Source organism: Dendropsophus ebraccatus, chromosome 2 (assembly GCF_027789765.1).
Source record: "Dendropsophus ebraccatus isolate aDenEbr1 chromosome 2, aDenEbr1.pat, whole genome shotgun sequence".
Classification (NCBI taxonomy): Eukaryota; Metazoa; Chordata; class Amphibia; order Anura; family Hylidae; genus Dendropsophus; species Dendropsophus ebraccatus.
In genome coordinates this window covers 40,596,039-40,664,523 of record NC_091455.1, presented here as the reverse complement: position 1 = coordinate 40,664,523, position 68,485 = coordinate 40,596,039, and the positions used below count along the sequence as shown (strand labels likewise).

Here is a 68,485-nt window from a genome sequence, read left to right as displayed (position 1 = left end):
GCGACCCATGACGTATCTGATACGCCATGGTGCCGCGGGGGGTGTTCAGAGCGGCGCTGATCCCAGCTGACACGTGCAGCCGGGCAGTGCCTCTATTAGCCGGCGCGGGTCCCGTTGCGCCGGCTAATTAAGCCTCTAAGTGCAGCTGTCAAACCTGACAGCTGCACTTAGAAGCTTAGATCCACACATCCCTGGTGTCTAGTGGGACGGATCTCCCCCCCGCGATGCGATTGCGGGGGGGGGGGGGGGAGATCCGTTCTTCTACCGTGCCGGGCCTCAGCGTCGGAATGACGCTGATCCCGGCTCGGCAGTAGATTGCTATAGCCATAGCAATCTATGACCGATCTGACCAATCTTTGCTGTGTATATATACAGCATTGATCTCTATGAGAGATCATTGCTGTTTATATACAAGTCCCCCAGGGGGACTTCTAGTTAAAGTAAAAATAAAAGTAAAAATGTTTTTTTATTAATAAAAAATCCCTTCCCCTATTAAAAGTCCAAATCACCCCCCTTTTCCCATTTTATAAATATAAATAAATAAACAAATAAACATGTTTAGTATCACCGCGCGCGTAATCGCCCGAACTATTAATTAATCACATTCCTGATCTTGCACGGTAAACGGCGTCAGCGCAAAAAAATTCCAAAGTGCAAAATTGCGCATTTTTAGCCGCATCAAATCCAGAAAAAATGTAATAAAAAGTGATCAAAAAGTCGTATATGGGCAATCAAGGTACCAATAGAAAGAACGCATCATGGCGCAAAAAATGACACCTCACACAGACACATAGACCAAAGGATAAAAGCGCTGTAAGCATGGGAATAGAGCGATTTTAAGGAACATATATCTGTTAACAATGGTTTGAATTTTTTACAGGCCATCAGATAATATAAAAGTTATACATGTTATATATCGTTGTAATCATAACGACTTGAGGAACATGCATAACCAGTCAGTTTTACCATAGGGCGAATGGCATAAATGCAAAACTCCTCGAAATCAAAACAAATTCCTTTTTTTTTTTCAATTTGACAGCGCAAATGATTTTTTTCCGGTTTCGCAGCATATGTTATGGAAAAATAATGCCTGTCATTACAAAGTACAATTGGTTTTGCAAAAAATAAGCGCTCATGTGGGTCTCTAGGTGAAAAAATGCAAGCGCTATGGACTTTTAAACATAAAGTGGAAAAAGCAAAAGTGCAAAAACGAAAATTGGCTTTGACCTTAAGGGGTTAAACAGAGAACAGGTCCTAGAGGAAAGACTAATGGTGCGTTTACACAGACAGATTTATCTGACAGATTTTTGAGGCCAAAACCAGGAACAGAAAAAACAAAGGGCGACAGCGCTCCATGGCGAGGATCAGAAGGGCAAGGTGAAAAAGGGATAGGGGTGCACGGCAACCCTCACCTGATGTGGTTGTGCAAAGGGAGGCACAACACTCTGCAGCGTATATATCAAGGACCGCAGCCACTCCCGATATCCAACAGGAAACAATGATGCAAACAACCTCCAACTCCAGACTACACGGATTATGGGGCGCAGGTCCAACTTGAGATCGAGGCACAGTGAGTAATAAAAATATATTTTATTGTGGAGACTCAACGCGTTTCGGAACCGCACCGGTTCCTTTCTCAAGAGTCATGATACTGATAAAACAGAACAGCACTATATATCACAAACCAAGATGACATCAAAAGGGGAGGAGGACTCAGAACCTCCCACTTCAATCAACACAGACACCTGTAACACCAATAAAGAAAGGCATATAGCTATATACTACATTGCATTGAAATACAATAATATATAAGAGTATATAAAACGAATATGTATATAAATAAAAATAATATGTGTAGAAAATGTATTAAAAAAAAAAAAAAAAACTTTAAAAAAAAAAAAAAAAAACTTTAAAATTTTTTTTTTTCTCTTTTTTTTTTCCCTTTTCCCTTTCTTTTTTTCCTCCTTTTTATTTATTTATATATATTTAAAAATAAGTATATAAAGTTAAAAAATTATACCTTCGTATTTTCTAGTGTCTCATTTAAGCCATCTGGTGACAAAGAGCAAAGTTTAAAAATCCAGTACGATTCCCTATTAATGAGCTGCTTGTATCTATTGGGAACATTCTCTCCTATACGTTCCAAAATAGTGAGTCTCAAACTACTAGGGTCAGAATTATGCTTAAGAAAAAAGTGTCGAGAGACACTATGCAATAAAAATGAATTTTTAATATTAGCTCGATGCTTGTTCATGCGGCACCGCACCGTCTGAATGGTGCGTCCCACATACTGCAGGTGACATGGGCATTCTAGGAGATAAATAACATACTGTGATGAACAAGAATACATTTCACGGACAAAAAATATCTCATTGGTGACTATAGAGGTAAATGTTGGTGCTGGGGTATCTGTTATCCAATTGCAGCATAAGCACCTCGCTGCATTGCAGCGTACGGTGCCCACAGATCTAGTTTTTGTATTATTATTTTTGTTTGTATTATTACTATTTTCCATATCTGAAGTAATTTTACGGAGTTTGCTAGGTGCTAGATGGCTACGTAATGTTTTAGTTCTACGGAAAATAACATTAGGTTGTTTGGGAAGAATTGATTTTAGAATAGGATCACTGAGAATAATACCCCAATGTTTCGTTAAGACCCTTTTAATTTCCTGTGTACCACAATTATATTCTGTAACCATAGAAATGCCATATTTATTGAGATCTTCAGAAGTAGTTTCATGTTTGTGGTTATTAGTCATCTTATCTAAAATCTTTTTTTGTGTGGTACATTTATTTTTACTGTAAGCATTGGATAGTAATCGTTTGGGATAGCCTTTGTTGGTGAAACGATCATATAAAATTTTTGATTGTTCCTGGTAATCAGTATCCAAAGTACAATTTTTTCTTATACGTTGGTATTGCCCGTATGGTATATTTTTTAGCCAATTCGGAAGATGGCAACTCTTATAATCTAGGAAGCTGTTAACGTCCACTTTTTTAAAAAAATTAGAGGTGATGATACTGTTAGATGGAATATCTTTCTTAATTAAAAGATCCAAAAACTCTATACTAGTTTTCTGAACAAAAATGAGAAAGATTTTTTTGTCTATTATTAATACTAATTTTCCTTATTTTTATTATCTTCCTAAAGTGCACAAATGTGAGAAGAAACCACCAGGGAGACCTATTATTTCGGGGGTGGGATCCCTCACATCTAATCTTTCCCATTATATTGATTTATTTCTTCAAAAATATGTTTGGGCACTACCGTCTTTTCTTAAAGATTCTTCACAATTGATTACTGAATTACAGTCACTTTCTTTACCTTCTAATTTTTCCTTTATCACTTTAGATGTAGGAGCACTCTATTCCAACATTGACATTGAATTAGGTTTAAATTCTACACAATATTATCTCACTAATGATAGTTCTTTACCTTCAGCTCAGTCCACCTTTATATTACAGGGTATACGTTTTATTTTGGAACATAATGCTTTTTCTTTTGAAGATGATATATTTCGTCAAATAAAGGGCTGTGCGATGGGCTCTCGTTTCTCCCCAAGTTTTGCCAACCTTTTCATGGGTCGTTTTGAGGCAGAGCTCATCGCACAGTCCCAAGTCTCTGAATTGTACAGTAAATTTGTGTTTTTTTACCGTCGTTATATCGACGATTTATTCATGGTGTGGACGGGGACTAATGATGATGCGCTTCTGTTTGTGCATCTTCTAAACCAGAATGAATGGGGCATTAAATTTACCCTTAACTATAGTGACACTAGTATAGAGTTTTTGGATCTTTTAATTAAGAAAGATATTCCATCTAACAGTATCATCACCTCTAATTTTTTTAAAAAAGTGGACGTTAACAGCTTCCTAGATTATAAGAGTTGCCATCTTCCGAATTGGCTAAAAAATATACCATACGGGCAATACCAACGTATAAGAAAAAATTGTACTTTGGATACTGATTACCAGGAACAATCAAAAATTTTATATGATCGTTTCACCAACAAAGGCTATCCCAAACGATTACTATCCAATGCTTACAGTAAAAATAAATGTACCACACAAAAAAAGATTTTAGATAAGATGACTAATAACCACAAACATGAAACTACTTCTGAAGATCTCAATAAATATGGCATTTCTATGGTTACAGAATATAATTGTGGTACACAGGAAATTAAAAGGGTCTTAACGAAACATTGGGGTATTATTCTCAGTGATCCTATTCTAAAATCAATTCTTCCCAAACAACCTAATGTTATTTTCCGTAGAACTAAAACATTACGTAGCCATCTAGCACCTAGCAAACTCCGTAAAATTACTTCAGATATGGAAAATAGTAATAATACAAACAAAAATAATAATACAAAAACTAGATCTGTGGGCACCGTACGCTGCAATGCAGCGAGGTGCTTATGCTGCAATTGGATAACAGATACCCCAGCACCAACATTTACCTCTATAGTCACCAATGAGATATTTTTTGTCCGTGAAATGTATTCTTGTTCATCACAGTATGTTATTTATCTCCTAGAATGCCCATGTCACCTGCAGTATGTGGGACGCACCATTCAGACGGTGCGGTGCCGCATGAACAAGCATCGAGCTAATATTAAAAATTCATTTTTATTGCATAGTGTCTCTCGACACTTTTTTCTTAAGCATAATTCTGACCCTAGTAGTTTGAGACTCACTATTTTGGAACGTATAGGAGAGAATGTTCCCAATAGATACAAGCAGCTCATTAATAGGGAATCGTACTGGATTTTTAAACTTTGCTCTTTGTCACCAGATGGCTTAAATGAGACACTAGAAAATACGAAGGTATAATTTTTTAACTTTATATACTTATTTTTAAATATATATAAATAAAAAAAAAAAAAAGGAGGAAAAAAAGAAAGGGAAAAGGGAAAAAAAAAAAGAAAAAAAAAATTTAGTTTTTTTTTTTTTAAGTGTTTTTTTTTTTTTTTTTTTTTTGTTTTTTTTATACATTTTCTACACATATTATTTTTATTTATATACATATTCGTTTTATATACTCTTATATATTATTGTATTTCAATGCAATGTAGTATATAGCTATATGCCTTTCTTTATTGGTGTTACAGGTGTCTGTGTTGATTGAAGTGGGAGGTTCTGAGTCCTCCTCCCCTTTTGATGTCATCTTGGTTTGTGATATATAGTGCTGTTCTGTTTTATCAGTATCATGACTCTTGAGAAAGGAACCGGTGCGGTTCCGAAACGCGTTGAGTCTCCACAATAAAATATATTTTTATTACTCACTGTGCCTCGATCTCAAGTTGGACCTGCCCCATAATCCGTGTAGTCTGGAGTTGGAGGTTGTTTGCATCAAAACCAGGAACAGACTATAAACAGGGTGCAGGTCATAAAGGAAAGACTGAGATTCCCTGTCTTTTCAAGTCCATTCCTGACTTTGGCTTCCAAAATTGGTCAGATAAATCTGCCTGTGTAAACGCACCATAAGACTTCTCCTCTATTCAGATCCAATTCTGGCTTTGGCTTCAGAAATCTGTCAGATAAATCTCTCTGTGAAAATGCACCATTCGATCTGGAGAGAACCAGCTGATTCCTACCCATTGAGGCAGACACATTTTAATAGATTTTGTGCATCTTTTAGTTGCCTGGGCTGTAGGGAAATTAATATATGCCATTTTCGGGCATAAGATATGGTAAACCTACCAGTCAATGGAAGACCATGCCCCTAGATGTATTTTTGGACTATTAAGATTAAGTGTAACTGTCATTAAATTTTTTGCAGAAATCAGTAGTACAAGCGATTTTAAGAAAGTCTGTAATAGGTTTTATTAGGCAAAAAAGCTTCTTTCTGCACTCAAAAAGCTGTTTACAAGCCCCCCCCCCCCCCCTCCCCCCATCTTATCTGTGCATTCAGGCGAAGTCGTGTACATTACAGAGGAGCAAAGACGGGTTCTGATGTGTCAATTATAACCTATGGGGGGGGGGGGTAGAGGGGGATAAGTGAGCAGAGTGAGCAGACAAGAAGTTTTACAGTTTGAAGACTGTCTGGTCACATAAATTGCTGGATTCAGAGGTCAGTGCTTAACCTTGGGTAGAAGAGATTGCAGGATGTAGTGTTTTGCAGGGCTAAGTTTTGTCCTTGCTCACTCTTCCCCCCTTGACCCTTCCCCCCTCCATAGAGCATAATGGACACAGAAATCCTGCTTCTTCTGAAGTGAGGGGGGGAGGTAGGAAACAGATTTTTTAGTACAGAAGGAAACTCTTTTCCTTAATAAAACCTATTACAGAGTTTCTTAAAATTGCTTGTACTATTGATACTTAAGGATTTTATAGTGTACCTGTCGTTTAAACATCATCTCTCAGAAATCAATAAGATTTAGAATTAAAAAAATAATTAAATGTAATAAAAAAGAATTGTAAAAATCTGCTATCTGCCTCTTTTTCTTGCACCAAAAACTCTCATAGATATGGAAATAATAATACCCCCCCCCCCCACATAACTCCAGAAATGTTGAAGTATTTTAGATACAACAATGAGGATATTTTACCAAATAATTAGAATAATTTTTCTTTCTGAATTTCCCCACACATTCCAACAACAAAATCCATACTTTCCATTACTTTTCTGATAGTAAAATCATTAAATCCTAGAAAGCAGTGAATTATTTTTGATTTCTCAATTAAAAAATGAAATTGTTTCTTTTTCTCTTGGAGAATCAGTATGAGACAGCTGCAGCCAATACTAGCAGGATGTATCTGGGGGTATTAAAGGATCGCCTCGTGATGCTGGCGCGTCTAGCTAAGTACCAGCTTGGCAGCTGTGCATTAATAGTTCAGATCCCAAACTAAAGCTATTCTTTACTAAATCAATGGCTTGATGAGTTTATTTCTAGTAAAGCAAACATCAGCTGGGATAGGTCACCAAACATAGAAATGTCCTTGTTTTCAGAAATCCTCTCTGTACGTGTCTGGGGCATTACCTCATTGGAAATGGGTGAACAAGCTGGATTATGCCTCAAACACCGTGAATACCAAGCGTTAGTTTAACATATACCCCATTTGTGAATACTAGCTTGTCAACAATGACGGTAAGCTGAAAAAGTAAAACATTTTTCCATGGATCCGAGCTGCAGCGCCCTATATCAGTGACAAAATTTCTGGAGTATTTTTTTAAGTAAATCCCTTAGAAGTGTCAACCTCCAAACATTTACCTTGATGCTAACCAGAGCTCCCTCATGAGGGTGACATAAACAGTGCTGCCCCCTCCCTTGCTGCTTTTCCTAACTGACAAACATATATACAGTATATATATCTATATATCAAATATGAGCTCCTTTGTTATTAATAGAGCCATAGGTCGGTGCGTGACATGCAGCTTGATTAAGTCTTTATGGAGACACCGTAGAGTGCCAAGCACTCAGCTCTTTCCGGCGGCTCCATAAAGAATAAATGAAGCTTGTGGATGGTGTGGAGAACTGAACATAGGATATGGGGCGTAACGATATCACTTTAAGGACCTGCAATTATGTTATGGTCACATGACCATGATCTCCCAAGTCCTTAACCTAGGGCGAGTATAATAGAAGAATCTGTGTGTTTGTGTGTGTGTATGTCTGTCTCTCTTTACTAGCTCCTGCCTTACTACCCTTCCTATGTCTGCCTGCGTCTGTGTGTCTGTCTGTGTCTTTGTGTCTCTGCCTGTGCATTTCTCTGCCTGTCTGTGTGTGTCTCTCTGCCTGTCAGTGTGGCGACAGTACGTCTGCCTGTGTGTGTGTGTGTGTATGTGTGTGTCTGCCTTGGTGTGTGCATGCCTGTGTGTGTGTGTGCTGGTTTGTGAAAGCTGCCAGGTGAGTAAAGGGGTGGGTAAGAAAGACAGGAATACCGCACTGTGGTGTTGCTTTACAGGTGGAGCAGTATGTATAGGTGCAGTGTGGTTTTGGGTTATACACATGAAGCAGTATTTATTGGAGCAGTGTAGTGTTTGGTTAAATAGGTGGAGAAGAGTGTATCAGTGCAGTTTGGTGTTGGGATATTCAGGTGGAGCTATATGTATTTGTGGAGTATGATGTTGGGTTTTACAGGTGGAGCAGTATTTATTACTGCACTATGGTGCTGATTTGGTGCTGCTTAGGGATATTATGTGAACTACATGATGGTATCTGGCACTGGGTTAAGGCCCTATTCCACGGAACGATTATTGGCTGTATTCGGACTAATCGTCCCCTGGAATAGGAGGTAATGATCAGCTGACATCGTTCATGTCGGCTGATCGTTGAAGTCGTTTGTCTTTCAACATGTTGAAAGACAAACAACTTATATGGCAACTATCTGCTGCCGCCGCCCCAGGAGTGGCGGCAGCAGACAGCCGGTATATCCTAAGGGCTGCCCGGACGATCAGCGATCACCCAGGCAGCCCCCCTGCAGTTCCCCTCAGCCCTCCACAGACTCACCCGCTCGCTGTAGCCATGTGGAATAGTGGCGGCAGCATGCGGGGAACGAGGAGCAAAGAGCTCCTCAGAGTCGGGCCGTGGAATACAGCCTTTAGCAGTATGTGTTTATGGTGAAGCCCTAAGCATCAACATGGATTGTCTGGTAAGGCACAAGAACAAACAGTTTGAGAAGCCCTGCATTAGATAGTTTGCCAGTTAAACCAACACAAGTCTAATGCGTATAGTTAGTGTAACACACTTACTTATTGCAAGAATTAGGAAACACATTTTTAAAAAAAATCTAAAAAATATCTTACATTTTTAGATATTTTTAATTGTGTGTTTCCTGATTCTTGTGATTAACAAACTATATATTGTTTCCGAGAGCAGCCGCTCTATATAGGGATAAAACTTGTGTCCTGTTTGTTGGTTTGTAACCTTGTTTCAGTATACCTGGAGGTTGGTTAGTTTGCAGAGGCTGTATTTAGTGGTGCCCCTGTCATTTTTGTATCAAGTAAGTACACTTCAAGCATGTGTCCAAAGTGGTTAGGATGGGGGGGGAGGGGGTACCTAAACACTGTTTACTCGAAACCAAGCAATCCAAAGTGTTATCAAATAAATAGCCAATTAGCAATATTACACAGTGCCCCATAGCATTAGGGTAAATATGTAGGTAACTGAGGATCTGAGGTTGCAGCACTCTGATGTATCTGCGACACAGGAAACAGAGCCATCTACTTCCAGCTCACTTCTTAGGGTCCTACTAGACTACGTGATTTGTACCGATTAACGATCGTAAATGAGATTGTTTATCGTTAACCTGAAATCGTTCACCATATTACACAGAACGATAGCCGTTACTTCTATTGTTGTAACGATCGTTACTACGATCATTTACTCCATCTGATCCCATTTCAGCATGTTGATTTCAACATGTTGAAAGACAATGATTAGTCAACATCGTGCATGTTGGTTGATCGTTGTTTTCTATTACACGAGATGATTATCGCCCGTAGCAGCCAATATAGGACTAATACCGCCAATAATTGCTTTGTGTAATAGGGCCTTAAATTAACAACATACAAACGATTTTTCGATCGTTTCCTGCAATTACACAGGACGCTTATTGTTTAAATTCAAACGATATAACGTTTTTCTGCACGATGAACGTCCCATGTAATAGGGCCCTTAGCGTGGTAGGGTGCCAAATAGCTGATCACATTGGGTGCCAGGTGTTAGCACTCCACAATGAACTATTGATAGCCTATCCTGCTATATTTATAAATTATATGAACATGAAGCAATGCCTGACTATGGATCAATGTATACAATGTATAAAATTATGGCTGAATTAAGTTATTTGGTGGCCCCTCGTGTCTAATCCATTTTGTAGTAGTACAGTAAGCTTCTAGGCAACTTTCCACAAGCAAGGCATCAGGAGGAGGATGTAGGAGTTTAAGTCTATATAAATATACAGATTATTATAAGCCATACAGAGTTTGTGGTATGCTGGGTAATATTTAAATGTAAAAATAGCGCAGTAACCCTAAACCTGTAGGGGAAGCTTGCAGAGGCTCAACATGGAGCAGGATAAGCCTGTAACCTGCGAAGATGTTTCAATCCCCAGCCCAGAAGTGGTTGGAGAGGACAGCTAATAATTCATCGCACCTTTAGCTATATTGACTATGATGACAGATTGGACTTATTGGATTCTGTCTGGAATGCTGGAGTGCATTAGACTCTATAGTTTTCGAGACTACTAAGATTTTCCACTTATTTGTGCTTATAACTATATAGTGACAAAGTTTTATGAACTATTTTTGGGGGTTCATCTGCTTTTGGTGTCCTTTAATTTGTTGATACATGTTTTTTTGCTTCTATTTTTCCTACTATTTATTTATATGGACTAATGTACCTGCTGGGAGTATAGGGAGATCATCTTACTTATGTCTTCCTCTACCCAATGTAGATATATAGGTCCTCATTCTAATGGTCGGCTCTAAATGGGCAACTTTACCCTACAGTTATCTTTTATTATATCTATTTTTGTCTATGTTTGCGTTCAACCTATCCCTTTCATCTGCTACCTTAAGTTCTCCTCCAGGTTCTCTTTACCAGCTTCTTCCTTACTACTCATCCTGGGTGACATGAGCACATTAATAGCAGTTAATAATGTCATTGCTATGGGGGCTCCAGCCGGGGGAACACTTTCATGGCTACGTTACCACAAGAGGTGCGGTACTCCCCTATTTATTATCATTTATATCTCTTATATTAAAGTGGCATAAACAAGCAGGTATTATTTGACTTTAAAGACGCCAATAATTAAATTAAAGATGTAATAATTAATAAAATAAATGTTACCCAACACATAAAAACATAGAAGATTGTCGGCAGAAAAAGACCACTGGGTTCATCTAGTCTGCCCTTTTGGTATTTCCCTTCCTATTACCTTAGGATAGCTGTATCTTTATCTCAGGCAGGTTTACATTCAGTTATTGTAGATTTACCTACCACATCTACTGTAAGTTTATTCCAAGCATCTCCTACTCTTTCCGGAAGAAAAATAAAATAAAAATAATAATAATAATTTTCCTGTGTTGTTTCTGACCTTTCTTCCAACTAATCTTTGAAACCCGCCCAACCCCCTATATTACTGACACCCCCAGGAATAGCAACCCTATTGCACACTTTTATGTCGTAAGCAAACAGACAAACCTCCCCTACCAAACCTTCTCCTATGTCACTATCCTTACCCACCAAACCTTCTCCTATGTCACTATCCTCACCTACCAAACATTCTCCTATGTCACTATCCTTCCCTACCAAACCTTCTCCTATGTCACCAACCTTACCTACCAAACCTTCTCCTATGTCACTATCCTTACCTACCAAACCACCTCCTATGTCACTATCCTTACCTACCAAACCTTCTCCTATGTCACTATCCTTACCTACCAAACCTTCTCCTATGTCACTATCCTTACCTACCAAACCTTCTCCTATGTCACTATCCTTACCTACCAAACCTTCTCCTATGTCACTATCCTTACCTACCAAACATTCTCCTATGTCACTATCCTTACCTACCAAACCTTCTCCTATATCACTATCCTTACCTACCAAACCTTCTCCTATGTCACTATCCTTACCTACCAAACCTTCTCCTATGTCACTATCCTTACCTACCAAACCTTCTCCTATATCACTATCCTTACCTACCAAACCTTCTCCTATGTCACCAACCTTACCTGCCAAACCTTCTCCTATATCACTATCCTTACCTACCAAACCTTCTCCTATGTCACTATCCTTACCTACCAAACCTTCTCCTATGTCACTATCCTTACCTACCAAACCTTCTCCTATATCACTATCCTTACCTACCAAACCTTCTCCTATATCACTATCCTTACCTACCAAACCTTCTCCTATGTCACCAACCTTACCTGCCAAACCTTCTCCTATGTCACTATCCTTACCTACCAAACCTTCTCCTATATCACTATCCTTACCTACCAAACCTTCTCCTATATCACTATCCTTACCTACCAAACCTTCTCCTATGTCACTATCCTTACCTACCAAACCTTCTCCTATATCACTATCCTTACCTACCAAACCTTCTCATATGTCACTATCCTTACCTACCAAACCTTCTCCTATGTCACTATCCTTACCTACCAAACCTTCTCCTATGTCACTATCCTTACCTACCAAACCTTCTCCTATGTCACTATCCTTACCTACCAAACCTTCTCCTATGTCACTATCCTTACCTACCAAACATTCTCCTATGTCCCCAACCTTACATGCCAAACCTTCTCCTATATCACTATCCTTACCTACCAAACCTTCTCCTATGTCACTATCCTTACCTACCAAACCTTCTCCTATGTCATTATCCTTACCTACCAAACCTTCTCCTATATCACTATCCTTACCTACCAAACCTTCTCATATGTCACTATCCTTACCTACCAAACTTTCTCCTATGTCACCAACCTTACCTTCCAAACCATCTCTTATGTCACTATCCTTACCTACCAAACCTTCTCCTATGTCACAAACATATTTAGGCTATGTATACGCTTCCGTCCACAGTTCTTACGCTGTCGTACATGTGTGGCTGAAACTACGGCCGTGGGAAAAATCGACATGCCGCCGGATGCGTACGCACCGCGAACATACGCCCGTAGTACAGTTATGCTTCCCTAGCTTGTTTCGAAGCGATCTGAAACAGGTCATTTACTTGAAAATCTTCGCCCAGCCCAATAAAACACACAGAACCTTTTGGATAGAAAAATCAAGTTCAATTGGACTGAAATAAGTACTTCGTACTTCGCCGTGAGTTCAAACATTTCCGTCCTCAAACAATGGTCTTGTTCATTTTTCACGGCAGCGTATACGATCCGGTCGTAAGTTCATACGTAGTGTGAACTGTGCGGCCGTATATCGTATACTTTCAAGCGAACGCATCAACCTCTAAACTACGTGCATATATTCGCGGTTCGCACTACGAGCGGAAATATACGTAGTGTGAACATAGCCTTAAAAGAATAGGACCCAGAACAAACCCTTGTGGCCGGCACTTGTAACCAGTCTCTACTCAGAAGATACACCATGAACAACAACCTTCTAATATCTATCCTTCAGCCGACAACAAATCCACTGAACTATCCAGGGATTAAAGCGAACATGTCACCCCGGCTACAGGGGTGAAGCCCGCCCGACCCCCCCGGTGGAGATTTATCGGACGCAGGACGTGGTCCGGGACCAGGACTTCGACAGGGGGGTAAGTATGAGGGGCATTAAGTCTAATGTTCACTAACTTTCCTATCAGCTCTTTATGGGGAACTGTATCGAAGGCACAAGTCCATAATCCAAATTTCATTCATCCTATTCAGCAACAGCTCTTAATGTGTTAATAAACCCATAGGGGACACATTTGTTTTTAAAAGTAGAATTTGTTTTTTAAAAGTAGAATTAGTCAAAAATATTGTGTGACTGTCCTATCTGTATTTGCTGAATCGGGAACTGACAGAATTGGGGTTACAGGTGTTTGTTATAACTCGCCAGCACAATTAAATGAGTGCTAAAATTCAAGACTCTAAAATGTATAGTGGGTGGGATATTCAAGTCTTTTGTAGTGTAACTGATAAGTGAATGATCTGAAAAGTTATATACTCTTTTGAAAGTTTTACATCTAAAGAAACAGATTATAAGGGGTACCAGATGTTGTCAGTTATTGGGGACATTTGTATAATTAAAGAGCAGATATTTCATATTCTAGATCAGATGTTTATATAGGGGGTTCTTTGCATATGGTCACAAATGTGGCTTAATCTGAATCTCAAAACATTAACTCTATTGTGACTGTTTATTCCACTGAAGACATCTTGGAGTTGTTTTACCCAAAGACCAAATTCTCATTCTGTTATAATAGCATTGTATTGCCTGCCAATAGTGTACATTCTTCATCTATATCAATGCCTTAAAACATGGTTATGAATTCTACAAAACAAAGCATCAGCAAATAACTTATAGATCTTATAGAACAGGGGTGGGGAACCTCCGGCCCGCGGGCCGCATCCGGCCCCTGAGACCTCCGGATGCGGCCCGCGGCCCGCAGCTCCCCTGTGATGCTCGCCGCTCTGCTGGGGAAGAAGCCGGCATACACCGCATCCTCCGGTGTCTGTGACAGCTGGCGGACACCGGAGGATGCTGTCTGTGCCGGCTCCTTCCCCAGCAGAGCGGCGCGTGTCTTTAGTCTCTTGCGGGCTGCGCGCGATGACGTCATTTCATCGCGCGCCGCCTGCAGGAGAAGACCGGCACAGAGGACCTGGGAGAGAAGAGGACCTGGACTGCGTGGGAGCGGAGGTAAGGTGAGAGGGATGTTTATTTTTTTATTTGGGGGTTAACTAGGATCCCAGGGACATGATTGATGGGGGGGGGGACAACTAGGCTACCAGGGACATGACTGATGGGGGGGGGACAACTAGGCTACCAGGGACATGACTGATGGGGGGGGACAACTAGGCTACCAGGGACATGACTGATGGGGGGGACAACTAGGCTACCAGGGACATGACTGATGGGGGGGGGCAACTAGGCTACCAGGGACATGACTGATGGGGGGGGCAACTAGGCTACCAGGGACATGACTGATGGGGGGGACAACTAGGCTACCAGGGACATGACTGATGGGGGGGGGGGGAATAACTAGGCTACCAGGGACATGCCTGATGGGGGGGAATAACTAGGCTACCAGAGACATGACTGATGGGGGGGGGGAATAACTAGGCAACCAGGGACATGACTGATGGGGGGGGACAAATAGGCTACCAGGGACATGACTGATGGGGGGGACAACTAGGCTACCAGGGACATGCCTGATGGGGGGGGGGGGAATAACTAGGCTACCAGACACATGACTGATGGGGGGGGGAATAACTAGGCTACCAGGGACATGCCTGATGGGGGGGAATAACTAGGCTACCAGAGACATGACTGATGGGGGGGGGGGGAATAACTAGGCTACCAGGGACATGCCTGATGGGGGGGAATAACTAGGCTACCAGAGACATGACTGATGGGGGGGGGGAATAACTAGGCTACCAGGGACATAACTGATGGGGGGGGGGGGCAACTAGGCTACCAGGGACATGCCTGATGGGGGTTAACTAGGCTACCAGGGACATGCCTGATGGGGGGGGGAATAACTAGGCTGCCAGGGACATGCCTGATGGGGGGGGGGGGGACAACTAGGCCACCAGGGACATGACTGATGGGGGGGACAACTAGGCTACCAGGGACATGACTGGTGGGGGGGACAACTAGGCTACCAGAGACATGACTGATGGGGGGGGACAACTAGGCTACCAGGGACATGACTGATGGGGGGGGACAACTAGGCTACCAGGGACATGACTGATGGGGGGATAACTAGGCCACCAGGGACATGACTGATGGGGGGGACAACTAGGCTACCAGGGACATGACTGATGGGGGGGGACAACTAGGCTACCAGGGACATGACTGATGGGGGGGACAACTAGGCTACCAGAGACATGACTGATGGGGGGGGAATAACTAGGCTACCAGGGACATGACTGATGGGGGGGGACAACTAGGCTACCAGGGACATGACTGATGGGGGGGACAACTAGGCTACCAGAGACATGACTGATGGGGGGGGGAATAACTAGGCTACCAGGGACATGCCTGATGGGGGTTAACTAGGCTACCAGGGACATGACTTGGGGGTTAACTAGACTACAAGGGGCATCACTGGGGGTTAACTACAATAGCAGGGGCACTAGGGGAACAATACTATGCCTTGTCCTGGGTGCTGCAAACCCACGCTACTAACTGCCGCGCACGGTATGCGGCCCTCGAATTATTTTTATTAATGCCTGACCGGCCCTCGACATGGAAAAGGTTCCCCACCCCTGTTATAGAAGGACTGGTTATTAGCTGAATTAACATTATTAGGAAAGTTAATTGTCAATGATTGACTTGTATAAAAAGTCCAGGGATAGTGTTGAGCAGACTTGCTGAACTCTTTAAGTTTGGCAATGTTCTCCAAACTCAAACGCTCGTCATTTGATTTCTGGCACCTGGTGAAGTTTGATGCTCCCACCGTAGAGCTACTAGAAAAACAAGGATACAACTAATGGCTTTATCCATGTTTTCCAGGACTACCTAGGGTGACATACAACTTTTCCAGCCACTAAAAGTCAAATGCTGAGCGCTCAGGTTCAGAAAACATTGCCAAACCCTAACCCCAGTGCACCAAAACAAGCAATTTGCATAAAGATTAAAGTATCTTAGAAACAGTGCCGAGGATGAAGGTAAGAAACGTACCTTCATTCTCAGTGCCCTGTGCCCTATAGGGATCTTTAAAAGGGGTTGGCCACTTTATAGTAAAATAGTTCAGTGTACAGTATAAGGCTATGTTCACACTACGTATATGTCCGGCCGCATATTTTCGCGGCCGGACATATACATGTTAAACTCCGGCCGGGGATTTACGTAAGTTGTGGCCGGCTACGTACGGTCCGCAAACTTATGCCCGTAGTCTACTTACGCTTCCCGAGCACCCTACGTAGTGATCTGACAGCGGTCTTTTACTTGGAAATCTTCGGCTAGCCCCGGACACCCCACAGAACCTTTCGGATCGGCAAAGAAAAGTGCAAAAATGAAGAAATCACCACTACGTTCGGGACCTCATGTTACGCTACGGGCGTAAGTTCCGGCATTTTTGTCCTCAAACAATGGTCTGGTTAATTTTTTACGGCGCCGCGTACGATCCTGGTGTAAGTTCTTACGTAGTGTGAACTGTGCAGCCGTACATCGTATACTTTCCATTGTACGCAAACTACGTAAATCTCCGGCCGCTTATTCACGGAACGCGCTACATCCGGAGACTTACATAGTGTGAACATAGCCCCAGTAGGTATACTCACTGCAGCTACTGACAGCAGCTCCCTGTGTTCCTTATAGAACTAAAATCAGACTCTCCTCCAGGCTGTGCTGCTCTGCTCTGTGTTGAGTCTGTCTATAAGATGGCTGACATGGAGGAGCATGTGACTATGCCACACTCCCCAGTGTCCACCATAGGCATATACAGGTTCAGTGTTGGACACTAGGGATGGGCCATGGTCACATGCTCCTCCATGTTGGCCATCTTATGGACAGGCTCACCACAAAGCAGGGCAGCACAGTCTGGAGAAGCGATGTCTTATTTTAGCTCTATGAGGTACACAGGGAGCTGTTGTCAGTAAGTGCTGGGAGTAACTTACTAATACTATATACTGATCAATTTTACTATAAAGTGGCCAACCCCTTTAAGTAAGTAAAATGCCTCTAATCTGCTGATAGTTTCCCTTTAAGGATATATTCACACTGAATAAAAGTGGCAGAGTTCCACGCTGGAGCTCCCCGCTACAGAATCCCGCCTTCCTCAGTGTCACACAGTGTGTCTATGGGATGGCTCGAGCGCCTCCGCTTCCGCCGCTCTCCGCTCAAAGAATTGACATGTAAATTCTTTGAGAGGAGAACGACGGAAGTGGAGGCGCACAAGCCATCCCATAGTGACACTGTGTGACACTTGAGGGGGGGGGGGGTTACTCAGTGTGAGCGGGCCCTAACGAAGTAACTTCTGGTCCATCCACAATCCCCAGTGTTAATCAGCTAGTTGCATTGGGCAGAAATGGAGACCAAAAGTGGAATTGAGCACTCAGAATGAAGCATTCGGTAACTAGTGGGAGCAGGGCAGCCATTTACCCTCACCAGCCTTATGCTGGGAGGGTAAAATAGCTATGTGTTTGGAGTGTTCCTTTAAGACAATCCAAGCTAACATTTTATCCTTCCGTGTCTCATCTAACAAAAATGTGGTTACATATTCGAAAATAAGGAAATATTTACACAAATTGCATTGCCTACAGTCTCTTATCTCCGATCAATGATGTCAATAATGATGGAATTATCACGTATTTAGTACATGTATATCAATCATACCCTTGTACAATGACAAGATGAACTTGTAAAAGTCCTAATGGTGTATGTTCTAAGTGCCAACAATATCATCTGTCTGAGAGACACGTTTTCTCGCATCATCTTTGCTGATTCAGTTACTGTCAGAATTACCATGGCCGTGTCTGAATGCTTTTGGCTTTGTGATGCATTCTCATGATCAAATTAGCTTTTTATCGCCTTCTGTTTCTGAATATGAGGTAGGATCATAATAATTGGAATGGCATCCCGCAGGGCAGGAGGGCTTGTTAGTCAACATAACATTGCCATTCCATGAAGTCCACCCAGCACGTAGGGGAGTGGAAAAATAAACCCAGTCCCAGCACTGAGGGATATAGCAGTCTATAAATGACAGAGGAAAAAGTGCAACTGGACAACCAGTGCTTATAATAAGGACACACGACGAGTAATGTCACAAAGACATGACTGGGGATATGGCGCTTTCAATGGTGAGTACTATAGCTCATTTATATTTTATATATTTAATATATATATATATATATATATATATATTTTTTTTGGGGGGATATATATATATATATATATATATAATTATTTATTAATTATTATTACATATTTAGATTTTGCCTTTGTATTGATTGTTGAAAAGCAGGTATGAATAGATATATATTTATATAATTTTTTAATTTTCTAGGTCCGGACTCATGGGCAGAATATTTTCCATCTGCCAAGGGACAAAAGCAATCGCCTATAGAACTGCACACCCGGTATATTAAGCATGATGCCAGCCTGCGGCCATGGAGTGTTTCCTACCGTCCATCATCTTCTATGACTATTGTCAATGATGGAAAAACAGTCAAAGTGATGTTTGATGGTTCATCAGGTGATGATTAATCCTTTACTATGTTCTATGAAAGTATGCTTCTATTTGTATACCTGAATTGGTATAGAACATTGTACATACAGAGAGTTCATTCATAATCATCCTTCCTAAAATATTGTTGCATTTTTTTTAGTAAGTATACAAGCCCATGGGTTTCACTAATGATTCATTGTCCATGTAGTGTGTGGCCAGTGACCATCTCATTCAGTGTATCAGGGCTCCCATTTCTCCAATATGACACAATCTTGTTTCCCTTTATGTTTGGTATTAGCAACAGTCAAGATACCCCCATACACAGTAGTCTGTCTTCTTTGCTTCTGTTACATTGGGAAAATTGTTAAAGATAGGTTCATTTTGTCTTCTTCAGTGATAAAAGATGGGCCTATTACTGGAGTTTACAGACTTCGTCAATTGCAGTTTCACTGGGGTTCTTCTGATGACCATGGCTCCGAGCATGTTATAGATGGACTGAGATATGCAGGAGAGGTACTGAGAATAAGATATATTGGCTGTTTGTTTAAAGTTTGCAAATATTATTCAATTAATTAAATCATTCATCTGAAAGAGTTACAGGGAATGTATAAGTTAGATTTTTCTATTTTGTGATTATGATTTATTTATTTATTTTTTTGCACATTATTATAGCGGCAGCCATCTTGCCTGAGATTTTTACCCCCCAACAGCATTTAGAGACATTAATAGGAAACACTACTGGGCATGCTCTGTGACTTTTGAAAAGGTCATTCCATAGGGAGTGGGAGGCTCTGAACATTACCTACTGTCTACTGATGTCAGCTTTTACTGTAATGCTGTACAGATCACTTTACAGCAGGCTCCCTCTTATGACAGACAGAACAGGAACTTTAGTTTTAGTTATGACCTTTTTTTTTACTTTTTTCCCTCCTTGGCCATAAAAACCCCAAAAGCCCGATGAAAGTGGGGAGTAGATGTAATCCAAATCTATTTTATCAAATGGAGATAGAACAAAGAAATTATAAGTACACATATACAGGTTTTTTTTATATGTAATGTCATAGAATGAATTGCTAGCTATACTTGTTTTGCTTTACAGATACAATTTGTTCATTGGAATGCAAAGTATGACAACATTACAGAAGCCAGGAAGCATCCTGACGGAGTGGTTATACTGTCTGTGTTTTTAAAAGTAAGTTGAACCTACAGGGACAGTATAGTTTGTGTTATTGGTTCTTTGCAATGGTAATGTCATATGTGAGGTAACGAAAATGAATAAACTCCACACATAGGAACAGTATATAGTTATTTGCCTTTATAACTCCACAAAGTCCAGCATAAGGAGCTATATGAATGATATAAAGTGCTTTAGGTGCAGAAAACGTGGTAGACCTGTCCAGATGTGCCCACCTCGCTACTGATCTTCAGGAGTCGCTATGTTATGACTAACTATGACGGAAATATTTTAACTGCACATAGCGAATATATAACTTACTAATATATACCTCACTAATCTGTAGTGAAATAATTGCTGCAGCTAAAGCTCTTTATATCATGTATATGGCACTTTGTTTTGTAGAGTTATACCTGAATCCTTATGCCATAGGGCAATAGCCTGTTTTTCCACACATATGTTGGAAGATTGTTAGGAACCTGAGCAAGGTGCTAGTCCAGGGCCAAAACACGTTACTTTTTGTTTGTGTGAATAAACAACAAGATTTGCACTTTGAGGTTTCCAGCCCCTTTGTGTCAGTCCAGCGTCAGGGCTATTGGAGTAGTCTTTTTGTCATTTTTTGGATGTCTATGCGAGGGCAACTATGACAGATAGCAGACGCTCTGACTAAAAGCCAGACAGCAGACAAGTTTATATTTATATGCTCAGTAGAGTTGTGCCCACATGGGAGCACAACCATGTCAGGTGTCTATCTAATGTATACTACACTATATAGCTCTGCTGTTGTTGTTCTTTCTGTCTTTTACATATGTGTTTGGAATACATTATGAATGCAGTGGTAACCAAGTTGTCACTTCCCCAGTGCCAAGTGTTCACAAGTTGTGCGTGCCACTGCATTCAGAATGTATTCCAAACACATATGTGGAAACACAGCCTCAGGCCATGTTCATACACAGTATGAGATGGTCACGGAACGGCCGGTCTCATTAAAGATCATCCCTGTAGTACCAGCCGGATGATTTTTAGGGCTGCAAAGTTCTGATGCGGGTGCATCCGTGTGCGCCCGCATCACAACTCCCCACTACTCACTATGGAGTGTGTGGCCGGAGCCGCTCGCTCCACAGTGTGCACTGACAGGGGTTTCTGCGGCCGCTATTCACTGAATAGCGGCCGCAAAAAACTGACAAGTCAGTTTTCTACGGCGCCAAGAGAGATCCCAGCCGGAGCGTATAGTATGTGTATACGCTCCGGCTGGGATTCCTTGGAAGGCAAAGCAACATATATTTTCATAAATAGTACGTCCGTTGTTGCCGATTGCAACAACGGCCGTACTTTTACAAAAATATACATTGTGTGAACATAGCCTCAGGCTGTAAAGATGCCAGTGTGTGAACACAGCCATACAGAACAGCTTTCATTATAACTTATGTTTTAACAGATTGGTAAAGCAAGGCCTCAGCTAAAGTCGATCTTAGACGCACTGGACTGCATCAAGGCAAAGGTGTGTAGTAAAATAAAGTTTGCCTTTTTTAGGTATGAATACAAACTGCAGTAGAAAGCAACAGATTTTACCCAGGAGGATATGGCGACCACTGCATTTTAACTGCCTGAATAAATAAGAATATTTAGGGTACGTTCACGCGTATCGGATCCGCAGCGGATTTCTCGCTGTGAATTAGCAGCGAGACCTGCTGCAGATCCCTGCCCAGTAAACTCTATGGGCAGACAAACTCGCAGAAGGATGCACATCCCGCTGCGAGTTTGTCCGCAGCCCTCCCTGTTAACCCCCGGCCGCCAGAGCCTATACATCACCGGGTCCCCGCTCCTGCTTGCTTCGGGGCTCCCGGTGTCTTTACGTCCCGCTAAGCCAATCAGTGCACTGCGGCGGGGCGTGCCAAGAACCCCCGAAGCAAGACTGGTTGCAACTGAGCCAGGTTCACTTTTTTAAGATTTTGACTGTGGCCTGTTTCCCTCTGATTATGAGCTGGAACCTACATACCCAGTGTATAGGCTTAGTATTAGCCTAGGAGAGGTCAGTGTACAGTGTAGGGTCCGTCCCTCTGTGGGGTCACCTTATTATGGTGGGATGACACATACTATTTTATCAACTGGTATGCTAAGAACCTCACTATTGTTTCTATAGCAGTTTTGCAATTCTGAATATCTATGTTAACCACATATCTTAGCTATGGCAGTGTGTTGTTGCACTTTTTTTTATGTCAAAGAAAAGTCAAAAGTTTTAATGGGCCATGGTCTAGGGGCGAGATTTATGAAACAGGGTGTAAAGTGAAACTGGCTTGATTGATCCTAGAAACTTTAGCATAAGACGGGAATCTGGAGAAAAAGCTACATTTTCAGGTCCTAGCTGCTCTTCTCTTTGCTTTGTTAGGAACTGATCAACTAAGCTGAATTGTGTAATAAGCCCTCAATCATAAAGAATAGAAACAAATACTCCATCTGCTCTAAGTATTAATATAGTGGCGTGATCACCCCATCTGCACACCGATATTGAAATTAAAATTTTTGCTCATAGTTTCACTTTGTCAATTATTTTACAGGACACTTGGGAACTGAACTATTTTTGTCAGACTGCAATTAATCACTGCCGGTGACAAGTGCTACAGATGTAGTGACGTCACCCTGGGATGATTTATAGTGTACAGTATGCAGAATGATGCATGCCTCACTGGGATTACTGGCTGAAATAGAAGATGTTTTACCACTGTATTTCACTATAAGGCTGGGTTCTCACAACATACGGACAACAGCTATTGTCTTGAGTGTCAAACAACAGCCGTTGTTGCAGTAAAAATTACATTGAAACCAATGCACTATGGCAGAAATAATTGACATGTCAATTATTTCAACAGCCGTAGCAAACAATGGCCGTTGTTCAATAAATTGTGTGACTTCAATGCAACACTATGCAACACTATGCAACACTTCAATGCACTATGAAGAAATCGGCTGTTGTTTTAATTTTGAAAAACCGATTTCTTTTCATAAAATGTATGTTTTGTGATTATAGCCCAAGGCTGGGTTCACATAGTATTTTGGTCACTATTTTACAATAATTTGTATATTTTACAAGATTTGCACCTTTCTCTATGTTTTGGAGCACTCCTGGTTTTGGCTGAAAATAATGGCCAAAATACTGACCCAATTTTGGGAAAAATACTACAAGTAAACCCAGTCTTATAACTGCAGATGAGCGAATTAATTTGTTTTTCACAGTTCACACAATTTGCATATAAACAAATTTCATTACAAATAGTGACGAGTAAATGTTAGTATGTTCATATGAAAATGATGCTAATTGTTCGTTTTCACTGATACGAACAATTTTATCGATCGGAATAGCTATAACAATCATTTTCGAACATGCGAATGTTTATCTCGTCATGTATGCAACTGTGTAATATTCGCAACTGTGTAATGTTAGGAACCACGTAATGTTAGCAACTGCGTAAGTTTAAGCTAACGTGTGGTCGCTATTGCAGCTGCCATGTTTAGACAATTTGCAAACGGAATCTGGCAAATTCAACGCCCGATTAGCTGCGAATCGGAATTTGTCAGATTCGCTTCACTCATCTCTACTTATAACCTAAAGATTGGTGTGGTAATACTGTAGATAAATGTGGATGTCTAGAATTCCCCTTGTAACACCCTCAGTCATCACCCTGACCGTAACAATATAATCATTTCATGTTTGACGTTTAGGCAAAGAAAGCTCATTTCACAGATTTTGACCCTTCAATCCTGTTTCCTACATCCCGGGATTACTGGGTATACCAAGGATCTTTCACAACCCCCCCATGTGAGGAGTGTGTGACCTGGCTGCTCCTAAGAGAACCCATCACAGCCAGCTCCGAACAGGTAGAACCACCCTGTCATTTATACAATGTACTTTTCACCTTGCCAGGTTATCTATACAGTATATACCGAATATATCCAAGTTTAAGACCACATACATAACAATCCATCCAGTGCTCTGTGTAGTATGCAGTACCATAGATGACCCTGGTGATCCTATATTCCAACATGTCATTTAGAGTGTACCTGTCATGTCATATAATGCTTGCATTATGTATGCTGTCCATTATACTTTGTATTTCACCACTTCAGAAGCCCGTTACCCTATTGTAACTCATGGTTCTGCATTTCACACTGAGCCAGTGGGCAGGCCTTTATATCAATCAGATACTATATTGGGCAACTATATTAGGATCCACCTGCAAATCATTTAATTCTAGCGTTTCATTCAGTCCCATTGTTACAGGTGTATGAAGCTCCTACCAATGCGGTCTGAAAGAATGGGTGGTTCTGAAGAGCTCACTGAATTCTAGTGTTGTACTATAACAGGATGACACTGTGGCTGCAAGTTAGCTTGTGAAATTTGCTCACTCCTAGATCTTCCACGATCAACTGTGAGTGGTATTATTGAAAAGTGGAAGCATTTAGGATCCATAGCTACTCAGTCACAAGGTGGCAGACCTTGTACAGTTACAGAGTGCTGAGACATAGAGCACATAGTAACCAATAGTCTGCTGACTCAATAACTGGTAGGTTCCAAAACCGGAAGCTTCATGGCATGGGTGGTCTCCATGGCTGAGCAGCTGCATGTAAGATGTTCAAGCGCAAGGTCAGATGAAGTGGTATAAAGTCACCAATAGACTCTGAAGCGGTGTTCTGTGGAGTGATAAACAACACTTCTCTATCTGGCAGTCTGGTGCAACAGTTTGGGTTTGGTTAATGACATTTGTATGCTTTCAACTTTATGGGGACAGTTTGGGCTTGGTTCTTTTCTGTCCTAGAATGACTATAAGCCAGTGCACAAAGCACACTCCATAAAGGCATGGTTGGGGGAGTTTAATGTAGAAGAAATGAACTGGCCTACAGCGCCCTAACCTCAATTCCAGTTAGCACTTATGGAATAAACTGGAATGGAGATTGTGTGCAAAGCCTTTTCATCCAATGTCAGTGTCTAACCTCACAAAAGCTCTACTGGATAAATAAGCAAACATTCCCAGTCTTCCCAGAAGAGTGGAAACTGTTATAACCACACCGGGGAACAGGGGACTAACTCCCTATGGATTTAGAAGTTCATATAATGTGTAGATGTTTTGGTACTTTTTTCCATATTGAACACCTGTAGTGACAGTACGAGCTGAAGCCAATGTAAAACTTTCAGCAGGTTAGGTCCCTATAGCCCACATGGCACTGAGGATGAAGGTAATTTTCCTACCTTCATTCCTGGCGCCATTTTGTGTACTATGTATGTTTAACCCATGTGCTAATGAAGAGGTTTGGTGCACTGGAGATGGGCCTACCATACTGAGTGCACCAATCCGTCTAGGCCCGTCTTTCCTAATGAATATTGGGGCTGTGCTCTGCAGTGAAATCACTGCGGCGCTGATCACTGCAGACCACCAGATAAATATTCATTAGAAGGGACGAGCTGGCTGGGGTGGATTGGTGCACTAAGGGTGGTAGTCCCGCACTCCGGTGCACCAAACTGCCTCATTAGCATATGGACTAAATCACAAAGTACACAAAAATGGCCCTGAGGATGAAAGTTAAAAAAAAACAACATACCTTCATCCTCAGCACGCTACGCTCACTACAGGGACATGGTTAGATGCTTCTAACTTGCTGATAGTTTTCCTTCATTATATGATATAATTTATATGTGATGAGAGCTCTCACAGCCACATAGATGAATGTTAATCTTATTTTTAACATTGTGATACATTTTTCATTCATTTCTTTTTAACTTTTTGCAGATGGAGAAATTTCGGAGCATTTTCTCAACTATGGAGTGTGAAGTTCCAATGCACATGGTGAACAATTTTCGGCCCACCCAGCCCCTAAATGGGAGGGAAGTTAGAGCATCTTTTGACTAGAATACTATGTAGAATGAGATGCAGGCTTGATTTCGCTAGCTGATGCCAATACCAGACCATTACCTAATGCTACATTAAATTTAAGGTGATATCTTTATCTTGTACATCTATAGCATATGTGAAATAAAGGCCCTGAGCCTGCTTAGATTTATAGCTGAATAGACATTGCTTGGCCCTTTACTTAAAGGGTTATTCCTATTATGACAAGTTATGCGCTATCCACAATATGCAGAGGTTGGGCATAACTAAGAGAACGGGGATCTGAGCGGGGGGAGGTGCATACACAACGCCATTCCATTCATTCCCTCCTATTGGTTTATCATGGAGTCCATTAGATCTGTATGGGGTCTGTTATTTTTCATGGCAAGAATATTGATTATGCTGGAAAATTTGACCAAACCTTACTAATGATAATATGAACAAATCCTTAACATTATAACCTATTAGTGCCGTTTTATAGAATTAAGGTCAACTCACTTCTTTATTTCAATCCATAAGTGGGAAATGATGTTAAAAAGTAATATTTCACATTCATTTTAAATTTTATGAATTGTGCAATAAAATATATCCAGTTTCTGATTGTTCTTTTCCAACACATATCACTATCAATAATAACAATTGCTGGAACTTGGAGTGTACCAGTGCTTTCTTATATCTTACCAGGATTGTACTCCCCAGGCACATAGTATTGCTCTTAAAGGGGTTGTCCAGCGAAAATCTTTTTCTTTCAAGTCAACTGATATCAGAAAGTTATATAGATTTGTAACTTACTTCTATTAAAAAATCTCAAGTCTTCCCATACTTATTAGCTGCTGTATGTCCTACAGGAAATGTTGTTTTATTTTCTGACACAGTGCTCTCTGCTGACAAAATAACTTTTTTGCTTGTGTCCAAATGTATATTTCAATTTATAGCCTAACCATGGTGTGAACCCAGCTCTAAAGAGGTAGCATACCATAACGGTGAGAGGATCCATGTATGTAAATAAGTACAGTTCTTTTACAATATGTTCACACAACATACTTTTTATGAAAACAATGGTCGTTGTTTTCAATTTACACAACGGCCATTAAAAAAATGATTATGTCAATTATTTCAAGCCGTTGCCCATAGACGCCAATGCAATTTTCATTTAAAACAATGTCCGTTGTTTGATACGCAGTACAGCCAAAGTTTTAACCCCTAGATGACCCTGGACGTACAGTTACGCCATGGAAGTCTGTCACCAGACGACCCTGGACGTAACTGTACGTCCTGGATGTTTCTCCTGCTATGAACCGCGCTCCAGGGTGGAGCGCGCTTCATAGCAGGTGGGGGCCGGCTGCAGTGAGCAGTCCAGCCCTCACCCAGTCCAGGGGAGTCCCCTGTCACTTACCAATCGGGACCCCCGCAGTGTGACTGGGGGGCCCGATCATTAAAACAGACCGCCAGAGGTCTCTCACCTGCCTCCGTGCGGTCCGATCGGCGATCAGTTCACTAAGCCTGCACAGGCAGGCTCAATGAGCAGATCGCCTATCACACTCATCAGGGGCGTAACTACCACTATAGCAGCCATAGCGGCTGCTATGGGGCCCACCGTATCAGGGGGCCCCATGGCCTGCTCCTGCAATACACTGGGCCCCCTGAGTCGTTATCATTTGCAGCACCGGGTGGCCCTGCTGGTCTCCTGGGCTTTGCAAATGTCCCTTTAACTGCAAGCACTCCTGACCAGAGCTAGAAGTTATGTAGTTATGACTTCACTTGACCGTTTAGTGGTCAGTCGGGAGGGGGGGGGGCAATCAAAAGTTTGCTATGGGGCCCAGCCATTTCTAGTTACGCCCCTGACACTCATCAATGCTATGCCTGTGACATAGCAGTGATCAGTGTGTATAATGTAATAAATTAATGTAAAAGGCCCCCAAAGGGACTTCAAATGTGTAAAAAAAAAAAGTTAAAAGCACCAATACACTACCCCAAAGCCCTTTTCTCAATATACGTTTAAATCACCCCCTTTCCCATTATATAAATAAAACATATAAAAATAAATAAATAAACATATAATATACCGTAGCGTGCGTAATTGTCCGATCTATTAAAATATAACAAGCGTCATTGCAAACGGCGTACACGAAAAGAGGGAAAAAAGTGTGCGGATTACCGATTTGATGTTACATTATATATAAAAAAAAAATTTATAAAAAGTGATCAAAACGTCCGATCTTCACAAATATGGTATTAATAAAAAATAGAGATCATGGTGGAAAAAATGACATCTCATACAGCCCCATAGGTGAAAAAATAAAACTGTTATAAGCGTCACAATAGGCCCATTTTATTAATACTTAATTGCCTAAAAAAAGGATTTCATTAAAAAAATATATATATCTCATTAGAGAATCTGTGTAAACCTGCATAAGGTTGTGTTCGGACTGACCTATAGAATAATAGTATGATGTCACTTTTACCATATAGTGCATTACGTAGACACAGGAACCCCCCAAACGTTACCATATTGCATTCTTTTTTACGATTTCACCTATTTATATCTTCATAAATAATAATTTTGAAATTCCATCATACATGTTATGGTAAAATGAAAGACGCCATTACAAAGTACAACTATTCCTGTAACAAACAAGCCCACACATGGCCCTGTAGATAGAAAACTGATAGTGCAAGAGCTCTTAGAAGGGGAGGAGGGAAAAACGAAAACACTAAGATCAAAATTTGCGCGGTCCACTGGGTCATTTTGGGCCTGGTCCTCAAAGGGTTAAGTGCCAAATAACAGCCTTGGTTTATATGTTGTGTGAACATAGCCTTACACAGTTATTGGTGAGCGATCATTGTACAGTGTGAGCACCATTTGTTAGTTCCCTAACAAACATGTAGAATGATTCAAAAGAGAACTGATCTATAGACGTAATAGAAGAATTGGTTTACTTCCCTGCCGTGTCCAATGGAAGAATATCTGATCTGTTTGATAAATATAGACTCTAGACTCTTAATCCTTGCATTAACACCTCTAGCTTTCCATGAAAGATTTTTAAGTGATGTCACTTCCAAAACTTTTTACAAGGAGATTTAGGATGCATTTATTTTAATACTTGCTGCTATCAGTGACAAATAGTACTTTAAATGGGGAATGATTAAATGGTTGATCATAGAAGAGAGCAAAACATCATCATATTCAAGACTATGGGCACCTTTGCGCTACCAGAGTGGAAAAAGCTGCTATCCGGAGAAAGATTAATCTGTCAAATAGACTCCCTGCTCTATTGTTAGAGATGGCAACAAGAAAGGGAAGGGAGTCACACACCAGCTCAGATTGAAAACAGGGGGGAGAGGATCCTCAGAGTGCAGCTCACACAAGCTTTAGGAAGGAGAGCAGGTACAGCGCAGAATCATGTAGGCTTTGTACAAGTGTACAATGGAGCTCACATAGCAAATCATAAAAGCTGTAGTAGCTAAAATAAAATAAAAAATGCTTTACAATGCAATGTCTAGTCACATTCTCAGGATTTTATTAAGATAATTTTAACCCTGGTGTGTTGACCCCAAGAAAAGCAAAAACCCTTATGAAGATGCAATTGCCCCAAATCAAAATAAATCCTTATATCACTGTCCTAATACCAGAAATCATAACATATAATACATTTTTCAAGGAAGCCATCCAGGCCTCACTTGAACTCTCTTGAAGAATCCCTGTCAGTGATCATGGTGTGCCATACTAATGCCCCCCCCCCCCCCAAACATCAAGTGTCATCCAAGCTACCTAATGGCTCTTGCAATATCCAACTGTGAGCATTTGGGGAAGGCTACCCTCTGTTATGGCCAGCTATGCCATGGTGTGATTCACAATGGTCATATATAGCTTTAGCTTTTTTTTTTAAATTCAAAATTCTTACCTTCTGTCAAAAGAAAATTTATCTGAACAGGAATTAACTCAAAATATTAAACATAAACATATGTTTTATTAATAAAGTTGGCAATGGTGGCGCTGGTCTGCCATACTCTCTTGGCAATCCTGGGCAGGATGTGGTTGAGGCCCTGTAAACATGATGAAGTTTAATTAAAGAATATTCCCGCACTCCTCTTATATTCATTATAGTTATAAAGGTATTTTTTTTATTAATAAACACAAATTCTGTAATTTTATGGTGATGATAGTTATATTGTGGTATTCTGGGTGTCAGCCGTGCAGCTATTCATATGTATTCATAGCCATAGGCTTCCATAGACTAAATATTGTTTGCTTGTGATATGCTTAGTCTGCTAAGGGATAGGGAACCTTTGGCCCTCCAGCTGTTGCAAAACTACAATTCTCATCATGCCTGGACAGCTAAAAATATGGCTTTGGCTATCCAGGTATTATGGGAATTGTAGTTTACCACAGCTGGATTGTCAAAGTTTCACCACCATGGCTATAAATGAAAGGTACACAACATTGGTTTAAGCCTAAGGCAATGCCACGGCATAGGTCAGAATCACTGAATAAATTCTCACAACCTAAGGCTATGTTCACACAATGTAATACACCGGCCGTAACAGACCTCAATGAATTCAGAAACCTACAGCCATTATTTTCAATGACCACTACGGCCGTAGTTTCCAGAATTGATTACAGTGTGTGAACATAGCCTAAATTTGATATGAACAGCTTCTAACCCACATCACTTTACCCCATTATAAAAAGGGAGCATAGTGAAACTCATTTATGTCTGTAAATCCAGTGGCAGTACATAAGGTTCATGCAATTGCCCACAGACCTCAATTCTTACTAGGGGAATCCCACCAGATCCATGCAGCACAACAAGATACATTCCCCTCACAGGTTATTGCTCTGACATTTGTGATTGGCTGAGCAGCATGTCAATCATTATCAGGCAGCCGCATGCTATTACAGTTAGGAGATGTTACTGCTGCGTCAACTGATTTGGCTATAGTAGTGTTTGACCAAGCCAGCGCCCCCTGTTTTCCCAATCCCAGCTGGACCGGACACATATAACCTGCTTGCCACAAACCCTAGCTACACCCCTGCTGACCAGGTTGGGAAACCCAGTAAATATGCAAGAGTCAAGCTGCGGCATCTACACCTATGGGACATGTATGCCATATACTGTGAATATACCATCAATATAATATAACCAACTGCAGAGATCGCTTACATTGCCTTCTTCAATCCTCATTTTCTGGTCAATTTTCATGAAAATGGGCTAGATTAGAAAAGGAAAGAATTAGCTTTATGTCTCTATCCTTGTCCCCCCTTACAATGTATAAGAGAGGAGCCTCTTACCCCATCCTCAGAGTCTTCATCACCTTCCTGATCCTTAGAAGACATAAATGATACAATACAAAAGTCAATTTGGGTATTTGTTTGATACCTGTTCAATTCCATTTGTTTTCTACAGCCTATTATATGTGTGGAAGAAGGTGATGGTATAATATAAAGCATGATGATCTGGTGATATCACTTACATAGGATTTGGTGATTCGTAGTCCTTGAATCCACATCTGTAAATAGTAAAAGACAGAAGGGTGTCAGTGATATAATGGATGGACTAAGCAAACCTATCAACATCATAACGACTGTGATACCAACACAATGCTCATAGTAGTCCAGCAGGAAGGCCTCCGATGGGCTCGCCATTGCTCTTCCCCTTGGGGAAGGCCTGAGTCTTCCTCTGTACAAAATAAAAACAATATAGTGTATTTATATGACAAAATCCACTTATAAACCATATCTAATAGAGAGATAAGTAATTAGTAGAGAGAAAGAGATAGGTAAAGGAATTCTCCTGTGTGTAATGTGTAGAGAGAAGCACTCACCTATAGATGTCCAAGGAAGTGTTATAGATTCCCGCTATTGAGAAAAAGTACCTAAAAGGGTAAAAAAAACTGCAGAGATATTGCTCCTTGTAATATCACAAGTCGCTAGAAGAGTCGCAACAACTCAACTGGCCAGGGCAGTTGTTTATCGGTCAGAACATTCCATCCAGCTGACCAATCACTGCCAGCTATGCCAGTGACATCATCACTTCGCTGCCGTCAACAAGCTTTAGCTGACAAGTTCAGTGCTAGATGAATGTAAGCTGTATTGCTTCAATGGAAACCAAATAAAATATGGTGGATGGATCAATGTCAGGGGTGTTTTCTGTTTGTGAGATGAATGATTAGATTTCACTAGAATCCTATTTACTAAGGTTTTTCTGGGCCCCGGTGTGTATATTTCTTTGTATATTGGACAGTGACTATAAACAAAATATGGCTGCTCAAAGTAAATGGGCGTTTTCTGCGATTTTACACAAATCATGGTAAAGTGTGGGAATCGGGCGGTTTTAAAAAAGGAAACACTATTGGGATCCCCATATTGGCACCGAGCAGGTACTGCAAAAAAATTCAGTTTTGATGGTACATTCACTTTACAACTTTGTTATAGGACCCAACCTTTTCTGAGGGCATACCATATTAGCCTATAAGCCATACTAGTATATGGCATCCATCACAGGCATTAGGTTCAAGAATACCACCAGGGAAAAATGCATAAAAATATGTTGAATATAGAAAAAAAAAAAAAAACATTTTTACCTAAAGATGTTTTTTTTTTTTTTTACTTCAAATTCCCTTTAAGCACTGTCAGTTAGAACTGAACTTCAGGGATCTACCACATGTGAACATAGCAAAACATTACTCACAATGGTGTGTAGTATCACTTTTTTTTTTTTATTATGGCGTAGAAGTATATATACATTCATGAACTCATCCTCTTTCTGTACATTAAGCTTAGAACTTAACATTACAAAGTAAACACCCATAGGATTTTTCATTTACAATGCTTTTCCTTCAGTTAAAATCCATACAATCTTTATACAACAGGTAGACAAGATTTGAAAACACAAGTTTGCCTTAAAGAGAACCTGTCGGGTCCCTGGGCCCTCACAAACTGTGAGGTCATTTTCCCAGTCATGGCAAGTAGTTGGACAAAGGTTCGCCCCCTCCTCCCCCTCAGGGCTTTTCCCTGCACTCTTTTTGTCAATCTCCACTGCCTGGATGGGAGGGGGCACAACATTGTGGCTGTAACCACTGCTCGGCCAACATAAATAAAATTATTTTTCTCCATCCTATCGGACTGCAGAGTGCTCAGGAGGACAATATCTCTTTAAGAGCATGTTCACACAGTGTGAATATGCTTAGGGTTTTCTGCAGCATAAGGTATGCAGCAAAACAAAAAAGCAATGAGCTAGATTTACTTAAAGGGGTACTCCAGAGATAAAAATATATATTTTTCAATCAACTGATGTTATACAGATTAGCAAATTGCCAGGATTAGTAACCCTTTAAACCTCTTTAAAAATTTAAGCCTTCCAGAACTTATCATCTGTTGTAGATCTGCACTCGCTAACATTAGTCATCGGGCTTAGAAGACCGGAGCGGTAAGTATATTTGCTCCCCTTCCCATTAACAGAGCAGAACACAGTCTGGCCCCCAGGGGGTTAACTTAACCCCCTGGAGGCCAGCCTGTCACTTTCAGATTGACCACTGCTAAGCCAGGGGCACCTGGCTAAATATTTTAATGGGGATTGTTACTTGAATCGAGCACTTGAGTCGGGTATTTTGTTGGTTGCTCATCTCTATGAGGTGTCATCCTACAGAATTCTATAGGGGGGGGGGGGACTTTTGGGCAACTTTTTGTCTAAAGGGAGATCCAAAAAGTAGGAACATAGCTTATGGCTAGGGCTACATAGCAACTTTCCCTAGTCCACATGATGGTATACAACTCAAGGGAACTTCAAGGAAACCAAACGGCACAATGGTACTGATTAGGTTTCCAACAGCGCTTAATAGATGTGGTAAGGAGCCTCCCTACGACATCATGGGTTGCTCCTTCGGTACCTTCTTATGATGGCAAAACATCTTTTACTGCCACATTCAAGGCAGGGAGAGAGCCAAGAAGTAGTCATCTGGGCTGTGACTAGTCACTAGAGATGAGCGAACCTGCCGAGGTTCGGGTTCGTATGAACCTGAACTCTCGGCTTCTGACTGCCGCTGTCTGCCCGCTCTCTAGAGAGGGTGGATACAGCCGGAGGACCGCCTGGAAAACTGGGATACTGCCTATGGCTATGGCTGTATCTCAGTTTTCCAGGCGGTCCTCCAGCTGTATCCACCCTCTCCACGGAGCAGGCAGACAGCTGGAATCAGAAGCCGAGAGTTCAGGTTCATACGAACCCAAACCTCGGCAGGTTCGCTCATCTCTACTAGTCACGACTCTCTGTGCTGTCAGCGCACTCTGCGATTGACAGGCAAGGAGGACCATTAGAGGTAAGAAGGTATTGAAGGAGCAACCCAGGACATGGTAGGGAGGCTCCTTACAACATCAATTAAAGGAGAAGTCTGGTGAAAATGTTTTATTAAAGTATTGTATTGCCCCCTAAGGGTGCCTTTACACGTAACGGATCCGCAGCGGATCCCTGCTCTGTACACTCTATGGGATGGATATCCCGCTGTGAGTTTGTTAGCAACCTGCCCCATTAACCCCCCGCCGCCAGAGCATACACATCGACTTCTCCATGCTCTGGTTTGCTTCGGGGCTCCCGGCATCTTCACGTCCAGCTCAGCCAATCAGTGCGCTGTGGCGGGGCGTGACATCACCATGTTATCCAGGAAGTGAAGCCTTGATACAGTAGTAAGTGCAGGGAAAAAAAGCACTTTATAAGCATTTCCCCTAATAAGTGTATATTGGGGATTTGTATAAATTTTGGGGGGCAATACAATACTTTAATAAAAATTTTTGACTAGCTAAAATCAATCTTGCAATGCTACCAAAAGTAACGGTGTAGACCTGGCCCAGTACTCATAAAGAGTTAATAATTCAGCATAGAGAAATACCTGCTACCAGTGTGCACACAGTCAAAAATAATGAAACATTAGAGAGCCCATTCCTGATCTCAGCACAGATGGGCGGATCGGATCCTAGCGGAATGAGGCCCTAACTTCACGACCCTTCAGCGGCTGTGTTGGGCGATAGTTGTCAACCATGTGGCAGGGGCTGTCGTCCTCATCATTGAAGTAAAGGCCTCGCAGCTTTGACAGCTAAAAAAAAACCACAAAAAAATCTTTTTAACATCTGAACCAAAACCAGGTGTGAATCAAAATAATAAAGAACATACAAAAGACCAATAGTACTGCACCATTACTGCAATCAAACTGCACTGTGTGATCACAGCCTGAATGTCCTCCCGATTTTAGCGCCAGAACTGCACCTTATAACCTTAAAATGCGCATGTAAGAAAGTGTAAGCTCATATGGCAAGGGCTTTTACCTAAAGGATCTAGTAAAATCTTATACTTAGTTTTACTGTGAAAACATATGCAACCTTTATGAGAGAAGTAATAGCAGACCAGAGAGCTCGCTGGTTATAAGTCACTGCTACTATGAGATAAGGGAGGTTGCAAACATTTAGTTAGTTCCTTCTCAGTCCTTATCACTGTCTGAAATATTTCTCTTTAACAGGGTCATCTTCTGATATCTTAACATACAGCTGTATTATGACATGAGTACATTAAAAAATACAAACATAGTCTAGGTTAAGACAAACATCTCTTTTTTGGCCACTCAATGGCTGTCTTTTCGGACGTCAGTCATTTTGAGGCCAAATAGCATCCATTATTTTGAAATTACGAACGTCAATGCAAAATAACGGACATTATTGGGCCTAAAAATGACAGACGTCCAAAAAAAGATGGAGCAGATGATGGTGGAGTAGTAGTACCAGGGAGATCCCCATCACCAAGACCCTCCCCCAGCCGACTTCCCTCATCTCTCAGCCCTAACCCTAAAACTAAACGTTTGGATTAGGGTCGGGGGTTCGACAGGGTCTGATTTAGGCTTCTAGGAAGCCCGGAGTGGAGCAGCCAATGAAATCCGTCCGGGGTGGGGCTTGCCTGGAGAGCTGTGTGCGCGCACCCAGCAAGGTCCCTTTACGGTCTGGGATTTAGTCACTACCCTGACGTAGATACACACTCCACCAGGGAAGTAACTAGAAATGGCCATAGGAAACTTTCCAAGGCTACTGAGGAAGAAATGGACGTGTGGTTTTGGTCACATGCATTGTCTGAATCTTTTTTTCTACATGGTTTTCAATACCGCCATACTGTGACTAGGTAACACCACCATACCAGACCTGAACAAGACCACCATACTGTGCCTGAATAACACCAACATAGGAGACCTGAACAATAGCGCCATACTGTGCTGGATAACAGCATCGTACTGCATGGTACTGCATGTATATCCAGCCTGATATATATATATATATATATATATATATATATATATATATATATACATACAGAGAATGCAGCAACAGACAGCACTTCAAATCAAAGGAGTGTTTTATTTTCACCGGAGTGCAACGTTTCGGCTCAACAATAGCAGCCTTTCTCAACTGCTTGAGAAAGGCTGCTATTGTTGAGCTGAAACGTCGCACTCCGGTGAAAATAAAACACTCCTTTGATTTGAAGTGCTGTCTGTTGCTGCATTCTCTGGATGAATACAAACCTGGGTCCGGTTTGGTGAGGCGAGCACTGCATCAAATTCTTTTTTCATTATACCTGTGCTGCTGTTACTGCTACATGTATATATACACTCACCGGCCACTTTATTAGGTACACCTGTCCAACTGCACGTTACCACTTAATTTCTAATCAGCCAATCACATGGCGGCAACTCAGTGCATGTAGCCATGTAGATATGGTCAAGACAATTTCCTGCAGTTCAAACCAAGCATCAGTATGGGGAAGAAAGGTGATTTGAGTGCCTTTGAACGTGGCATGGTTGTTGGTGCCAGAAGGGCTGGTCTGAGTATTTCAGAAACTGCTGATCTACTGAGATTTTCACGCACAACCATCTCTAGAGTTTACAGAGAATGGTCCGAAAAAGAAAAAACATCCAGTGAGCGGCAGTTCTGTGGGCGGAAATGCCTTGTTGATACCAGAGGTCAGAGGAGAATGGGCAGACTGGTTCGAGCTGATAGAAAGTGACTCAAATAGCCAACCGTTACAACCAAGGTAGGCAGAAGAGCATCTCTCAACGCACAGTACCTCCAACTTTGAGGCAGATGGGCTACAGCAGCAGAAGACCACACCGGGTGCCACTCCTTTCAGCTAAGAACAGGAAACTGAGGCTACAATTTGCACAAGCTCATCGAAATTGGACAGTAGAAGATTGGAAAAAACGTTGCCTGGTCTGATGAGTCTCGATTTCTGCTGCGACATTCGGATGGTAGGGTCAGAATTTGGCGTCAACAACATGAAAGCATGGATCCATCCTGCCTTGTATGAACGGTTCAGGCTGGTGGCGGTGGTGTCATGGTGTGGGGAATATTTTCTTGGCACTCTTTGGGCCCCTTGGTACCAATTGAGCATTGTTGCAACGCCACAGCCTACCTGAGTATTGTTGCTGACCATGTCCATCCCTTTATGACCACAATGTACCCAACATCTGATGGCTACTTTCAGCAGGATAATGCACCATGTCATAAAGCTAGAATCATCTCAGACTGGTTTCTTGAACATGACAATGAGTTCACTGTACTCAAATGGCCTCCACAGTCACCAGATCTCAATCCAATAGAGCATCTTTGGGATGTGGTGGAACGGGAGATTCGCATCATGGAAGTACAGCCGACAAATCTGCGGCAACTGTGTGATGCCATCATGTCAATATGGACCAAAATCTCTGAGGAAGCTTCCAGCACCTTGTTGAATCTATGCCACGAAGAATTGAGGCAGTTCTGAAGGCAAAAGGGGGTCCAACCCGTTACTAGCATGATGTACTTAATATAGTGGCCGGTGAGTGTATATATATATATATATATATATATATATATATATATATATATCCAGTATGGTACTGCATGTATTGTATACTGACAGTGTGGGACTACAACTCCTAGTGTGATCTGTCTGTGCAATCTATGTCTCCATTGAGTCTTTGAGGAAGGTGGGGGGCACAGACAGCAGACAGCCCACATTGGGAGTCGCAGTCCCATAATGTCACAGCACCTGTAGGAATAACCCCCCCCACACACACACACAATCTTTGTAACATCTTGTTTGCTCCTCGTTCCCCGCTCGCTGCCGCTGCTATTCCACGTGGCAGCAGCGAGCTGGCAAGTGCTGGAGGGGCCGCGAGGAGGCGCGGCGGGGGGAGGGGGGCGTGCTGCCCAGGTGATCGCTACATCGTCCGGGCAGTCCATAGCATATAGCAGAGTCTGCTGCTACACTGGACACTCCAGCAGACCGTTGCTGTATGAGTCGTTTGTCTTTTAATAATGTTTGAAAGACAAACGACGCAACAATCAGCCGACATGAACAATGTTGGCTGATCGTTGCCTTCTATTCCACTGGGGTCTCGCTGCAAATTCGCAGCGAGAAATCCGCTGCGGATCTGGTACGTGTGAACCCACCCTATGTTCCCACACAGTATTTATGCTTAGAATTTTGATCAGTATTTTGCAACCAGGAGTGGATTGAAATCACAGAAAGACTATGTTCACACACTGTTGGAATTGAGTGGATGGCCGTCATTTAATGGTAAATAACGGCCATTATTTCAAAATTATTTGCCCTTAAAGGGAACCAATCACCTATAAAATAGATATGAGGCCAATAATCTGTGCTAATGCACCCTTTAACATACTTTACACACATATCTATAGCATCTGCCCCTGCCCCACACACCCCAAAATCATACTTTGATCTTGTCCCCGCCGTATGCTAATTCCAGTAAAGTAGTCATGTGGGCGTTTGTTCAGGCCAAGTAGTCATGGCCTCGGGGGGCGGGGTATCGCTGTAACCACGCCTCTATGGGCGTCATTCACAGCCCCCTAACACTGCATCATCATCCGGGGGGCGGGCTGGGGCTGTGTAGCTTAGATACAGCAAAGCGTCTCCCTATTCCCCCTGCACTCTGCGCTGCTGGGTTAGAATCATCTATTCAGGGAGGCTGTGTAAGGCAGCAGCTGCCTGAGTGAGAGGACAGGTCACACACACAGAGTGCAGGGGAATAGGCAGCCGCTGTGCTGTATCTCAGCTACACACTCCCAGCCCCACCCCCCGGATGATGATGCAGTGTCAGGGGGCTGTGAATGACGCCCATAGAGGTGTGATTACAGCTAAACCCCCCCCCCCCCCCCCCCCCCCCCCCCCCCCCCCCCCCCCGAGGCCATGACTACTTGACCTGAACAAACGCCCACATGACTACCTTACTGGAATTAGCATACGGCGGGGACAAGATCAAAGTATGATTTTGGGGTGTATGTGGCAGGGGCACACGTTACAGACATATGTGTGGAAAGTGTGTTGGTTCCCTTTAAATGGCGGCCATCTACTAAATTTCAACATTGTACGAACAGAGCCTTTCTGTGTTTTCAATCCACTCCTGGTTTTGCTTGGAAAATACTGACCAAACTACTGAGCAAAAATACTGTGTGTGAACATTGGCTTAGGGTGGGTTCATACATAATGTATCCGCAGTGGATTTCCATCTGCGAGTTTGCAGAGAAATCCGCTGCGTATCCCTTCACTGTCACTTTCAACAGAATTGTAATCCCGCTGCAAGTATGGGAAAGGCAGACCCCTTGACAGCTTTGTGGGCTGCCTTTCACATACTTGCAGCAGGATGACAATTCTGCAGCAAGTATGTAATCTCATTAAAAGTGACAGTGAAGGGATCCTCAGTGTATACGTTATGTGTGGGCCCACCCTCAGGCCACCTTCACACAACGTACTTTTTCAATAAATAATGGCCGTTGTTGCAGTTTGTAACACCGGGCACTATTTATTGAAAATGTCTGATTACATTGTGTTCTATGGAACCCCGGCTGCAGTGTATACACACAGTATACACTCTGGGTGGGATTCCATGCGGCCGCACTGAAAACTGACATGTCAATTTTGTGCAGCTACTATTTAATAAATAGCGGCCACACCAAGTTGATTCGGCTGCACTTTACATTGTCTTCAATGGTTAAGTGGAACCATTTCAAAAGAAATGAAGTTCATCTGGGGTGAACTTCACAGACAGCAGCCTTTCTGTGACACGACCGTGTCACCGAATAGTCGCTGTCTTACAGCTTGTGAACCCGGCCTTAAAATGTATTCATCATGTTCCCCAGCATGTAGGAATATGGCCAAAGAGACTGAAGTCTTCTACACACCTGTTCTCTGCTCATACTTATTGGCTCCTTAAGAACATGCCAGGTGACACACTGCAGGAGGGGCGGGAAAGTCAGGGATCCCTTATAAGTCCAAAAATCCAAAGATTTTGGAAGTAAGCTTGAAGGATCAAAATTAAGGAAAGATGCCTCTTTTCCCTAGAAAAATAAGAATAGATTGCATTAAGCAATATATCCCTTATATCACCATAACCATAGTAGTTTGCAGTCCATAAACCATGGATCTGCAATACACAGCTCGTCCACGGAGCACCCACAATTACAGACCGTGCCACAATAATAGTGTAGATGCCCCGACCACAAATGGACATATCAATGACTTGTCAGGACTTTTTGCAGCCTGGGCTTCGGGAAAATGAATGGACCGTGGATTCCATGGTCATGTGCATTGGTCTATAGAATACAACTTGAATAGAAGAAAAAAGGAGCACACTCACCCCGTAAAATCAGGTACTTCTTTATTCCTTAATAACAGCTCCAGCTGTCACGTCATCAGTGATTCTAGTGCTCTGGCGTTCCTACCACCCGATGTTCACATGGATGGCTTTTAATCTTTGATCAAGGAATAAAGAAGTACCTGATTTTACGGGGTGAGTGCGCTCCTTTTTTCTTCTATTCAAGTTGTATGACATTAACTGTGGTTATTGTGAGCAGCACCACGATCCCCTGATCCACCATACTAATCCTGCTTCCACTCCATTTCACTCCAATTTTCTCTGGTGTACATCTGTGCAGGCGCTGTGACTACTTCTGTTTGGTCTATAGAATACAATGGATCAGATACTGTCCACAATTGTGGATCTGCAATTGTGCACAGTATGTGGCCTGTATTTTACACACAACTGTACCGGACTGTTTGGGTAGTGTTGGGGGATCAGCTGAAAATTATCTATTGTTTATATCATTTGCAGCTCATTATGCTGTTAATAGGAAAGGAGCAAAATCACAAATCCGAACTTACTGTTGTTTTGCTCATCTCCAATGATAGGTCCTAAGTTCCATCTTACTGCACATGTTGAACTTTTAGGAATGAATTCCCTTAATGTACATCATAATATAAAGCTGTCAGTTTGTGACCATGAAGAACACGAGAACTTAAAAAACACAGCTTTGTACCTTTGTTGGAATTAATATTAAGGCATCAATCACTCGCTGGACACCTGGATTGGCATTACCGACCTGTAATGTGCAACAGTTTAACACCAACCTGGCAAATAACAACATTATACAGTATAATAACATCACATCACATATCACATGTATTAGGGTTCAGCTTTGGGGACTATTACTGTGGTCCTAGTTGACGGTGCTGTGGTCCTAGTTGTCCTAGTTAAAGGGAATGTATCATCTAGATTTGTTTTTACTGTTAGATCCAGGTACTGGAACATGTTCTTTTTTTCTAATTAGTTTCTATTTTCTGATTGTAATTTATTTGTAGCACGTTACTATGGGGGCTGTCATATTGCCTGCGCTATTTTTAACAGCATTTAGTGACATGCTTTATGGCAAGCCTTGTTTACATAGACACAATGAACACCTCCAGACCCCTATTCTTTGTATGGGACATGTTTGTGAGTATGCTCAGTGACCTCAGTGACCCATATAATTGTTTACGAACAGGTTAAAAATAATACTTAACATCATCCGACCCATGTTTGTTTACCTTCACAAAAACACCAACTATCGCAACCCCATCACGGTGTAACATAGCTTCACCAATACTGCCGTACTTTGAGTTCCAGTGGAACAAGTGAAGCTGCAAGACACAACAAATATGTCTGATCAAACAAGTTCAAGGGGACCCGAGTGCTTTACTTGATTTTACTAAGTATCTAAGGAATATACATGACGCATACAGATCATTGCTTGAGGCATTGAGAAACTAAGACAGGTTTTGTATGTTTTTCATAATTTGCAGCTTCCCCAGTCTACACTCACCTCTGCCTCATATTTTTGTCCATCGACGGTGTGCTCAGATCCCTGTCCATCACAGGATCCCCAGTGAAAGTGAAAATGCTTCAGCCTGTAGGTTCCTTCCAGAGCTCCACCTTTAAGCACTGTAATTCCAGAACAAAGAAGACCTCAGTGCTGACTTACCTATGCCAAGGAAAACACACATCTTTAGTTCTGAAGCCATTTGCCGCACCTTGGAGGCTCGCTTGGCCGCCGGGTGCTGCAGGTGGTCAGCTCAGGGGGCTTGCACCACTGGGCCCCCTGATGCGGCAGGCCCCAATACAGCCGCTACAGCTGCTATGGTGGTCGTTCCGCCCCTGCGTAGAGCTAACACAATACTGTATTATATACAGTCTAAAGCCAATAATAAAGTCAATAGAATAAAAAATTCACTTACTAGATACATTGAAAAATATTCGCATAAACTAAGTTCAGGAGAGATATAACAACCCCTTGAATGTACTAAACCAGCAGAAAGGACAGTTTCTCGACTAAGGCCTCTGTCAGAAGACATCTTTTATTGGTATAAAGCCCCTATTTCATGGGGTGATGAAGAGGAGCAAACGAGCGCTGTCAGCGCTCGCTTGCTTCTTGTTCCTTGCTCGCTGCGGGTGCTATTACACACCTCAGCAGCGAGCGTGTGAGTGCAGGGGGTGCTGTTGGGGTACTGCCCAGGTGATCAATAAATTCTCCGGGCAGCCCATAGAAGGTAGGGGCGGTCTGCTGCCGCCACTTCTATTCCATTCTATTCGTTTGTCTTTCAACATGTAATAGGACCTATAGAGATTAGCGAACCTCAAGTTCGTCCAATCCCCACCATTTGACTGGTGGCTGAAGAAGTTGGATGCAGCCCTAAGGCTTTCTGTAAAACATGGATACAGCCATAGGCTATAGGCTGTATCAATATTTTCCAGGACTCTCTAGAGCTGTATCCAACTTCTTTTCGAGGTTCGCTCATCTCTAATTGGTGTTACTCTAATGGCTTGAGCACATGGGCAGTATGGTGGCTCAGTGGTTAGCACTGGATTCAAATCCCACCAAGAGTAACATTTGCAAAGAGTTTGTATGTTCTCTCTGTGTTTGCGTGGGTTTCCTCACACTCCCAAAACATACAGGCAGGTGAATTTAGATTGTGAGCCCTAATGGGGACAGGGACAGGGACAATTGACAAACTATGTAAAGTGCTGTGGAATCAGTTGGTGATTACATGTAGCAGCAGGCCAAATGTACAAGACCACCATGCCCACATGTAGTGCTACATAGGCACTCTATAGAAAGCTGTGCTTGTCTCAGATGGGCAGAAGTCTCATCTACATGCAGCATGCACCACATTTTCATATGGCAGGTTTGTGGCTACAAATCCCCAACAGTATTCTGCCATACATCTAGTGAGATTGGCGCTCATTTGCAGAGCCTTTACAAGACTCAACCAATAAGGTGATACGAATGATCACTGGATCGTTCATGTGGAGTATTAACCTCATCATAGTTGCTTTACGCTGTAAGACGTTCGGCAGACTGGTGATGTGTTCCTGTCTTTCTGTCAATATTCAGCCTGTGATGATAGATAGATAGATAGATAGATAGATAGATAGATAGATAGATAGATAGATAGATAGATAGATCTCACACGGGCCATCATAAGATACCCAGCAATATGTGCACAACATCACAAAGAGATATCATTAGCATTTTTACTGGTTATAGAGAACATAGGTTCAGCACTTTAGTCTGTATAATGTGAATGACACCACAATTCACAAGTATAACAATTCATTATAATGCACACTTTCTGACAAGCCTACTGTCACTGTAATGTTATAACCCAGGTAATAACTAAAAAACACTGACCTGATTTGTCTTCAGAATCCTTATACACAACATTGAAGGTATGACCATTATTCAGGATGAGTTTCGCAGTGGATGGATCATAGCTAATACTCAAGGGTTTAAGCGCTGGGTCGTATTTGGCCTGACTTGTCTTAATATTTATAGGCGACTGACGATTACAAAGAGCATTTGTTGTGGAATTATGCCATGTGTGGGGTCCTATCATATGAGGAAGAACAGCAAATGGTATAATTATTAATACGTATACAAAACATACATTGTAGAGATGAGGGGACTTTTGAGAAGCAAAGATTGGGTCTCAATCAAACTGAACCTTAAAGGGGTTATCCAGCGCTACAAAAACATGGCCACTTTTCCCCCTCTCTTGTCTCCAGTTCAGGTGTGGTTTGCAATTAAGCTCCATTTACTTCAATGGAACTGAGTTCCAAACCCTACCCAATCTGGAGACAAGAGAGGGGGAAAAGTGGCCATGTTTTTGTAGCGCTGGATAACCCCTTTAAATGAACCGCACAAAAAAATTTGTTCCAGCAACAAAAACAGCAACACTTAAATATACACAAAATAAGCTGGCGGGGGAAAAAGCAATCGGCATAAACGGGGATGCAATGCTAGCCCACAGAAAACTAACTGGATAGATAGATAACTCTATATAGTGCAATAATGTAATAGTAGGTGGTCTATCCATACTCCTATAGCCAGTTATAGTAACCCTGCCATATAAGACAGTTTTGCAAATTCTTGCCAATAGAATTAACCGCTAGCTCACCTTACAACATATGCAGAAGGTCTCAGTTGTCAGACGGGATGTCCGGGCTGTATGAGGATGTTCCTGCTGGTATAATCCTCAGCGGGTGTTGTTCTGTTGCTGATGGACAAATCTGTAAATCCTCTCTGTGAGGAACGCACATTAGACAGTGTCAATTCTTTGAGCGGAAAGTGGCGGGAGCGGAGTTGCGCGAGCCATCCCATAGTGACACAGTGTGACACTGAAGGAGCGGGAAGCTGCACCGCGGAACACTAAGGGAGTGGGGAGATGTGCCGCGGAATTCCACCTGTTTTGTTTAAAGGGAACATACCCTTATTTTACTCACTGGTATAGCTAGTGAAGTCACCAGCAGGAAAATCCTCATACAGCCCGGACATCCTGCCTGAAATTAAAGGGGTACTCTAGCATTGACACCTTCCTCCACAATCGCCAAGGAGGCGGTAGGTGAATACTTACCTCCCGGCTCCAGTGCTGCTGCTTTTATCCCGCTACTCTGGTCCCTGGTCTCTTCCTGGTCTGAGACAGGAGATGTGACGTGGCAGGCCCACCCAGCTATTCGGCAGCAGGGGGGCACACGTACAGCCGGTGAATGGTTGAGCAGGCCTACCCATGTCACATCTCAAGTCCTGTTTCAGACCAGGAATCAGCTGGAGACCAGAGAGACACAGAGCAGCGAGATGCAGCGCTGGAGCAGGGGAGGTAAGTAGATGTAATTGTTTTCACTCACCCCCTCCCTGGCGATTGTAAATTGTAGAAAAAAAAAAGGCTGTCCCAGTTGGAGTACCCCTTTAAGCACAAGGGGAGGACACACTCCCTTTGTGCAATGTGGAGCCGTCTTCCCAAAAACATGATCAGCTCTGATCAGACTGAGAAAAAGCGCAGTCTTTGATAAATTCCTTCTAATATCCCTATATCAGTATGTTCCCTAAGAGAAAGAGACCAGTATGACCTATGCAATAGTGGTACGTTAGACTGGGTTGACACTCCATCTTTTTTTCAACGTCCGATGGCTGTCTTTTTGTACGTCTATCATTTTGAGGACTTCATATTGCAATGACGTATGAGATTTCGAAATAATGCCTGTTATTTGGCCTCAAAATGACGGACGTTCAAAAAGACAGCTGTCGAACTGCCAAATAAAAGACAGTGGGGGAGATTTATCAAACTGGCGTAAAGTAGAATTGTCTTAGCAACCAATCAGATTTCACCTTTCATTTTTCAAAGAATCCGCGAGGAATGAAAAGTGGATTCTGATTGGTTGCTAGGGGCAACTAAGGCAATTCTACTTTACACCAGTTTGACAAATCTCCCCCAGTATGTGGAAACCTAGCCTAATACCTATTAGTGAGTGTGGGCTGAATCCATAGTGTGAATGACTAGTATATACTATTAGTATAATGTGTATCCTCACTGCTGCAGCCTACAGGGAAACTCTCCATGTTAATGAAAAGGCAATCTACTGCAATGAATAAAACAGCCACAAGAGCCCAGCCATGAAACCCGATACTGACTGACTGACAGGACATAGAAGCCGCAGTATCCCTCTGTCATAATCTTGTGACATGTCTTGTTTTTATACATAAATGCCCCCAGTTGGCACACCATGACTTCTTCTTGTAACCTAAGCAAACATGTCCCCATCACTCACCATTGTCAGGACCGTACCCCCATGCATGCGCCATTATCTTCTGTCCTTAGCTGCTCCTGCTGGACACGTCTCTATGCTCTTTGCCACTGATTGAGTTTTAGCTACCAGACTTTACATTTCAGGCTTTATAGGGTCCCAGCTCTATCGCTCTCAGCAGGTCGGGTTGGCTCTCAGAGATAAGCATGTTGTTGTAAGGCGGCAAATAAAAATGAACCCAACTTTATTTAACCCCTTCTAGACCCGGCCTGCAGTGTTTCATTTATAATTATTATTGTTTTGTTTTACTTTATATTACTTATTTTGTTGTATTTTTTTTTCTTCCTATGTTTTTTGTTATGTATTTTTGTTGTGGTCCTTATTTTACATGTCATGCTTCATATAAGGTAATAAAAGATTTTTAAAAGGGATTTTTTAATGATAAAATGCTTAAAAAAAAAAAAAAAGACGATATGCATACTACAAGCGCAATATGGACCCTGAACCCTCACTGCTGATCTGCCCTTGAAGCTACCCAGTAGCTGGCGATCACATAGGCGCCATGATAGTAAGCTGGAAGTCTCATGGGTCCTGCTGAGCACTGTGTTTACAGCTATCAGAAAGTCAGGGAAGGTAATAAAATATCTCATTTTCTTTCTCCCGCAGAAGTGATATCTCTATGCCGAAGCAGACTTTTGAAGAACATTTAGAATTGTCTTTGTGCAGTGACCCAGAGGTAGCCAGGTAGTTTTAGCTAGTGCTCGTTGCGATGCTGCTGTGGCATGTGTCACGGGGCCTGAGTGGTGTAAGCCCTCCCTGGGTCCTATACACACGCCCATTAAATATGTGGTTGTGTGGTAAGATCAAGTGCGGACAGAGTCACTGATAACTTAACCACTTGGAAAACTTTAATTGAAATACTTTCTTAAAGTGACAGTACAGTCTTTGGCATAAGGTTGAATATTAGGGAGCTACCAAAGAGACATGGCTGGGAAGTACAGAAATTCTCGGCCAGAGACTTTTACAACCAATGGGGACAATCCTTTGAGACTTTACCATTTCCTGAGAAAACTTAGTCAGTCCCTGCAGATGTGGACAGGTGTATTCTCCTATGCTGTGAGTTACCCCTGCTTAATGCTTAGCAAGCCATAGTTATCTTGTGGAAGCTTTTAGAAAATCAGGCTTTGTCAGGATCAGGCACCTGGCCACAAGGGCCACACCCTGAGGTAACTCTCTGTCTAGTTCAGAAGTACTAGTGTTGTGACCCCCGGTGTGAAGGTACGGACGGTCACTTGTCAGATGGTTAAGCGTGACGCCAGTCCTGTGGTTGTTGGCTATACCTAATTCCCCTGTGGACAATGACCTGCTGGGCTGTTGCAGGGTCCCTTGGGTAGTTATCACAGTGGTTCAGAGTGGGGTAGTGACCCACCCGGACTATTCGCACTGCCACCCACAGAAAGGTGAGATGACCCAAGGAAGGTGTGTGTTGTGTCAGTGCTCGACAAGGAATCACAAGAGTCTTTTTATCATAAATATAATCTTATTTACTCTGAAGATACTTGAGGTAGGCAGCAGATAATACAGCTTTGCCTTGATACAATACTTTACACTTGATAAGTTCCTTAATACTTTAGAGTCCAGATCTGTACTGAGAGTAGAAGTAGTGATACATTCGTTGCGTTATGAGAGGTTGCGTTATGAGAGGTAAAAGAGAGGATCAGAAGAATAGAGAGGAGGATGTCAAGAGAGTCCCAGTCCAAATAGTCTTGTGCTCTGCTGGAACTTCAGAGGTAGAAATAGAAGAATAATTCAGAGTAGAGAAAATACTTGTGCCTGTGTTTTGACTCTTTGGTCTTTGCACCACCTATTGCCCACAAGTGTCTAGTGACCCGTCCTAGAGGGTGACACAAGCCCCAGACGTTGTTACCTGGGATGACCGGCATGCTAAGGGTGTCCTGCTTACACCCGCTCAGTTCCTTATTTCTTTATGGCTACTGTTCTGCACTGTGTTCCTCTTTGTTCACAGCGTGGGTTAGGATGATACCTGACTTGTCCTCTCTAGTGGAAGCTTAACACTGCATAGTGTGGAGTGAAGTTGCCTAAGAGAAAACTGTGTCTAGCTGCATGTGCTGTCTGTCTAGACCACAACTTAGACTGGGGACCTGGCAGGAGCCAGGGCCCAACTGGACTGCTGTAGAGAGTGTTCTAGCTGGCGTCCTTCCTCTACAGAATCCAAGGGCAAAAAGACCCTACACTTCCTCTACCCATGTGACTTCCTTCCTACAGCGCATGTGAGGTGTGCTGTGAGTGGGTGAGGAGTGCGTATGTGAAAGTAAAGAGAGAGATGATAGGTGAGAAGAAGAAAGAACTCTCATTGGTGTACAGACCCATGTGGTACATAAACAAAACAATAACCCTTTGGGTACTGCAGCTGTGCAATATCTGGGTATACATACTTGCAATAACGACATTTGGGGCAAAGCTCTGGTACTACTACAGCACCACGTACTCTGAAGAGTACAGGCTTTTACGAAGGGTGTACCCTATAGCAACACCCGTGGTGGGACACAGCACTGGTCCTGCTCAGGATACCCACACAAGACTAAAACCTCTCCTAGAACAGACTAGACTCCCATTATATGGCCTAAAACAGGGCTGACTTCCTATTGGTGGGGTGTACAACGTTCCATTGGTTGGGAACTTGCCAGAACTCACCAGTGAAAGGTTAGAGCAAAGTATAAATGATGGCAATCACTCCTTGTGCTAACATAGTAACAAAATACAAGACATTTGCATTAAAGGGAACCTGTCACCATAAAAATGCTGCCCAAGCTTTTAACATTATGCTATAAAGCAGGAAGAGCTGATTGATATATATTTGTATGAGAAAATATTCAGTATAACTTGTAATTTATTGATAGAAATCAACCTGCTCAGTTTTTCCTGCTCTATAACATATTGTCTATATATTAGATAGCATTGTTTTGATGACAGGTTACCTTTAACCATTATTCACTTTAATGTGCTGGCAATGCAATAGTAATACTCAGTGGCGGCATCTTGAGGCCAAAAGGGAATGCAGCAATCTAAAAAATTTGACAGACATAGGTTTCAGGGATGCAGGGACATTTTGGACAATACCTTCAGTGCCGACTGGAAGAGAATCAGGGACAGTAGTGGTACATAAGTTGCTACACTTGCAGAATTTCATAGTTACATAAAGTTGAGTCTAGTCTAGAGAAAGGCAAAAACAGATGCTAGAGTAATTTGTGGACTGATCTATCTGACCATTTCCTGTACTCCTCTTATTCATAATATCTTATATCTTTCAGCATGGATACACTTCAGAAATACACCCACAGCTCTGCAGTCCCATATAGGAATAAAATGTCATCTCCAGAACGGACTGGTAGGCATCAGCCTTGTTGTGAGATAGAGAGAAGCATGGAATCACCCACTTTTGAAAAGACAAATTATCTGTAGGCCCCATGCACTGATTTTTATTATATTGTATATGAAGGGTGCGTATCTAAGCCCTGTGTAAAGGGACCCTTACTCTAACATGTCTATATTTGGATTTAGGAAGGTCTCTAAGATAAAGAAAATTCTGCCTAAAGGCCAGGGGTGTAACTAGAAATGGCTGGGCCCCATAGCAAACTATTGATTTCCCAACTAACCAGTCGAGCGTAGTCGTAACTTTATAACTGCAAGCCCTTGTCGGGATTGCTTGCATTTAAAGGGACATTTGCTGAACCTGGGAGGCCCCCGGGTGCTGCAAATGATCACAATTCAGGGGGCCCAATGTATTGCAGGAGCGGGCCACCGGGCCCCCTGATGCGGCAGGCCCCATAGCAGCCATTATGGCTGCTACAGTGGTAGTTACGCTCCTGCTAAAGGCCCTAATACACAGAGCAATTATCTGCCTAGGTAATAGAGCCAGTGATCACCTGCTGAACAAGCAAATGTTAGCTCATTGGCTCATTGTTCACTTTAAAGAAATATTCCAAGAAAATCAACTTTTTCCCTATCCACAGTCCGACCTCTGTACCCTTCGCCGATCTCCAGGCCCCTGGCATCTGTATTATGAATATTCATTCCTATGGAGCCAACAGAAAGAGCTGCATTTAAATGGGTAATTAGCGGGCATGGTCCGATCGGACTGTGCCCGCTAATTGTCGCGGTCCCGGGCTGCAGATAGCACCCGGAATCAAGGCGGTTCAGCACAGGGTCGCCGTGCGGCCCCCCTTCTAAACGCCCCTAACGATGCCAGGGTGTACTTTTATGCCCTTGATCGTTAAGGGGTTAAAGGGGTACTCCGCTAAAAGTCAGATCAACTGATTTCAGAAGCCTATATACATTTGTAATTTACTTCTATTTTACAATTTCCAGTGTTCCGGTACTTATCAGCTGCTGTGTGTCCTGCAGGAAGTGGTGTATTCTGTCCAGTCTGATGCAGTGCTCTTTGCTGCCACCTCTGTCCATGTCAGGAACTGTCCAGAGCATGAGAGGTTTTCTGGTTCAATGTTTTTATTAGGTTTTTTTAAGAACAAATTACAAAAGAGAAAATCTATAAGCACTGACTTTAGTGCCAACAGTATAGTTAACGTTTAGAAACAACAGGAATAACATTCGGTATATTATATAGATATAAAATTGTGGTAACATACATTCAGCATGGTAGAATGACATTAGGTGTAGCACCTCCTGAGAAAATTGGTGTAAAGTATACTGGTTTGTCAGTAAAGATAATATACAAGGTAAAGAGAGAAAAATAATATATTATAATATAATGTACATTTCCTCAAAGCCCATATGTGAGCTGCTCATTGTGTGTGTGTACAGTATGATGATTCCATCCATAAACCCCATTTGCGTAGAAAAGGTTGAGTTGAGCCAGCGCCATATGATAAAACCTTTTCAAAATGGAAAGATGAGTTTACTGCTGTTATATACTCATTTTCCGGAGGGAGGTTACAAGTTTTCCAGTATCTGGCTAACACTATTTTTGCATGTATGAATAGTAGATAAGCTAATGGTCTGATTGTGGGAGGAATAGAGTGGGTATCCAAGAAAAGAAGGATCATGTGGGGCCCCAGAGGCAGCTGCACCTGTAGTACTATATTAATGATTGTAATACATGAGTTCCAATACGGTTTCACTATAGGGCACTGCCAAAGTAGATGGAAGAGCGTGCCGTGGTCACCACAATTTCTCCAGCATTTGTCTGATGTTCCGGGGTAGATATGAGCCAGTTTTGTGGGTGTGTAGTACCATTGCAAGATGGTTTTTATAGCAGATTCTATATGGGTGCTACATGTGAAGGTTTTATATATAACAGAGAAGGCTGCTTGCCAATCTTTGTCACTAAATTGCCGGCCCAGCTCCCGCTCCCAAGTACACAAGGGCTGCATTTTTGTAAAGGACGTCAGGTTATTTAGTTGCTCATATATAGCACGCATGCCTTTTTTGTTAGAAAATAAGAATAAAAATACTGGCATGAGAGGTTTTCTGTGGGGATTTGTTACTGCTCTGGACAGTTCCTGACATGGACAGAGGTGGCAGCAGAGAGCACTGTGTCAGAGGGGAAAGAATATACCACTTTCTGCAATACATGCAGCAGCTGATAAGTACTGGAAGACTTGAGATTTTTAAATAGAAGTAAATTAAAAATCTATATAACTTTCTGAAACCTGTTGATTTGAAAGAAAAATATTTTCGACGGAGTACCCATTTAATCCTTATGATTATGGCCAGAAAAACAGAGCTCATATAGGTAGAGGTTATACCTTTTTAACTAATGATTTGTACATTGATAATTGATACCATTTGTTTCTCTTAATTCAGTACTATGTAAAGTGCTATAGAATCTGATGGCGCTGTATAAATAAGTTACAATAATGGAAGAATAATAAGGGAAGAAGTGACTATTTACTTGCACATTCTTCTTTAGATCAATGATAAAAATTCCCTATAAAACTCTGCAACATCCTATAGTAAGCTTATGGAAATGTACAGCTTTTGGAGAAAACCGTATTACTGGTCTGTGTTGTGCAGCATTCGTAACTGTCTGTGGCTTAAATCTGCCCATATAAATGCAGCCTGTGTGTATTACTTCTTACACAATACCGAGCTATGAAGATTTTATGCATACAAAAAATCGGTAGAAAAAAAAGAATTTCCTGCATAAATTGGGACATTTGCATAAATATAAAAACACCAGCAGATGGTACAAAGACATGGGCAGCAGAGACACAGGAGGTGACCGGAGTATTAGTAATACATCTAGTAGTCTGTAAAATCTCATACCTTGGTTTAATGTAAAAGCATGGGCAACCTTGGTAAAGTACAGCTTATCAGAGAGCCCACTGGTTATACGTCACTGTTATGCTACTTTTACACGAAACGATTATCGGGTGAATTTTCGCGATAACGATCGAATTTGAACGATAATCGTACGTGTAAACGCGGCGAACGATCGAAAAATCGTTCATTTTGATCTGTCTTGGAATGGCCGGTCTCATACGTTGTGTGAACATAGCCTTATGGTGCGTTTACACAGGCAGATTTATCTGACAGATTTTTTAAGCCAAAGCCAGGAACAGACCATAAACAGGGAACAGGTCATAAAGGAAAGATTGAGATTTCTCCTGATTTCAAATCCATTCCTGGTTTTGGCTTCCAAAATCTGTCAGATAAATCTGCCTGTGTAAACGCACCATTACAATGAGACAAGGGGAGGTTACCCATGAAAATGGAAAGTCATGGGAAATGACAAAAATATGTTCCTTCTCAGCCCATATCACTACAATATCTACAATACTTTCAATGCTGCTCCTCTTCTGACAGCTGTATTATGAGAAGAAAGTAAGGATGAATACAAACATAAGTCCTAGACAGCTATGGTGGCCCAGGCAAATACAGCCCATATACTCCTTATCCAGAGGCTGTCAATCAAATTAGGTAAGTGGATATAAATGTGTACTGAGATGGTCAATAATAGGACATGCGCTGGACTTGCCTGTTTTTGTGCTTATGACTGAAGCGAGCGAATCATTTCCCCACCTCAATTACATTTTGAGAGTTTTACTCATCTTTAGTGGTAATGTATTGTTAGGATATGTCATCATTTTATGATAAGTGGGGGATGGGCTCTGGAACTCCCATAAACTAGGTACATCACTTTGGTTTCTTTACATGAATAGAGCAGTGCTGGTGCTGCGGTCCTTTTTTTGAACCGCCGCCCAGTTCCTGTGGATGGCACTGGTCTATTCCCAATTACCAGCCAGGCATGAAGCACTGGGAACAGGCCTGTCAGCCCCCAGTAGGACAATCTCCCCTTTCCTCTGTAACACGTCACAGAGGGAGAAGACGGTTTCGTCACTCCTCCCCAGTGCTTCATGCCTGGCTGGTGCTCAGGAATAGACCAGTGCAATGCACAGGTACTATTCATACATAGCTACATTAGCTTTAAGATTTAAAGTGTCACTGTCCTTGTAACTTTCAAAATCTAAAAACAGTAGATGTGATATAAAGCAAGTTTGCAATTTACATTCATTATTTTTTTTTAGTTATCATGGAAAACACGGCACTTCCTGTGTTCTGACTCTTTTTTTCTCAAAAAACAGGAAACAGTCAGAAAACAGGAAGTCCTGTGTATCCCAGGCCATCTGAGTGCTCACAAAGAGAAGACAGTCATGTGACTGATGGACACATTGAGCCGTGACTCTCTTTACTGGCCGGAATTCGTGCATTTAGTCTGTTTTATTTAACCAGCACAAGTCAGAAAATCTGCCTTCAGGAGACTGGACCTGGATTTCTGGTAAGTTCAGCTTTGTTTTACAGCATGATATCAACAAAAAAATAATCAATGTATATTGCAAACTTGCTTTATTTCACATCAACTTTGATTTAGATTTTTTAAATATATAACGACAGGGACACTTTAAATGGTTGTAATGTTGGTTTTCCCAAAAGCTGCTTCTGGGAAAACCAGTATTACAACTTCAATCACAGCTCGATGAGGGTCCTACAAGTCAGATATTCACTTTTAACTAAATTGTATCATAAATAAATAAATTTTGTAATCATTAGCAATTTTGAATAGAACTATAGAGTTTAGGCCCCGTTCACACTGAGCAAGAATGGCAGAATTCTGCTGTGCTCAGTGCGCTGCTTTGAGTGAATGAGAGGGCGCGCACACTTCTGCTTCTTCCCCTCTCCGCTCAAAGAAATGGCGTCACTTCTTAGAGCGGAGAGTGGCGGCAGCGGAGGAGTGCGCACCCTCTCATTCACTTAAAGCAAGACACTGAGCACGGTGGGGAGTTCCGCCGTTCTTGCTCAGTGTGAACGGGGCCTTAGGGCCCTTTTACACAGAAAGATTATCTGACAGATTATCTGCCAAAGATTTGAAGCCAAAACCAGGAATGGATTTGAAAAGAGGAGAAATCTCAGGCTTTATTACCTGCTCTCTGATTATAGTCCATTCCTTGCTTTGGCTTCAAATCTTTGGCAGATAATCTGTCAGAAAATCTTTCCGTGTAAAAGGGCCCTTAGTGTGAGAGATATTCTACACACCTGTTCACTGCTCACACCAATGGGCTCTTTAACAATAGTCCAGATGAAGCACTGCTGCAGAGGTGGGAAAGTCAGAGATTCTTTATAGGTCCAGAAATCCAAAGATTTGGGAATTAAATTTGAAGGATCATAATTATGGAACGGGGCCTCTTTTCCCTGAAAGGATAAGAATATTTAGCTTTAAGCAATAATGTGATATAATTGGTCAACTTCCCCAGTAAAGCAGCGTGGCAATGATTCATATAACAGTGGAGTGTCCTTATTAGCCAGGGGTTTTAGGGCTACTTCCTTAGTTTAATAGAGTGTCGTCACATCTGTTTTTCAGCTACTGGGATATAAAATATGATACAGACTTGTCCGTGTAGCTATGTGATATTGTCAACGTGCAAAATTCATTCTCAGCTACTGAAGATAATAATATAAAAGCAGATTTGCTATTTTTTTTTAATTCTTATGTTGCGTTTATGTTCACACAATGTAGAAATAATGGTTGTATTTCTTAACAACAGCCATTATTTTTGAAACAGCGGCTGCTATTTTTACACAGTGTGAACGTAGCCTTAGACAGTATAGACTAGACATTATAACAATACACCACATGGATCACAGTGGCTCCTGCTGTTCGGCTTACTTTATCCCAAAATTGTTAGCCAAAATATGCCCCTTTTTTTAATATTTTTCAAAATTTGCACCAGTCTACACTCACCTCTGCCTCATACTTGTGTCCATCGACGGTGTGCTCAGAGCCCTGTCCATCACAGGATCCCCAGTGAAAGTGGAACTGCTTCAGCCTGTAGGTTCCTTCCAGAGCTCCACCTTTAAGCACTGTAATTCCAGAACAAACAAGACCTCAGTGCTGACACTTAAAGTGATACTGTCATCCCCTTAGGGTCCTATTCCACGGGCTGATGGGGGCCTGATTAATAATGTAAACGAGCGCCGATCTGCTAGATCGGCGCTCATTTATTGGGCCTATTACATGGCCCGATAATCGTTTAGCGAGGGCTGCAGGGACATTGTTACCGATGTCCTTGCAGCCCTTGTTTAAACACCATACATTACTGAAGCATGTTGCAGGTCTTCTGCGCTCCTTCTTCCTCCCGATCTCGCATGCAGCAGCAGCTTCGGTGCGGCCTGTCTAATGGTCCCGGCCATTGATTGGCTGAGCGGTCTGTCAGCTCAGACAGGTCGCACCGAAGCTGCTGCTGCGCGCGGGACCGGGAGGAAGAAGGAGCGCAGGAGAAGACCTGCAACATGCTTCGGTAATGTATGGTGCTTGAGAAATCGTCGGTCGCCCGTCGCACATCACTATTCCATGCAGGGATGCGCGGTCGGTGCTTGATGATTTTAGGTTTGATGATTTGGCCCATTCCATGGAATAGGACCCTTACTCTATGTGCGGTGGACAGTGTCACCTAGGCGGGGTTTTACAGCAGTTCGGTCCCCTGTCTCCAGGGTACAGTATCACTTTAAGAGGCTGTTGAACCATTAAAACTCTGCTTAAAGTTTTATGTTGTCAATCCTAGCGAACTAGTATATATATAAAAATTAACTTTTAACGAATGCTTTAAAATACTATTTAATGAATTAAAGAAAAGTGCAAATTTAAAATATCATCACATAGGGTATGAATACAGTATCACTTACCAATGTAGCATTACTTCATGCCATGCTGGTATAACTATAGTATTATTATTGGTAATTCCAAAAATCTGTGACGCTTGAAAAAGATGGCGGGAGGCCATTGAAATGTCGCGTCTGCATATGCCGCATTACTTTAACATGTTTGGATTGTTTTTCTTGATGGAATAAACCACTGCAGACTATTTTACAAAGATTTATCGGCCCATGATCAGGGCAATCTGCTGGCACCAAATTCTAAGAATTTTGAGTAGTGCTGCTCAATTATCGATATTGTAGATAGATAGATAGACAGATAGACAGACAGACAGACAGACAGACAGATAGATAGATAGATAGATAGATAGATAGATAGATAGATAGATAGATAGATAGATAGATAGATAGCAAACAAAAATTCCCACGGCACTCGGCGAGGTAGGGCCGCCAGCCAAAACACTGGGGTCCAGGGTGTAACGGTATAGCAATCCAATGAAGGTAGCACACCCGAATGTGAATAACGGTGATTTATTTAAAGCTCGTGCAACAACAGCTGTTGTTGCACGAGCTTTAAATAAATCACCGTTATTCACATTCGGGTGTGCTACCTTCATTGGATTGCTAGATAGATAGATACTATAGCTAGACAGACAGACAGACAGACAGACAGACAGATAGATAGATAGATAGATAGATAGGAGATAAAACGATGATCCGCAGCACACCAATTCAGTGAGAAAAGCGTAGTGATTTATTCCAATTCAAAATATTCACAAAGCAAAGCACGACGTTTCAGTGGGGTAATCGCCATTTTCAAGTGCAGTAAAGTGAACTCAATAGCTCGTTTAAATATTCAAACATTTAATATTTAAATGAGCTATTGAGTTCACTTTACTGCACTTGAAAATGGCGTAAATATTTTGAATTGGAATAAATCACTACGCTTTTCTCACTGAATTGGTGTGCTGCGGATCATCATTTTCTCTAACTATCGAGGCTCCTGGTAGTTACTTGTAGTGCCACTCATCTTCTTAACCTAGATAGATACTATGATAGTGATAATGGATAGATAGATACTTTCACAGATCAATAAGTGATGACTGGTAATAGGTGCACAACATCACAAAGAGATATCACTAGAATGTTTACTGGTTATAGGGTAGAAAAGTTGGGGCACAGTACTCTATATAATATAAATGACACCACAATTCACCAAGTATGAGCAATGCAAACCTTTTCTAAGCTTATTGTCCCTGTAATGCTATCCCCACGAGGTATCTCCCAGGTAATAAGTCGATTTCGAGAAAACTACCTACCTGGTTTGTCTTCAGAATCTTCATACTCCACATTGAAGGTATGACCAGTATTCAGAATGAGTTTGGCAGTGGATGGGTCATAGTTGATACTCAAAGGTTTAAGCGCTGGGTCGTATTTCGTCTGACTTGTCTTAATATCTATAGGTGACTGAAAATCCTCCAGAGCATTTGGAAAGGACTTGTGCCATTTGTCAGGTCCTATTAGAAAAAGAACAGCAAATTGTAGAATTATTGATATGTAATTTTTTTTTATACATTGTAACATATTGTAAGAATGCCATCTCTATTTATATTAAATCCCCTGCACTCTTCATATGGCCATCTACACTGCAACCAATAACTGTAAGTACTGACAAGGTGTTTCACAGTCAAAATTCTATGAAAATGCTGCAATGTTGCAAAATGTTTCTAAGTTTGGGCTATGTCCCCTTATTTTGGCCATTTCTTATTGTGCCAGTGTTTTTTTTTTTTTTTTACTTCTGTTATTTTGGCACCAGAACGCATCTGTTTTATGCAAATAACATAGTTTGAGTAAAATGGACGCGTTTTCTTGCCAAAATGACGTCTGTCTATAGAAAGGCCTTGAAGTGGCCGGAATAAGATGTTATGTGGACATAGCCTTAATCTGTTGCTTTTAAAAAGATAATATTGAATTTGCAGTAGGCCTGTGTGGATTATATCTGGTGAGACAGGACAACTGACCACGATGTATGGATCTTTTACTGATCATGACATTCCGAGAATCCTGCTCCTAGTCATTGCCATACTGATACTACTGCCAGTCCCTTTGTGACCTAAGGAACAGTACAAATTTTTATTTAAAAAGACTGATGTGCCCATGATTATATAATAGATATTTAGAGTGATCTGTGACTCCGGGCAGCTATTGGTCATCGTGACTATCTTTATAGTTCATTGAATTTGTTACCCTACTGTAGCAATCTTTGACCTGAATTTATAATAGTTGTAATACCGCATGACACACCTGTGCCAATGCCTTGGATGGTCAGAGTGGTTTTCTTGGTTCAAGGGGCTCTCCATAATAGAAAACAGGTGGTTTAATTATATTTCCATTCTACAGATATCAAGCAAAATCATCAGTGTAAGGGTAGGTTCACACTACGGAATGGCAATTCCATTGCTCGTACCCATTCACTGCAGCGCGCATATCCGCCGGCTCCATAGACACCATTCTATGGCTGGGCGGATTCCGATGTCCGCTGAAAGAATAGATATGTCTGTTCTTTTGGCAGAATGCGGAATCCGCCAGCCCATAGAATGGTGTCTTATCCATGCGGATTCCATAGTCTGAACCTACTCTGACTCACTAACTCATCCTACTGCAGCAATTTCTGTTTGCTTTCCCTCCTGGTCTAATGGCTCATTTGTCTTATTCTAACAGTTATAATAATCATTTCTTTTTATATTTATAGATAAATACAGCGCTGACATATTCTTCATCTCTTTTCATATATACGTTGTCATCAAAACTCCTCATTAACCAATCTGTCAATACAACAAACATGGGGGGAATAGACAATATCCATGCAGATGTTGCCCTGCTTGCATTTGAACCTAAGACCCAGAGCTACAAAGCAATAATGCTGCCCACGGACTGGTAGTTGTGTGTTAAATCCTGGTTGCATAAAGCTAATAGTGAAGCTACTTGCGGCTCATTACTACTGATCTGGTGCCTTGAATATACAGTGCAAAAAAATGTAGAATAACTTTAAAAAATAAAATAAAATAAATTCTTGCAGATTTTGCCTTTTTTATTGAAATCATTGGGGGAAACCTGCAACTAATGTGAAGCCTATCCACAATATAAACTGACATGTTAAGGACATTAATTCAGCACTGCAGCTCAGTTTCTGGCAGAATCCAAAGGGACATTTTGTCTCCCATTGTTGGTACCCCATACTGACTCAACAGTGTATGCCGAAGAAAAATTCCTGGGCTCACTCAGATAACCTATCACTGAGATAACATATCACAGAACTATATCTCGAAGGGGTCTTAAACCTATTCAAACCTATTCAAAGAGTGCAGCCTGCTCCAAGCTATCCTGTCTGGCCCAATCAATTGTCATAGCCCAGTGCCAGAGCCCCATGAGCCCTCTGTGAACCTTTCCTCTAAGCTTCCACATAAGGGCTACCATCTCACCCCAACAATGGCCTGTTGCCAGCTGGTGGTAGATACCCACTTATGTTTGCCCCGCTCAAAAGTGCAGTTTGGTGCTCCTGTTGAGCTGCCTCCTGTGCATTGGGCTGGGACTCAGACACTCCAGTAGATGGTGCACCCTTGTTAGTCTGGGCAACCCAAGGGTACGTTCCTTTTCCTCACCCTTCCTGGCTGCCGTCCCAAATCAATGACATCAGCTTTTCTATCAGAGCTTTGTCTCTCTACTGCCTCTATTTTACAGAATTTGTGACCCACTGATGTCTCCACACTCATAACCCTCATGCATCTCAGCCTACATCACCGTGGTGCTCTTCATCAATTGCTTCAAGATGATCAGGACAGCTTCAGAGTTCTTATAGAGTTCCTACATCAGTGGGTATAAGCAATTTATAATTAGAGATGAGCGAACCTGGAGCATGCTCGAGTCGATCCGAACCCGAGCGTTCGGCATTTGATTAGCAGTGGCTGCTGAAGTTGGATAAAGCCCTAAGGCTATGTGGAAATCATGGATATAGTCATTGGCTGTATCCATGTTTTCCAGACAACCTTAGAGCTTTATCCAAGTTCAGCAGCCACCACTAATCAAATGCCGAACGTTCGGGTTCGGATCGACTCGAACCCGAACCCTGTTCACTCATCTCTATTTATAATATATTATGTATATTTTGATACATTGATATATTGATATCAAGCAGAATCATTGGTGTAGTTCACAGAATTTTCTTCACTTATTCTACCTTTGCTTTCTCTCCTGATCTGAATGTACAATCATTTAATACCTTAACAGATAGTATTGTATATGCCTCAGCACATAGAGGATAATAGGTGATTTTAATACCATGACTGATGTGAATATATTTTCATACTACAGATCATCCAAGATTAGCAAAAGGCGGCACTCCACAGTTGTAGTAAAAAGCAGTCTTGTTTATTCACCACCCATGGCATGATGGCATGATAAACAAGCCTGTTTTTCACTACGACTCTGGAGTGCCGCCTTTTGCTTATCTTGGATGATCTTAAGTGGAACCTAAGTCCGATTACCCAGCGGTTGGTGCACCCCCCTGCTAGAAGCAGAAGATAGCTTACACGCAGTGCCGCTCACACATTCTTACTATTTTCCATACTACAGATATCCTGCAGAATCACCAGTGTAACTCTCTGAATTCTGGTGACTCATCCAACTGCAGCAACTTCTGTTTCCTTTCTCTCCTAATCTGATGTTAGAATAGTTTTAATATGAAGGCTAAAAACTTTAACTAAAATGTTGAACTTGAGTTGATAAACATCCAGAGATGGAACGTTATGTTCAGAGTTCAGCACTGCTGCTATCCGACACCTACTGACACATATCAGCCTCATGGATAGCACACCTGCCCTAGAGAACTTTCTACATGCATAATTTGTGCTTTCAAAAATATGCATAGAATGGAATACAAATAGAAATGGATTCACAGCTGCCAGGAGCCAAGAGTTATGATCCCTTGTCAGACTAGCCCAAAGAAGTAAGAATCGGGACTCCAAAAATCTGTACACAGTGGTTGTTTATTCACCCATATGTCCCATGCAATGTTTCAACCTTTAAGGCTACTGCGTATGAGTCTGTCCGTAGTTCTTACGCTGCCGTACATGTGCAGCTGAAACTACGGGCGTCGGAAAAATCGACATGCGGCCGGATGCGTACGAACCGCGAACATACGCCCGTAGTACAGTTATGCTTCCCTAGCTTTTTTCGAAGCGATCTGAAACAGGTCATTTACTTGGAAATCTTCGCCCAGCCCAATAAAACACACAGAACCTTTTGGATCGAAAAATCACGTTCAGTTTGGCTGAAATAAGTACTTTGTACGGGACCGCATGGAAATCCACAGCCGTGAGTTAGAACATTTCCGTCCTCAAACAATGGTCTTGTTCATTTTTCCCGGCGCCGTATACGATCCGGCCGTAGTCTCATGAGTAGTGTGCACTGTGCGGGTGTATATCGTATACTTTCAAGCGAACGCATCAACCTCAAAACTACGTGCGTATATACGCGGTTCGCACTACGACCGGAAAGATACGTAGTGTGAACATAGCCTAAATGTGGTGATTTTCAAGAAGCAACATGCGTGTGTACACAAGTGTATATAAGCCACAAATCATTATGTCTTTTGGTCCTGACCTAAAATCATTGGCCGCCCACCGCGCATCGCTACTAGCGATACGTGGCTGATGGCTGGCGATGTGTAAAGAACATAAACTGGCATATATAACCTCTCCATGCTCCGAGTGTTCTTCTGCCCTCTGCTTGCCTCCTGGAGCCACCACTGCAGCTTCAGGGCAGACCTCTAAACTGACAGGCCGCCCAGCCAATCACTGCCTGCTGTGGTCCTGGCCAGTGATTGGCTAAATGGCCTGTCATTTCAGATACCCGCTCTGAAGCTGCAGTGGTGGCTCCAAGAAGTAAGCAGAGGGCAGAAGACAGGTAATGTATACAGTTTAAGAGCAAGGGCTGCATGTCACCGTTAACGATGTCTGTGCAGCCCTTTTTTTAACAATTATCGAGTCATGTAAAAGGCTCAGTAAATGATCACTAGCTTACAGGAGGCATTGGGCCATCTAATACGACCCTTAGATCATAAACCAATCTCATCTTTACGGTTTCATTTGTCGCTGTCATTAAAAAAAAAACAGACAGAGACATGTCAGAAGTTTTGATCTGTCAGGGTCTCAGTGCTGGGACCCTCAATGATCATTAGAACAAGCAGTGAGAAGTGCTTGGCTCTGTGCATCACTTCTCTGGTCGTTGTGATCTCCATCCATTTCCACTAGAGGGGGCTCCTTAGATTTATAATAGAGCTCATCTAGTGCAACTGGATGGAGATTACAGCAAAACGGGCTGAATCACCCAGCCATGCTTTTCTCCTTCCCCAATCTAAAGATTGCATGTGTGTGAGGGGGTTGTCTCAGGACTCAGACCCCGACCAACCAAACTTTTCATACCGTATAAGGCGACTTGGCATATAAGACGACCTCTGACCTTTAAGAAGATTGTCAGAGGTTCGCCTTAGGAGTGTGTGACCTGTGTGGTCACCCCATCAATCAAAAGGGGGCGCCAGCACAATGCGACCTTGGTCAAGTGCCGGGGCTGCCACCAGGTGCTGTGCCGACCCCTAAACTATAAGCATGTCTAAGGATTCTAATAAATCTTCTCCACACCCTCTCTCCAAGAGCTGCTTAAATATTGGTTGATCCACCGCTGGTGTGAACTTTATTCAACTATAAAAGCTATTGAAACCTTTTAGCTTCAGAACCACCTTCTATATACATAAATGGATTAAGGTGCAACCTGATCCTTCCCCATGGGGCCTGGATTGTTATTTACAACCAAATGACCTTTACACGTTGGTTTGAGCTCTACATGAAACTACTGTTCAGGGATTTTTATTTTTAAGAACTGAAATCTCATCTCAAACAGGGCCGGCCTTAGGGTAGATGGTGCACCCCCTCCCAATAAAACACTCTTACCACCATACAGTGATCACATATTGCCTCCAAACTGCTCAAAACAAAACAGAAATACATCACCAATGAAACCACTAAGTAGTTAGGCTTCTCTGTGCCCCCATAGTTTTAAGGTGCCCCTACATAATAATTAGGTATGCTCTGTGCCCCAAAATAAGGGTAAGGTCTCTATACAATATAGGCCACTTTGTGCAGCTCACACATAGTGTGAGGCCCCTGTGTCCAGCCCCAATGTAGTATATAAACCACTAATGTGTTGCTTCCAGTAGTATATAGATCCCTTGTGTGCTCCCCCAGCAGTATATAGACCTTCTTGTGTGCTGCCCCAGTAGTATAAAGACGCCCTTGTGTGCTGCCCCCAGTAGTATAAAGACTCCCTTGTGTGCTGCCCCAGTAGTAAATAGACCCCCCTGCAGTATATAGACCCCCTTGTGTGCTGCCCCAGTAGTATATAGACCCCCTAATGTGCTGCCCCCAGTAGTATATAGACCCCCTAGTGTGCTGCCCCCAGTAGTTTATAGACCCCCTAGTGTGCTGCTCCCAGTAGTACCCTAGTGTGCTGCCCCCAGTATTATATATACCCCCTAATGTGCTGCCCCCAGTAGTATACAGAACCATTGTGTTCCCCCCACTAATTTAGTTATCATTATATATGTTTAGCAATTGATGAGGTTTATAGGGGGCATCCTATCAGAGTATATGGATGTCAGCTGTACATTATCTTATTATAATAAGGCAGTGATGAGATCAGAGTATATGCAGGAGCCTTTGCTCCAGAATACTATTGTCATACATTCAGGATCTATAGATGTCATAAGATCACATTGATTGGTTATTGTAGTTATTGATTATATTTATTATTTTATCTCAGGATTTGATAAGAACAACCTTATTGATCCCCCATAGAAACATATATGTACTGTATATGTATGAATCATAGCTGGGACTGATGTTAGAGAATATACAGGATATACTACTGACTCTAGGATATACTCCTGATCAAATCCTGCAATAAAAACACATGAACAATAAACACAATCAATCAGTGGGATATTATAAACTCTACAGGTCCTGTATATAGTGATGAGATGCAGGTGCATTGTGATGTCATACAGTGACATCATAGACAATAGGTGACATATAGAATGTTTGTTGGGTGTGGTCTCAGTTGCTCGCTGTCTGCTGTATTGGCTGCAGTTCGCTTCTTTTGCTCTTCCTCTCATTGGCGTTATTGCTGATAGTTTGGAATATTAATAATGGGCTGGTTTGACTTTATTGCCCTACTGGTCATGTTGTCTGGTGTGGGGGCCAGACCATTACCTGATGAAACAGGGCCGGAGCCGGAGCCGGAGACCCCCGAAAGTGAGGAGATGATGACCGGATCCTTCACAGATAAAGAAACCCAAGATCTGCTCCAACTGGGGAAGTGGGTACTTGTGGTCCTGGCCGTCCTCATATTCTACTTCTGTGTAGGTGTGCGCATCATATGTTACTTCTGGAAAAAGTACGAAGATCGGATTCTAGGAAGTAAAATACTGAACTTTAAAAAGCCAGAAGCAGATGACTGTGACGGTAAGTTGGAAATATTATGGGGGAGATTTATCAAACATGGTGTAAAGTGAAATTGGCTCAGTTGCCCCTAGCAACCAATCAGATTCCACCTTTCATTTTTCAAAGAGTCTGTGAGGAATGAAAGGTGGAATCTGATTGGTTGCTAGGGGCAACTGAGCCAGTTTCACTTTACACCATGTTTGATAAATCTGCCCCATTATTCACTAATTTACTTATTATTGTATATGTTTAGCTATTGATGAGGTTTATAAGGGGACGCCCTATGCAGGAGCCATTTGTCCAGAATCCTATAGCCAGATATAAAGGAAATGCAGAGTGATTGATTTTTATTTATTGATTATATATATTTTGTATTGCAGAATTGGATGAAAACAACCATACTGACCACCAAGGGAATCATCAGGATCATCAGTGATGATAGTTGGAAATGTCACCATCATGCATCTATATATCTATTATATTTGTGATCACCGATCAATAAAAAAGTATATTTATATCAGATTACGCATTGTTTTTTTTGTTTTTTTTACTATGAAGATGGCAGCAACACAGATCACAGATCATCTTTACTGTGATAAGCAACAAAATGATTTTAATGAAGACATCTGTATTACATGAGGCATAAGTGTGTATATAGAGGGTAACGACCAAAGATACATAGGGGGTTATGTGTGGGATACCAAAGATACGTGGGGTATAGACCCATAGGGCGAATTATCAAACATGGTATAAAGTGAAACTGGCGCAGTTGCCCATAGCAACCAAACAGATTCCACCTTTAATTTTCCAAAGTGTCTGTGAGGAATGAAAGGTGGAATCTGATTGGTTGCTAGGGGCAACTGAGCCAGTGTCACTTTACACCATGTTTGATAAATCTCCCCCATAGTGTGCTGCCCTTAGTAGTATATAGACACCTTGGGGGATATTTATTAAAAGGCGAAAATGCCTGTTTTAGGCGCAGATGGGCTGATCGGTGTAAAAATGTTCACAAACAGTCTATTTGCGAACACTTTTTCGCATCGGGCCCATCTGCGCCACCTTCACCAGTTGGGGCGTTAGGGGGGTGCGGCAGTACGCAGAGGGGACGCAGCCTCTGTGTGCGCCGCATTTATGATACTGAAATCTACACCAGCTCTGAGCTGGCGTAGGCTTAAAAATATTTGCATGGACGAGCTCCGTGCGCACAGGATTTATGTAGAGGCAATGCGCCTCTGCATAAATCCCCTGAGCTCTGGAGCTGCGGGGACATTTGTAAACCCAGCGTAAAAGACGCTGGACTTAATAAATGTCCCCCCATGTGTGCTTACCCCAGTAGTATATAGACCCCATGTGTACTGCCTCCAGTAGTATATAGACCCCTAGTATGCTGCCCCCAGTAGTATACAGAACCCTTGTGTGCTGTCCCCAGTAGTATTTAGACCCCTAGTGTGCTGCCCTCTGTAGTATATAGACCCCTAGTGTGTTGCCTTCAATAGTATTTAGATCTCTTGTTTTCTGTCCCTTAGTAGTATATAGACCCCTTGTATGCTGCCCCCAGTAGTAGGGTATCCTGCCAGCACGCACAGGGTTTATGTAGAGGCGTCCACCTCTACATAAATCTCCGTAGTGCCGGAGCTGCAAGGACATTTTTAGGTCCGGCGCAGAAAACGCCAGACTTAATAATGTCCCCCTCAGTGTGCTGCCACCAGTAGTATATAGACCTCCTTGTGTGCTGCCCCCAGTAGTATATAGACCCCCTTGTGCGCTGCCCCAGTAGTATATAGACCCCTTGTGTGTTAGCACCCTTCCTATATCCCCCTGACTATAAAATAATTTATAGTCACCTGATTTCCACGTGTCTCTTCTTCTTTAAAAGCGGAGGTCGAGTGACATCACTCAAGCACTGGGACACCAGGGAGACAGCCGCCTCTTGTGTCCGGAGCAAACCCTGATCTCAAAATGTTTCAAACTTGGAGGTTAATTAAAGTCATCGGACTGTGATCAGCTGACAGTATCTGTCTATACACTGAGGGTCTGCGATATTCTGAATTATATCGAGGCGAATAATATGTGTAGTTGCACACACATGTATCTGCCAACAGTGGCCACTAGGTGGCAGTACCATCCTGATGATGTGCTAGCGCAGCACTTTATCCTCAGGCAGGCACAGTGTTGGTGCACAGTATTATTATGTTTGGGAAATTGTTAAAGTCACCTTTTCCAAATGAATTGACAGCAACTTTTTTCTCATTCAATCTAAATGCTATATGTCAGCCTAGGAGGAATACCATATGTATTATTATTATTATTATTATTATTATTATTAAAGTGCCCATGATTCCAGAGCTCTATGCAATAAAGTGATAAGGGTTAACAAACAATACAGAATCAAAACATAAATTACTTGAATAAGGTATACAGCAGACCGGTACATAAGGATAATATGTATTTCCAGATATGACAGCTGCAGTCTTCTAAATGAGTTCACACAGCAAAGTAGTGCTGTATAAAACACTGGTACACCACCGCCAACATGTTTCACCAGCATTGTTAAATGCGCAAATTGTTAAAAATGCGCAAATTGTTAAAAAGAGGTCACTACTGGCCCTTTAGGATGCCTGTTTTCAATTTCTATGGAAAGTTTGACACATCCTTATGCTATGTTCACACACCATGTTGAGCCTCATTTTATGGGTAATTTTATGGGTAAAATTGCTATATATATATATATATATATTTGCTTGGGACCCATTTTCATTAATTTTTATGGCCATTTTTTTCCAAGCCTATTTGGAGCCAACACTATAAAAAATGGCTATTGTAATTTGGGTAATTTAGAACCAAAATATGAATAAAAACTGCTATTGTGGCCATAAACAGACAGTGAACAGGAATATACACTATGGGGGACATTTATCAATGGAAAAAGTTCTATTTTATAGCATAAAATGGCCTCATGCGAATAAATTTATTCGCAAATGGACGTTTTGCGAATAAATATTTGCATCTGGCCATTTTACGCCAGCTTCGCCGAGGGCGTGTGGTGGGGGACAGAACATGGGCGCGGACTCTGGGTCCGCTTTATTCATCATTTTTCTTGCTGAAAAATGATAAGGAAAAATTTATGTAGAGAAGAACTGCCTCTACATAAATCACGCACGCACCAGTGTGTGCGCCGAGGAAACCTACGCCAGCTCAGAGCTGGCATAAGTTTCCAGGGCGCACACACTGGTGCGTGTGGGATTTATGTAGAGGCAGTGCTTCTCTACATAAATCTCCATACTGTCGGCGCTGCGGGGATATTTTTATGCCCGGCGCAGAAAAGGCCGGACTTAATAAATGCCCCCCATATGTTACAGTTGTAAAATGAATACATATGTGAAAGAATAGCTGCTTTAGTACTTAAATAAATAAATAAATAGTACAGCTCAAAATGTAGCGCAAAAAATTATGTGGGAACATAATTTT

General features: G+C 42.1%; 3 protein-coding genes across 8 annotated transcripts; 1 reads left to right on the top strand and 2 right to left on the bottom strand.

Annotated features, from left to right (window-relative positions):
• Positions 1-18,369: 18,369 nt before the first annotated feature.
• LOC138784380 (carbonic anhydrase 3-like) lies at positions 18,370-26,351 on the top strand. The gene is made up of 7 exons (XM_069959921.1): positions 18,370-18,420; positions 18,627-18,815; positions 19,183-19,301; positions 19,888-19,980; positions 21,401-21,463; positions 23,683-23,838; positions 25,746-26,351. The coding sequence occupies exons 1-7, from the start codon at positions 18,381-18,383 to the stop codon at positions 25,863-25,865; spliced, it is 780 nt and encodes a 259-aa protein (XP_069816022.1). The 5' UTR covers positions 18,370-18,380; the 3' UTR covers positions 25,866-26,351.
• A 3,383-nt stretch (positions 26,352-29,734) lies between these two features.
• Positions 29,735-46,378, bottom strand: LOC138783130 (carbonic anhydrase 2-like). 6 transcript variants are annotated; one of them, XR_011361637.1, is made up of 13 exons: positions 46,296-46,378; positions 43,882-44,079; positions 42,016-42,134; positions 41,741-41,833; positions 41,194-41,256; positions 40,060-40,215; positions 34,728-34,931; positions 31,671-31,721; positions 31,444-31,525; positions 31,320-31,355; positions 31,138-31,170; positions 31,010-31,057; positions 29,738-29,891 (listed from the first exon to the last, which is right to left on the bottom strand). XR_011361637.1 is itself a non-coding variant. In XM_069957416.1 (7 exons), exons 1-7 carry the CDS (start codon positions 46,327-46,329, stop codon positions 34,812-34,814), a joined length of 783 nt encoding a protein of 260 aa, XP_069813517.1. In that variant the 5' UTR covers positions 46,330-46,378; the 3' UTR covers positions 33,963-34,811. The 6 variants fall into 6 exon arrangements, 1 of the variants encoding a protein (XP_069813517.1); XR_011361636.1 differs by having other exon boundaries at positions 29,736-29,891; positions 31,444-31,721; XR_011361638.1 differs by lacking the exon at positions 31,444-31,525.
• Positions 46,379-54,213: 7,835 nt separating this feature from the next.
• LOC138784124 (carbonic anhydrase 2-like) lies at positions 54,214-65,056 on the bottom strand. Its single transcript, XM_069959638.1, has 5 exons — positions 64,787-65,056; positions 57,782-57,979; positions 55,552-55,670; positions 54,846-55,001; positions 54,214-54,297 (listed from the first exon to the last, which is right to left on the bottom strand). The coding sequence occupies exons 1-5, from the start codon at positions 64,920-64,922 to the stop codon at positions 54,214-54,216; spliced, it is 693 nt and encodes a 230-aa protein (XP_069815739.1). The 5' UTR covers positions 64,923-65,056.
• Between the last annotated feature and the right edge of the window lie 3,429 nt (positions 65,057-68,485).

What these genes read in the sequence shown, in the direction of transcription:
- LOC138784380 (XM_069959921.1), top strand. Translation starts at nt 18,381, where the DNA reads ATGTCACAAAGACATGACTGGGGATATGGCGCTTTCAATG. An exon ending in GGGATATGGCGCTTTCAATG is followed by an intron (nt 18,421 to 18,626) that starts GTGAGTACTATA and finishes TTAATTTTCTAG; the next exon opens with GTCCGGACTCATGGGCAGAA. An exon ending in TGGACTGCATCAAGGCAAAG is followed by an intron (nt 21,464 to 23,682) that starts GTGTGTAGTAAA and finishes TTTGACGTTTAG; the next exon opens with GCAAAGAAAGCTCATTTCAC.
- LOC138784124 (XM_069959638.1), bottom strand. Translation starts at nt 64,922, where the DNA reads ATGAGGACGGCCAGGACCACAAGTACCCACTTCCCCAGTTGGAGCAGA. An exon ending in GACACAAGTATGAGGCAGAG is followed by an intron (nt 55,002 to 55,551) that starts GTGAGTGTAGAC and finishes TTATCCTTTCAG; the next exon opens with GGAAAAGAGGCCCCGTTCCA. An exon ending in TTGGTGTGAGCAGTGAACAG is followed by an intron (nt 54,298 to 54,845) that starts GTGTGTAGAATA and finishes TCTGACTTGTAG; the next exon opens with GACCCTCATCGAGCTGTGAT.
- LOC138783130 (XM_069957416.1), bottom strand. Translation starts at nt 46,329, where the DNA reads ATGGCGCATGCATGGGGGTACGGTCCTGACAATG. An exon ending in GACAAAAATATGAGGCAGAG is followed by an intron (nt 41,834 to 42,015) that starts GTGAGTGTAGAC and finishes TGTGTCTTGCAG; the next exon opens with CTTCACTTGTTCCACTGGAA. An exon ending in TAAGTATGAGCAGAGAACAG is followed by an intron (nt 34,932 to 40,059) that starts GTGTGTAGAAGA and finishes GTTTTTTTTTAG; the next exon opens with CTGTCAAAGCTGCGAGGCCT.